Here is a 72089-nt window from a genome sequence, read left to right as displayed (position 1 = left end):
TTAATACTTGAATGCAGCATACTGTTTCTTCCACATATTTTATGAGTCACAGATAAACCTTAAACATACTGATGCAAGGTTAGACTTTTTATGAGCACAGACTAAAAACTTCCCTCTAAATTTTCAGTAACTTTAACAAAATGTTATCAAAACATGTATTTACAGCTTGTAGCTAGACATCAGGCAAGTGAATGCAGGCATGGGCAAAAAGCAGGCGCAAGCAAAAGCATTTCTGCAATTATTTATAAACGCAAATTTCTATGTGTGTTGAGTGTTCCTTTCAATGACAACACGTGAGTACAGAAAGGAAAAGTAGATGCATTTCGGGATAGAATATATTTATTGTAACTTTAAAAAAAACAAAACGTAATGAGGGAAGATATTCTGTAAATATCAGTACAGTACAGTAAATGGAGTGATGATACCAACTTGCATGTACCTCCCAAGGAAGGCCTTAATGTAATCTATTTTTGAAACATAATGCAAGTTAAAATTGAGTTAAAATATGGTAATGCTGAAAAAAAAAAAATTTGCATACTTGCATTACTAATAACAACTTCTAATTTAACACAAGAAAAAGCTGCTGCTGTTTGTAGCTTTTAGAGAACAGAAGAAATTTGTCTTAGACGTCTGTCACTGTTGAAATGTGTAGTCATCAAAGTGAAATGAAAATAGTGAACATGTTACAGTTGTTATTTTATAAAACTAAGGTAATTTCAGTTTCTTGAATGAATAGCTTAATGAAAATGTGTCTTACAAAATGCACTTACCGCCACAATATAAAATAGTCTTGCAGATGTTTTTACTCATTTTTAACTTTCATTAATAATATACATTCTTTTAAATAGTATTTGTAAGTTTATTACTTTTATTGCTAACATTTGCATAAAAACAATTTCATAGTTTCATTTTTCAAGTGTTCCTAAGTAGATGGAGGTATCATACGGTATGTAAGCAATGGAAAACAATAAACCAAGTTTAAAATGTTAATGCATTCCTCTATTTCATTTGAAATGAGCACCTGGTGGGGTGGGGCTCAGAATACTGTTCAAGATCTCGATGCTATGTATAAATACAAATATTTAAATCTGCTTCGAAATACACTAAGGAATAATGGAAAACTAAAATATTGCAAATGGGGATATATAATTTTTTGTTACCGAACAGTGTTTTCTCAATTATGGTACAATGTTTTACAAGTGGTTTTGTTTCTAGCAACATGTTCCCTGTATCAAGTTAATGCCTGCGATTTAAACACTCACCATTTGTAATAGTAAACAGTTCAACATAGTTAAGAAGCCATGACATTTTTTTTTTTTTTATAATTTCAGGATATTAAAGGTATTTTATAAAATGACAAATGATTTAGGTTGTGATAGATTTACTGACTTTTAAATATAACGGTGAATTATTCCGCTGCAATTTTAGAGGGACTTATTTTGCATGCTTTATACTTTGTTTATCCAACATAATCGTATTTGTGCCTATTGAAATGTGATGTTGTGCATGCCCCAGTGCAAGGAATACTATATGTAAGTTGAGTGCCTTGGTAGCATGTTATTCTCTAGCCTTATTACATATGTTATAAAGGGTTTATAACTCTAGTAAATTGAAGATTAATCCCACTTTACCCCAGTTTTTTTTTCTTTCAAAATGGTTGTCAGATTAGTAATCCATCCCTTAGTGAATAATACCCCGTCTATATCTGAGATTATCTGTGAACCATTAAGTATAAGCAAAATCCTGATAGATGCTATAGTTAATGGAACAGTGCCAAGATAGGGTCGGGCACCACCACATACATAGCATGCAGTTCTATTATGTTTATTGGCATTATATCTCATCCACTCTAACCACAAGTTAATGTCATTAAAGCCAGTTTCAGCGGCCATGGTATCTTCGAAGGTGGAGTTAGCAATGGCCATCATGTCCTTAAAGGACTGGATATGTGGTTTCAGCGGATTTGGGACCATATGGTCAGCCCTTCGCCACTCTGGAGAGTGGCACATATCTTTAAGATAGAAATGACCTAATTTGTTATAGGAACCTCTCTTCCAATACATTCCCATTACATATTGGTCAGCATCCTCTGGGCCAGGATGCTCAATATTTAACATCAATTTCATAGGTGTACCTCCTCCAGGCTTTCTTAAAGTCATTCTCTGAAGGAGGGATCTACCATGGTCATCTACTTTAGATAGGGCACTTTTTGGTTTATAACCCCAGGCAGGCCCAGCATTCCATCCTGCAGCCCCCCAATGATTACAATTGTGCCCCCATTGCTTGTCAACCACACAAACATAGGGGTCTTTTGCTTGTGGTATATCTTTATAAATGGCTTGGATCTGTGACTTGGGAAATGGGCAATCTACAATGTCACAGTAATCAAAAGTAAATGTGGCTACACGGGTACATGATGAATTATACCAGAAGGTGTACCCATTAGCATCTTTAGTAATGGCCACTTGCTGGGCTTTAAGAAGGCCAATCAAGGGGATAATGTACCAGAAGTACATGGCTGTACGGAGTCGGTTTCCTCTGGGGCAGGTGTCTTCTTGCAGTGGGAGGTGTGAATCCAGTGAGGCCTTCCAGCCAGCTTGACAGAGGTGGTGGTGATCAGGAGGACTTGGAATGGTCCATCAAATCTGGGTTCCAGGGTGTATTTTCGCACAAATTTCTTGACTAGGACCCAATCACCAGGGAGCAGACTGTGGTTGCCTGTGTCAGTATCAGGATCTGGAATTGAAGAGAAAACTTGGGCATGGATTTTGTTTAAGGCACCTGCAAGTTCAGTTACATAATCTACCAAAACATCAGTTTGCAGTTGTAGTTGTTGGGGAAAATAGCAACCTAGTCTGGGTGCAGTTCCAAACAGAATTTCATAAGGGGATAATGAGGGCTTTCCTCTGGGTGTATGTCTGACACTGAACAGGGCTATTGACAAGCTTTCTGGCCAGGGCATTTTTGTTTCCTGTGACATTTTTAGCATTCTGGTTTTCAGGGTACCATTCATACGCTCCACTTTACCACTACTTTGTGGGTGATAAGGTGTATGGAAGGCAAGGGTCACTCCTAGAGCAGCCCAAATCTCTTTGGTTACTGATGCTGTGAAGGCCGGACCTTGGTCACTTTCAATAACTTCCGGCAATCCAAATCTGCATACAATTTCTGTGAGTAGACGCCGTGCTGTTGTTTTAGCGGTAATGTTAACCACTGGGTAGGCTTCTGGCCAGCCTGAGAACATGTCCACTATTACTAGCGCATACTCATAGTTGCCACTCTTTGGCATCTGGATGTGGTCTATCTGAATTCTTTGGAATGGATACATGGGTTTAGCCAAATGTTTCAAAGGGACTTTGGCTGTTTTCCCTGGATTACATTTGGCACAGATGACACAAGCCTTACAATAATTATTGGTCAGTGTAGTAATCCTAGGAGCTTCATAGTACTTCTGTATAAGAGCATTCATCAGTTCTTTTGATAAGTGTGCAGGACCATGTGCCCATTGAACAACTGCTGGGTACAAATTCTTAGGGAGGCAGAACCTGAGGTTGTTGTAATACACTCCATCCTTTAGAACTGCCCCTTTCTGTTTCCATTTTTGTATTTCCTCAGGGGCAACTGTAGCCTACTGTTCCCGTAGGATTTTTAGATCGGTTGGAAGAGTCTGCAGAGTAAATATGGGAGTTTCTTCATTTCCGGACACTCTTCTTTCCACTTCTTGTAGTTCTCTTGCAGCCTGCTTTGCAGCCTGATCAGCCAGATGGTTGCCCTTTGCTTCATCCGAGTCCAACTTCCCATGTGCTTTCATCTTCAAAACAGCCACTTCTTCTGGAAGTAGGAGGGCGTCCATCAGCTCTTTGATTGCAGAACTGTGCTTGATTGGTGTGCCGGCAGTGGTAAGAAATCCTCTTGTTTTCCAAATCAGTCCGAAGTCATGAGCCACGCCCAGTGCATATCTTGAATCTGTGTAGATATTGGCGCGCTTTCCTTTAGAGATCTTGCATGCTGAAGTTAGGGCTTGTAATTCAGCTTCTTGCGCAGACTTTGTTGATGGTAATGATGATGATTCAATAATTTCATCTGTTGTGGTGACGGCATAGCCTGTATGGTATCTTCCTTCTTCATCAGCATACCTTGAGCCGTCCACAAACAGGGTGATGTCGGGATCTATTAGTGGATCCTCATGCACGGCTGGTAGATGTGTTGTTTCCATTTTCATCTGTTCAAAGCAGTCATGGGGTGTCTCTGGATCATAGTCGTGCTTTATGACCAGATTTTCTAATTCTTCCTCCAGAAAGTAGCGTGGCCATGCCTTCACATGTTCAGGTTCAGTTGATGGATATTTGACAACGCCTATTTCCTGGAGCTGTGAATCGTTCATGGTGGCCCATGGTTTCGCCATAGGCCCAAGATCACCCCATGACTTAGTCTTTGACTTGGTTACAGGGACATGTGGAATGGATGTGTCCCAATGATGATACAGATGGTCAAGTTCATGTGGTAATTGGACTAAAGCCATACTGTTGCCTTCAGCATCGCAGTAGAAATCTTGTAAGATGAGCATTACCTCAACCAATTGATAAAGTTCATCTTCGTAACGAGGTTCTGGGTTGATGGTTGGTTTGTACCACATTGTGCAGAAGGCATATTCTGGCCCGTCGCAGGGGGGCAAATTGGAGTGCATTTTGCCAATGGTGTGTGTAAGGAGTAGGACATATCCCTCGTCTATGATGAATCCATAATAGCTACCCCCCTCAGGGAGTGGCAGAAGAGTGGACGGATTTAAAACCTGACATCGCTGAAGGGTGACATTGTCAGGTAACAGGAGACGACATTGGAGGCGAAAGTGTCTAGCAGCTGTGACGTGTTTGATTTGGACCTGGTTAATGATGGCCGAGATATCATGGGGAGCCAATACAGTGAGAGAGTGGCCAAGAACCAGGTCACCAGTACATTCAATAAGTTCTTGAGCAGCAAAGACAGTGCGAAGGCAAGAGGGAGTTCCTCTAGCCACGATGTCTAGTTGGCAGGAGAAGAAACCAATAGGCCTCTGGCGTCCGTCCGGACCATGTGGTTGTGTGAGGACACCTGTAGCATGGCCTTGTCTTTCAGACACGAATAATTTGAAAGGTTTGTCGTAGTTTGGTAGGCCAAGAGCAGGGGCAGAGGCAATAGCACGTTGGAGAATATGGAAGTTGTCATATGCTTCTGACGACAGACAGAATGGGTCTGATTTGAGAGCATCATACAAGGGTTGCATGAGCATGGATCCAGGCTCTGCAATAGGAGATGAGGCCTAGGAAAGCATGAAGGGATTTTGTAGTCTTCGGAGGTGGGATGGCCAACACTGCTCTGACCCGATCACGGGTAAGATGTCTGGTTCCATGGGACAGGCAGTGGCCTAAGAAGATTACAGTAGGCTGGCAGAATTGAAGTTTGACTAGAGACGCTTTACATCCCTGATCTGCAAGATAACAAAGGAGGTCCAGAGAACATTTTTCTGTTGTGGGGACGTCATCTCCACAAAGGAGTAGGTCATCCACGTATTGGAGTAGGACAAACTCAGGATGGTCAGATTGCCAGGGGTCAAGGATGGAACACATCGCTTTTGCAAACTGGCTTGGAGAATTTTGTGCCCCCTGGGGCATAACAGTCCATGTATATTGTTGTTTTTCATAGGTGAAGGCAAACAGATACTGACAGACTGGATCCAGGGGAACACTGAAGAATGCATTGGCCAGGTCAATCACCGTGAAGTATCTAGCAGATGGTGGAACGCCAGAGAGGAGTGTGTGTGGATTTGGCACAATTGGGGTGTCCAGAACTGTGGCTTCATTTACTGCTCTGAGATCCTGGACCATTCGATATATCTCTGGTTCACCCTTTGGCGTTTTCTTTTTAACAGGAAATAGTGGGGTGTTGCACGGTGACTCACACTTGACAAGAGCTCCTTTCTCTAGTAGAGCCTGGACTTGCTTAGTGATATCTGCAGCTTGAGCAGGCTTCAATGGATATTGGGACTTCCTCGGTAGTTTGGCTCCTGGAAGGAGCTTGATTACTACAGGTGGGACTTTAAGATGGCCTATGTCCTCTGGGCCTGAAGACCATAGTGTCTTGGGGACGCTGTTCATCAGAAATTCTGGGAAATTGTCCCTCAGGGCCTTTGTGTTATCACGGGGTTTTTCTAGATGAAGCATTAAAGGTAAGGAACACAGCGCTGAGGTGTCTGAGTCAGACAGGGCAGAGGATAATTCCACTTGGCCATCTGGAGTGAAGGTGATAGATGCTTGCAGGCGAGAGAGAACATCAGCACCTAACAGGTTTATGGGACAGGTGGATGATACCACAAAACGAGCAAGCAGACTTGGGCAGCTGCCAACCCGTAGAGGAGTAGACAGGGGACTCTGCCTTGGAAGGCCATCCACTCCTACACAGGAAACATCAATATTAGAAAGGAAGGAGGTGTCAGGCAGGTCTTGTTCTCTCAGAACACTACGGGCTGCACCTGTGTCAACAAGAAAAGTGGTGGGGTGGCCTTCGATGGGTAAAGTTACGGTAGCTAGAGGCCCCCCTTGTTCTCCTGAAGACACTGCCATAACAGGGGTTAATGACACAGGCTTGCCGATGTCCTATTCTTCTTGGGTTGAATCAGGTGAAGGAGGGTTTGGGGCCTTTGTAGTAACTGTTGTGATTGCAAGTCGGGACACTTGCCTGCCAGCATATGGTCTTTGGTATTTAAGGGGGGCAGGGCAGTCACTCTTAAAATGGCCCTTTTCCCCACAGTTAAAGCAGATTACATCTTCAGGCCTGGTGCCTCTTGGGGCCGGTGGTCGTGACACCATAAGAGGGGTAGGGTTAGGTCGTCTTGGGACCTGTGCTGCCTCTAGTCCTCTGGCAACCAGAAGCAGCTTATCAAGGGGAACAACTCTATACTCAGGGCGCGCAGCAATAATTCCCTTGCGTATAGAGTCCTTGATGCCCTGGACAAAGGCACCAGACAACATTTGAGCGTGTATTTTGTTACTGAGTTCAAACCCTAAGTCTGTGAACAACTGGAAAAGTCTAGCATGGAACCTCTCTACTGATTCGCCTTTTTCCTGGGTAATGTCATTAAGGTCTGCTGCTAGATCCGCAAGTTTATCCTTAGCCCAGGCTCTCAGTTGATCACAGAATTCAACTCCAGACATATAATCAGTATCACTAACCAGCCAGTTAGTGCATAAGTGACGGGCAATATTAGGCCAATAGGCATCCCCAGCCTTAATGGCACAGAGACTCAATAGATCTCGCCAAGCGGCGGAATAGGTTTGTTGGATCTGAACAACTGCCCTATAAAAGGGCATGGGCTGTTTTTCAGGGTCAGTAAGTGATTTCATCAGGGTACTGGCCTGTGTTGGGTTAAAAGTGACATACATTATAGGGGCCTTGTCTCCCGGATACTTGCGACCAAAAGGGTCGCTCAATGAACGACGGGGTGGTTGGGGCGATACCTCCCTGGATTCTGGTGGGATCTGGTAACCATGAGAACTAACCATGTCAGACTCGTCTGCATGGGTTACCCGGACTCCCGGAGGGTGTACTACCTGTGGTGTCAGGGGTGGAGGTAGGAGAGGTACTCCACCAGCCGGGACTGCTGGTGAATTATGAGTTGGAGGCAGCAGATCATTCGGAAGGACTGGCATGATAGGTGCCGTATTACTTGGGGACGCCATATTGGAGGCGTGGAAGGAAGTGGCGTTTGGGTTAAGTGAGGAAGTGGCGGCCATGTTGGATGTGGGCACGGTGTGGGTAGGTGTGATCGGGGTCGGCTGCATGACTACAGGAGGTACAGGGGAGATGGCTGAATAGGGCGGGAGTGCAGGGTATGGATAGGTGAGAGGCCAAGGCATTTGAGCAGAGTAGGTGTAGGGCGGTGGCGATGGGTAGGGATGAGGATAGGCGGAGGGATATAGAGGGTACGGATATGACGACGGGGAAGGGGAAGGATGGGATGAGGGTGGAGCAGGAGGAGTTGAGGGTGGAGCAGGAGGAGTTGAGGGTGGAGCAGGAGGAGTCGAGGGTGGAGTAGGAGGAGTCGAGGGTGGAGTAGGAGGGACTGGCGGAGTAGGTGGAGGAGAAGGTGGAGTAGGAGGAGTTGGAGATGCAGGAGGGGGAAGTGAGGGAGCAGTGGGAGGGGAGACGGATAGAGGGGATGGGTCAATGGGAGAGGAAGACGAAGATGGGCAAGCAAGTGGGCATGCAGGTGATGCAGCAGAGGAGGATAGGCGAAGAGAAAGCATATTGGAGGGGTGAAATGGGCTGGAGGGAGATGGGCAGGGTAAAGGATGGGATGAGGATGATGGGAGCTGGGGGACTGATGGGGGGGAAAATATGGACCCATCAGCATTCAGGACTGGGCAAATGGGGGCAGTGACAGGGAAGGGACCAGGGGTGGGAGCCATGGTCAGCTGCATTTCAGTCATTGCTGACGTGATGCTAGGAGTGGCCGCCTCATGTGCGCCATAACTGGGCGCCGGCTGGGAGAGTTTCCCAGCAACAAAGTTTTTATAATACACAAACAATCTTAAACCTTTTATGATCAACCTCTTCCTCAATCCATCCCTCTTGCTGAATAGCTTTTGCTACTCGATACCAGGCTTCCGCTGTACGGACTAAATCATGGTCCGACAGCTTCCCTTTCTTTTCTGTCAGTAACTTACGCCAGCTCTCTGGCTGCAATCTACCGCACGGAGGTACGGCAATTCCACACACTTGAGCAATTTTATCAACTTTCTTAACCTTCTCTATCTTCTACCAAACCACATGCTAACCAACCCTTATTGGGTTTATCTAACTTCTGTCCCATCCTCCCTATACAAGGCGTCCCAGATATAGAGAAAGAAAAAGGAACAGAATGTCTACAGTGCTCGACTGCTACGTAAGAGTGGGTTCCTACGTACGTCTTCCCAAAACGTAGACTAGTCACTGATTCCGCCTACCCAAGGTAGCCGCGGATTGGAGCGTGGCAAGAAGTGTGTGACCAATCACTTCTCTCAACAGAAAAAGAGAAATAGGAGGGGAAAGTGTAAATAGTACAGAGAGTAAGGTAAAAGTAAGCACAGGAATCTGTGTGACAGACAACTAAGACAACATTTCAGTGTAAATACAGTGCATGCATCACAGTTCAAATAAGTTCAACAGTTCAAATAAGTTCAACAGTAATCCCTTTCCTTTACTCGTGTGGCCGAAGCCACCTCCCTCAACCTCGTAGTGTCCCCGCTCGGGGAATGACTACCGCTAGTCTCACTACCTGGCGGCAACGGAAAACAGCAAACACCGGCCCGAGTTCCGTCCACCTCCCTCGTTACAGTGGTTCGGACTACCTCTTCCCTCACTCCCGTAGTGTCCATGTTGCGGACCCACCCGCAAGTCACACTACCACGTGGTGATGGAGACAGCAATGCCTGCCCGAATACACACGCCACAAAAGAAAAGACTTGGAATGTTACCAGCCTCAGCGCTCGAGGCTGGAATGTACCACCTCTCTGCAATCCAGTCAGAGAAACCAAGTGTCCAATGAGGCTAGCTAAGCTGTCAGATCGACACTATGGGGAACCCCCAGGAAGCAGTGAGTCTACACCGACCTCCACAGATCCCCCCCCCTTCTTTTTCCCTACTGCCGTAGCTACTCGGCACCTAAAAGAGGTCAACAGGTAATAGAGGACCCCCAGGAAAACCTCCACAGGTCCACCACCCTCTTTCCTTACAGCCACAGCCACGTGGCTCCTAAAAGGGGTAAACAGGCAAACACTCTACCCGGGCACTAAGCTAAGGACAAACCAAATCAGACACACCCAGGTAACAGATAGTCAACAGGTGCAGGTAAAGTAAGTATTAACAAGTAAGGTGTAGGGTCTCTGGGCAAGATATTACCTGACTTTGATGTCCTCTCGGCAGCCAATCTCAGACGCTGGGGCAGGTCAATCACAGGGGCTGGAACATACCGGCCAGGTGCTGCAGCAAACTCTACCGTGTATTCAGAGGTGATCAATCTCCTTCCTTCCCCCAGGATCCATCCACCCCGCGTCTTCTTGGACGGCTGCCCTAGCAGGGCATAACCCAGAGCCCCACGTTGGGCGCCAAAATGTAATAGATTCTTTTAAGCAAACCAATAAGTTTGAATGACTATCTGTTCCTGTCCAAATTAGAAATAATAAAGTTGTGTGCACGCAGAAGTAAATTCACACTGACACGAGGTTCAGGTTAAATGAAAGAACTTCAGGAAATTTAATGGCATCTGTTAAAAAGTGGGTGCGCAGACCCTTATAAAGGCATAATTACATCACTAAAGAAATTTAAGATAACAACAAGTAAACATTATTAATTGGTTTAGGTGTTAAGTGGTTAGTTTAATGCCCTCCCTACTGGGTGTACCATCTTAGGTCACTACTGTCGTCATGAACTTCTCCTCCAGATTCCAGCACCATCTTGTTAGCACGAGGAGTTCACGTGATGGGAGGGGGGCTTTAGCAGCCATTTTGAGTAGTTGGCACGTTAGTCTCAAGGTTAGTTTCTCAAGGCTTTTAGTAACTTCACATTTTATTAATACTAGCTGCTACAATGTTTCACTCAGCAGGAACCTAACATTTCCTGCTGACATACAATTTCTATGAGCAAAGCATTTCTTGTAAGACTCTGAGGCCTGAGAAAGAAATATAAGAGTATAGATTTAAAGGGGCCTAATAATTCTACAACACTAGTATGAAACCGGTGGTTATGGTTAGTGCTATGTAATGGAATCTCGATTTGCTTATATTTGCGTATAATGGTAATGCAGACAGAATGTTATATTTTTTTTCTATTGTCTATGTTTCTCTAACTTCCCCTACATTGCAGATTTATATTGTATTGTCTTATGTGGTAGTTTGTATGATTCCCTATATGATTATGTTTTATGTTTCATATTGTGTCAGCATCAGTTAAATGTAGAGTTGATGGGAGCTAGGCCTGGGTGGAAGTGTTGTAGTTCTACTAGGAACTATGTGTCCTGTCTGTTTTTTTTCAGTAGGAGAGTTGTTAGAACCTGCTTTTTGGCTGCACGATTACCTGTTACTGGGGACTTTTAAAGGGATACTCTGGTGGCAGGAATACAAAGCTGTATTGTTGGCACTATTGCTCCCACTGCCTTCCCCCTCCCTCGCGCCTGCCCAGTAAATAAAGGTTTAAAAACCCTTTACTTACTTACCTGATCCCAACACCAATGTTCCTCGGCGCTGAGTCGAAGCTCCTCCTGTGTCCCAACAAGCCCTACAGATTTAGATTCCATGCTGTTCTTGGATAAACACTCTTTAACTGTTTCTCTTTCATATCCAAAAACGCTGTCTGATTATCACCTGTGATGAGTTTATAATTGTGATACATTTTAAAATTAAGGGAGGCCCACAGGACATGGAAAACTATAGGAAGGTAGTGGAGTCAGGGCCGGATTAACATTGGGGCTAATGGAGCTGCAGCTCCAGGTCCAGGCCCATGGAATAGGCCCATTTAAAAAAAAAAAATAATAATAATTTTTTCCTTTTTTTTTTCTTTTTTTTACACACTACTCTTAGGTTTGCCACCTGACTGGTATTTTACTGGCACAGCTGGTATTTGAGGCTGCCTGGCCAGTGCCAGTATTTCAGTAATACCGGCAATACAAATGCAGGTATTTTTCTCAGTATAAACGGAGATTACTCTGCAATACCAGCACTGGCCAGTAGGGGTCACTGTGTGTGGAGAGAGGCAGAGCTAGGAAGTTACAGCATATCTTAGCATATCTGTCTACTACTCACTGATCCATAAGGAGCACAGAGAGTCCAGAGAGCAGCTCTACAGCTCAGGTAAGTGAGGGATGGGGGGGAAAGGCAGCATGGGCGACATGGGGACACAGACACTAGGGGACACTGGGAGACCTGGGGACAATGAGATACTTGTGGACACTGGAAAACATGGGGACACTGAGACACTAGAGGACACTGTGAAACATTTGGACGCTGAGACACATGGGGACGCTGTGAGACATAGGGACAATGGGAGACACTGAGACATTGGGACACGGACACACTAGGGACACAGTGTTCTCATGTCTCCTAGTGTCCCCATGTCCCCCAGCCAGTTCCCCTAGTGGCTCAGTGTCCCCATGTCTCCCAGTTTCCCCTAGTCTCCCAGTGTTCCCAAGTTTCCCATTGTCTGTGTCCCCATGTCTCCCAGTGTCCCCATGTCTCCCAGTGTCCCCAAGTCTCCAAGTGTCCTCATGTCTATGTCCACAAGTGTCCCCGTGTCTCCCATTGTCCCCAAGTGTCTGTCTCCCAGCCAGTGTCCCTAGTGTCTAAGTGTCCCCATGTCTCCCAGTGTCCCCTAGTCTCCCAGTGTCTGTGTTCCCATGTCTCTGTGTCCCTAGTGTCTTAGTGTCCCCAAATGTTTCAGTGTCCCCATGTCTCCCAGTGTCTGTGTCCCCATGTCTCTGTGTCCCTAGTGTCTCCGTGTCCCCATTTCTCCCAGTGTCCCCAAATGTCTCAGTGTTCCCATGTCTCTCAGTGTCTCCATGTCTCCCAGTGTCCCCATGTCTGTATTCGCAAGTGCCCCCATGTCTCCCAGTGTCCCCAAGTGTCTCATTGCCCCCATGTTTCACTGTGTCCCCTAGTATCCTAGTGACATGGGGACACTGGGAGAAATGGGGACACTGGGAGACTAGGGGACTGGGCAACATGGGGACACTGACACTGTGATACATAGCGACGCTGAGACACTGGGTGACTTGTGAGACTGAGACACTGGAAGACAGAGAGACACTGGGAGCAATTCATCTATACAGCAGAATCAAACTGTGAGTAGTTTGTTGGTAATTTTACAGAATTTTCTCTTATGTCACTCCCCAGGAAGCACCTCTAGCAGCCATTTGAGGAGAAGCCAGCGGATTTATTTTCTCTGAAAAGACAGTGTTTACTCCAAAAAGCCTGAATGGAGTGATACAATAAACTGTAGTTGTTCTGGTGACTATAGTGTCCCTTAAAGTTTGGAAGCATAAGAGGGATGTATGGCAACAAAACTTGTGTGTACTGGCTGAAAATAAAATTAGTTTAGGTAATGCAGACTTTGGTTTCTCTAACACTGTGGCATGTCCCCTTTCTTCTACACTCACTACATACACCTTTTCTTTGTCCCAGACTATATACCAGGAACTTCTTCCTGCTAGTAAGAAGGTAAGGAGACAAGTGGACATGTGAGTGCTAGGGGACAGTCCTTAGAAAGCATGGAGCAAGCGCATCATTAGATGCATTTATGCCAAGCTCAGGGTGCTGCCTGCATGGTATGCCATTAGTTGGACAGCCTGCATGACTGGCAGGTAGCCTGACATGCATTCATGCCAGGCTGGCCTTCCAATTCTTTGGACAAACATGCCCCCTTTTTGGGCATGTTCGCCCCTTTTGGCAGTTCTGGTCACGTGATTTGCACCAGTGGCACACCCTTTTACCCTAACAATTGACTTCCTGCTTCACTGGACACTGCTGTTAGGGGGTATGGATTTAATTGAAAGATGAAAGCATTAATTAGAGAGAGATTAGCATAGAGTGTGTCTTTTCATATAGCTGCATCCTTTGAGTTTCCCTCCAACACCATCTCCATCAGATACATGATGCTTGGGAGGTATGACTGTTTCAGTATTTTTGGTCGATAAGATTCTGTAATTAGGCCCATCATAATTGTCAGCCCACTGGGCTCTTAATCTGGCCCTGAGTGGAGTAGCTCTATTTTTGCTTTTATACATTTTAATTTTCTCTATCATATTATGTCACCTAACTGACGCTCAGCATGAGGACATCCAGTGTCCGTAAAATCTCCATTGGAAAGATTTGTCAATGCTTTCCTATGGGGACGACATAATGTGCTCTTCGTGCATGCGCATTAGGTCCCCCGTCAGATTACGTTGGAGTAGGTTCTGCCCCAACCCAGCAACTAGTGATATCAGCGCTGGAATCAGGTGAGTAAATAAAAATGTTTTTAACCCTTTATCTACCATGGGAGGGGGCCCGGAAGAACTATAGTGTTAGTAATACAACTTTGCATTCCTAAAACTATAAAAACCCTTTAAAAAAAAACATATTTAACTCTCCACCTGCCGTTATATAACTCCATTGTTGCTCATCTAGGTAGCAATCTGGCTGCAATATCATAAGAATCATAGTCCAAAGCAGGAGTGCCCAAGATTTTCCTCTCTCTGTATTTTCAGGATTTATTGGCGTGCAACAATGTTATATTTCTCTGTCAATCAGAAAAAATCTCCAGGCTCCTTTGTGAATTCTTCAAATCACCTGTAGGAAGGAAATTGGTTTAGAAGTTATTATTATTGCATATTTTATTACCCAAGCCATTGTGGTAGTTTTAATTTAGGATAGTTCCCAATGGATTTTGCAAATTGTAAGCTTCAGTTTTAATTCTCACTGCCAGAATTAAAAAAAATGATCTTTTACTCTTATGAGAAGTTCTTTTGTGTCTTACTGATCTTCGGGCCTACCTAAATTAAAATCTTTCCCTCAAAGTCTTTTTATGCTTGTAGTGTTCATTTAAAAGAAATGCACGTTGCATGCATGTTTTCAATAACTCTTTTTAATCTGTTTGCTTTGAACAACTGACATTTTATATTAAAATATCCTTCTTCTAGATGCTTTAGGTTTAAATCATAGAAATCAATCAATAGTGCACAGAAGCTAGAACCATTTGATTACTTTTGCAAAAGGCTTTAATATAACTCTCAAGCAGTTGCATTGATCTTAATATTATTTCAATACATTAATACTGTCACTTAATTCAGCAGCTAATTTTGATTGCTTTGATTTTTCCTAGCATTTAGTGATGAAGTCACTCTTACCAGCTTTTTAGCACTTTCAATACTAACCATGTACTTAGGCTTAGAGAGTTAAGTTTTATATTGCATTACAAAGCAGTTTGAGAAATAGCACTGTTGGCAGTGTGACTGTGAAATATAAAAAACTACTACTACTGACTGTGTCATTCAGGAACTAGGGCAGGGGTGGGGAACCTTTGGCCCTCCAGATGCACTACATTTCCAATAATGCTCTTACAGCTATAATGCCGGCAAAGCATCAAGGGAGATGTAGTCCACAACATCTGGAGGGCTAAAGGTTCCTGCACTAGGGACTTCAGACTAACGTAGATTCAATTAGAGAATCTTTATGATGTCCAACATCAGCATGTAATGTATGTTTTGTGAGTCCAATACTTCTATATAAGAAGAATTGGATTCAATGCTTCTCGTAGAGATGCAATGGATTAGTGGATCGAAGGTGATTGCCAAGTTACATATGCCAAGTTTCTTCATGTGGGAAAACAAGAGTCATCAGTCATGATGAATTCATATAAATACAATCAAATTCCACTGAGAAGTCTTGAAGTAAATGTGTTTCATTGTAGATTTTAATGATTAAATAAGGAGGGAGTGGGACAATGTTATATGTAAGTAACACATAGAAAGGAGGTATATGGGAATGACAAGGGAATGGATATGGTTTGGAAGGAAAGCATATATATGTATGACTGAAGATGACTGAAGATGAAAGGAGGCACAGTATGGCTGAGGAATCAAAAGGGTATGGACATGACTTTGGGGGAAACAGATGTTAGCATGTCTAGTGAAGGAAAGTAAGTAGACATATCATGCAATTTGAGGTCATTAGTATACAGTTGCAAGAAAAAGTATGTGAACCCTTTGGAATGATATGGATTTCTGCACAAATTGGTAATAAAATGCGATCTGATCATCATCTAAGTCACAACAATAGACAATCACAGTTTGCTTAACCCCTTAACACTGCAGCCAAATGTACAAGTTGTGAACGAAACAAAACGTAAACAAAATCTGGCATTTGCGCTATATGTCTGTCCAACCGTAATTCACCTCTTTCATATTAAATGCACCCCCCCTTATTATATATCATTTTATTCAGGGGAAACAGGGCTTTCATTTAATATCAAATATTTAGCTATGAAACATAATTTAATATGAAAAAAATGGGAGAAAATAAGATTTTTTTTATTTTTTTCGTTCTACATGACATTTTAACTGTCAATGTCATAATACTGTTTGCTTTTACTGCAATAAAATACACATATTTGTATTCAGCAAAGTCTTACGTGTAAAACAGTACCCCCTATGTACAGGTTTTATGGTGTTTTGGGAAGTTACAGGGTCAAATATAGCGTGTTACATTTGAAATTGAAATTCGCCAGATTGGTTACGTTGCCTTTGAGACTGTATAGTAGCCCAGGAAATAAATTTACACCTATAATGGCATGCCATTTGCAATAGTAGACGACCCAAGGTATTGCAAATAAGGGATGTCCAGTCTTTTTTAGTAGCCATTTGGTCACAAACACTGCCCAAAGTTAGCGTTAGTATTTGTTTGTGTGTGAAAAATGCAAAAAACGCCAATTTTGGCCAGTGTTTGTGACTAAGTGGCTACTAAAAAAGACTGGACATACCCCATTTGCAATACCTTTGGTTGTCTACTATTGCAAATGGTATGCCATCATAGGGGTAATTTTCATTCTTGGGCTACCATAGGGTCATAAAGGCAACGTAAGCAATCTGGCGAATTTTAATGTGAAAAAAATGAAACACAAGCCTTATATTTGACGCTGTAATTTTTGAAAACACCATAAAACCTGTACATGAGGGGTACTGTTGTACTCGGGAGACTTCGCTGAACACAAATATTTGTGTTTCAAAACAGTAAAAAGTATTGCAGCAATAATATCGTCCGTGTAAGTGCTGTTTGTGCGTGAAAAATGCAAAAAACATCACTTTTACTGGCGATATCATGGTTGTAATACATTTTACTGTTTTGAAACACTAATATTTGTGTTCAGCGAAGTCTCCCGAGTAAAACAGTACCCCCCATGTACAGGTTTTATGGTGTCTTGGAAAGTTATAGGGTTAAATATAGTGCTAGCAAATTAAATTCCCTATACTTTCGGCATGGGTGGTCAGGCAGGTCCCGCTAATTGTAATTAATTAGGATACCTAATTATGTAAAATTATTACATAAATATATGTGTAGAATTAATATATGTATATATATACATATGTGTATATATACGTATATATATATATATTTTTTTTTAAATATTTTTATTTATATATAGGTATATATATAGTGATATATACGTATATATTTATGTATATAGATATATATATTATTTCGTTCTACGTGTATTTTGATATAAATATATATATTAATATCACAATACAGTTAGAACGAAATAAAACACATCTATATATTTTTTAATATTTTATTTTTAATTTTTTTATTTTTTTTATTTTTTTACGTATTTACATATTTTTTTTATATTATTTATAAATATATATATAACAATAATTATATATATATATTTAATCAGTATCAGTCTACGTGTAATTTGATATTAATATATATATATAATTATATATATATTAATATTAAAATACACCTAGACGGTGTATGTGTGTGTATGTATATGTGTATATATATACTTAGATCATATATATATAATATATATATATGATCTAAGTATATATATTTTTTTTTACACTTGTTTAACTTATTTAAATTTTATTTTCAGCCAGCAGGGGGACCAACTGTCATTACAGTTGGTCCCCCTGCTGGCAATACAGAAGCCAGCTATCCCGGCCATGTGATTGTGAGGTCCTCGCAAGGACCTCACTCTCACATGACCGGGAGGGACCGGAGGAGGAAGATGTGCCGCGGGGGGGCTCCCTGGGAGTCCCCCCAACCGCGATCGCCGGCGTGGGACCGCCGGCGACCGGGTAAGTTACTAAAAACCGGAGGGCGTACTATTACGCCCTGCGGCGTTTAGAGCCGCTTTTAAAAGGACGTAATAGTACGCCCTCCGGTCATAAGGGGTTAAACTAATAACACACAAAGAATGAAATGTGCCATGTTTTTATTGAACACATCATGTAAACATTCACAGTGCAGGTGGAAAAAGTATGTGAACCCTTGGATTTAATAACTGGTTGAACCTCCTTTGGCAGCAATAACTTCAATCAAACGTTTCCTGTAGTTGCAGATCAGACGTGCACAACGGTCAGGAGTAATTCTTGACAATTCCTCTTTACAGAACTGTTTCAGTTCAGCAATATTCTTGGGATGTCTGGTGTGAATCGCTTTCTTGAGGTCATGCCACAGCATCTCAATTGGGTTGAGGTCAGGACTCTGACTGGGCCACTTCAGAAGGCGTATTTTCTTCTGTTTAAGCCATTCTGTTGTTGATTTACTTCTATGCTTTGGGTCATTGTCCTGTTGCAACACCCATCTTCTGTTGAGCTTCAGCTGGTAGACAGATGGCCTTAAGTTCTCCTGCAAAATGTCTTGATAAACTTGGGAATTAATTTTTCCTTCGATGATAGCAATCCGTCCAGGCCCTGACGCAGCAAAGCAGCCCCAAACCATGATGACCCCACCACAATACTTCACAGTTGGGATGAGGTTTTGATGTTGGTGTGCTGTGCCTCTTTTTCGCCACACATAGCGTTGTGTGTTTCTTCCAAACAACTCAACTTTGGTTTCATCTGTCCACAGAATATTTTGCCAGTACTGCTGTACCAGGTGCTCTTGTGCAAACTGTAAATATGCAGCAATGTTTTGTTTAGACAGCAGTGGCTTCCTCTGTGGTATCCTCCCATGAAATCCATTCTTGTTTAGTGTTTTACGTATTGTAGATTCGCTAACAGGGATGTTAACATTTGCCAGTGACTTTTGTAAGTCTTTAGCTGACACTCTAGGATTCTTCTTCACCTCATTGAGCAGTCTGCGCTGTGCTCTTGCAGTCATCTTTACAGGGCGGCCACTCCTAGGGAGAGTAGCAGCAGTGCTGAACTTTCTCCATTTATAGACAATTTGTCTTACCATGGACTGATGAACAGCAAGGCTTTTGGAGATACTTTTATAACCCTTTCCAGCTTTATGCAAGTCAACAATTCTTAATCGTAGGTCTTCTGAGAGCTCTTTTGTGCGAGGCATCATTCACATCAGGCAATGCTTCTTGTGAAAAGCAAACCCAGAACTGGTGTCTGTTTTTTATAGGGCAGGGCAGCTGTAACCAACACCTCCAATCTCATCTCATTGATTGGACTCCAGTTGGCTGACATCTCACTCCAATTAGCTCTTGGAGATGTCATTAGTCTAGGGGTTCACATACTTTTTCCACCTGCACTGTGAATGTTTACATGGTGTGTTCAATAAAAACATGGCAACATTTCATTCTTTGTGTGCAATCAGTTTAAGCAGACTGTGATTGTCTATTGTTGTGACTTAGATGATGATCAGATCATATTTTATGACCAATTTGTGCAGAAATCCATATCATTCCAAAGGGTTCACATATTTTTTCTTGCAACTGTAGGTAGAATGTACATTATTCTAAGTTAAGAGTGTGAAAAGTAGAAGAAGAGAAAAGAGAGCAAAATGAAGAACAATTGAGGGATGAGTTTTGATGGCTCTATAATACATGCATATTGCAATACACTTGGACATTACTGTAACCCCTAATGTCAATTCTTAAAACGTAAAACTCTGTTGCGGCGTTCCATGCCATCTGCAATATAATGGCCTTTTAATCTGCAGTACTCACCTCTACCGTAATGTTTCTCGGGGACTGCCTGACAGCACAGGCAGGTCCCCTATGCTGAATCAGGCCCCCGCGGGCAATGTGATCGATGGCACTTAATATGAAAGAGGTAAATTATGGGTGAACAGACTTATAGCGCAAATTCCAGGTTTTGTTTTGATTAGAACGTGTACAATTGCCTTCGTCCCTAAGGGATTTAAGAGGTGCAAATAATACAAGCATATGAATTATAAACTCATCACTTGTATAGACTGAGTTTAAGCCATTTAATGAACACCATAGTTAAATTTTCATATCTGAGTGAAGAAATCCAAGTTGGTCCACAGCATTAATAAATGCTCAACATTTGGAATTTGGTAATTAATGGAAGGAGGTGTGGCAATCATAGGTTTGAATAGAGTGAAGTAAATGAGAAGTACTGTGTAGTTTAGGGGTTTGTCCCATGAAGTTGTTTTGAACGACCATGTGCATCAATCTAAAGAAATTTTAACAATGGAACGGTTAATTGCAAACATTATTACTATTTATTCACTTAATTGTGATTAAAGGAAACTACTACAATTTACTATTCATCCACTATTTAATTGCAACTCCAAGATTAGCCATTGTTTGTAGACTGTATTAGTTTGGCTTAGTTGGCTTAGCAAACACCTGCAGTGCTATGGTTAATCATCATCACTAGATTAGTGTGGACTACCACACTAGTAAAAAGGTATGTAATATGAAAGAGAAGGCATATTTTAGGAGTGTACAAATGAGATTGGCCAATTTCGACACAACTGCAGAAGCCACAAGAAATTAACTTTTTACTTAATTTCTCTAATTGAATTGTTTATAGTGTCTGAGGTCCCCTGGCGCTGCCCTTCCAAAAGTATTTAATATTTTAATGCTAAACAACAGTCCTCAGCAGCATATCTCCAATATGCTTCTTGGACAAATAAGGAAGCTTCAGCCTGCACAGCAATGGGTGACAGTGATAGACTAAGATTGTCAGCGGACCTCTTTCAGCCTATCACAACTGCTTGTTACTGGTCTGAAAATTATGCATTAACTAAGCACCACGATTACTTTAAATCAGGGAAGTGGTGATGATGCTTGGAATAACAAGAAAACAATTAAATGTTTACCAAAGTACTGCCCCCCCCCCCTCCCCCCATATTCTATATTCCCCAATTGGCTATTTTTGTGTAAATATTTCAAATTCAGATTCTGTTTTTAATGAATTGTAATTCAATGTTTAGTAAATTAACCTCTGTAGAGTACAAAGCATACATCTGTCACAATTTAGAACTAAAATTCTGCTAACTCTTGAGAGGAGAGAGTACTGCAATAATTTGTATTGGAACAGGACATACAAAGATATGGAAAGATTTACTGTAATGGGTTTGTCCCATCAAATATAGTTTGTTCTTGCATGCATTTTTTTTCTCTTGATGTTCAGTTCCTTGAGATGTGACTCACAAAGCAAAAACAATGCGCTCAAATAATTACAAAATCCAGGTAGGAAAACTAGATGTCTTGAGAAAAGAAACAGTGCTTTGTTTTTGAAACAAAAACATTTAAGATGGCATCTATTTTTCACATAAGAAAACAACAACAAAGGCATGTGTCTGGAGGAAGGAAAGATATATGGTCTATCCCTCTACAATATCGGAGACAAATTCAGTTTATGGAGTTTTATTACTAACTGCAAATAATTCCCACAGTTGTAACAAACAAGAAACAGGTACAGTGGAGCCTGATTTGCATTTAAATGAAATCATTTCAGCACAGGACAGAATATTAGAAAATACACATTTCCATGCTGAAAGTCCTGATAGAGTCACAAATATTAAGGTTATACATTGCAATTTTGAAAAGTATGTTGCATATCAATGACAATACTGTATAACGGAAATCCAATTATATTTAGTCTGTTTCAGTGTAATCCACTCAAAGAAGATACATTTTTAATAAAAAATAAGTTGAAATATGACTACTAAATAATTGCATTCACCGAGGTCAACAAGATATATCAAGGTTGAATGATAATTTTTTTAGACATTTAAAATTAAAATTGCAGAAAGTATCTGGAAAAAAAAATATGTAGAAAATACAATAACACTACTCTTTGTGTACAATATATTGCTGACACAGAGTCGTATATTGTATAATTAGCAAAATAATCTTGCATGATCAAGCAGCTGAATGACAGCTTAATGTCTGATTAATATACACACTAACCAATAAATCTTCAGATCAATGTTCTAAAAGACAAAGATTCATGCGCTATAAAATCTGTTATATCTATTGGTGGCTTTTCTTTGATGATAAACTGCAATGATGTACAAGGCTGCAAAATAATACCTCTCTAAATAAATGAAAATAAAACAGTAGGTTGAAGGAGTTTATAAAACTGATAACTCTCAGATTGCACACACTGTTATAGCAGTAGGGGATCAGTAGTAAACTTTGCCGATTTAGAAACCTGCTGCAACCTTACTACCTGTCGATTACACTGTAATGCAAATTAACATGGCATTAACCAAATCGCCATGTCTGACAACCGACTTATTTGGAAAGTCTTTGGACAGAATTACACCCTGTTAGAGTATGAGATGTAAGGAGGAAAAGTTAATTGTATCCTGTGGAATCAAAAGTCCTTAAAACTGTCAGCAATATAACGCAGCCGTATATTATTGCTTATTAAAACCATTAACTACAAAGTGTCTTTTGGACAAGAAAACATAATGATTTAGATTAAACATATTTATACAATACCAATTTTATGTTTACTCTTATTGGATCCCTAACATTTTTACACCAACTTAGTTATTTAGGGAAGACGTTACTGTACCCCTTGTCTTGCAATACTTTAGAGAGTATTAGTACACAAGGACTAAATATGTTTTGTTACATGCAACAGGTAAGATGTATACATTGATAAAAAGTAATAAATATGCCTCATTGGACAACATTTAGGCATCCCGTTTTAGTGAGATTTGAGCCCTGCATCCACATGTATAGCTATATTTGTTCATGATGGTAATCAATTAAAGATATCTTTATAGGGAGCTAACAACTAGTTTAGTAATCCCTTCTTCTTGGAGGACAGCTTTGGATAGATTCACTCACTATGTCAGTTAGAAGATAGGCAATTATCTTCATTCTAGTAACCTGTGCACACTCAGTACTATGGTCTCTGGGTCATGATATGCCTTAAGTATGTTAATATTATACCGTCTGAATTTGACCTATCTCATCTATGGCTACTACAGATCTGGTGTGGTCTAACTTTTGGGATTAACTCTCCCATTCAGCTGGCAATTTATTCTGTGGGAATGTGTTTTGACCTTTCTACTCCGTTTGAAGCCATTTCTTCTAGTGATTTGCAATAAAATAAAAAATGAACTGTAAGGCAGATAATTTATTTTTCCAAGAGTAACAGCAACCCCAGACGATGCAAAACTTGTTTGAGACTTCACCTCCTTTTAATTTATCCCTGTAAGATTTTAGTAATAATGAGCATTTGTATAATCCTATGCACAAGTACATTAAATTTAAATTATAATATCCAATATTCACAAGCACAGGAAATAGGTATTCCTTGTGTTAGCAAACAGAGCCTGTCACTACGTTCCAATTCACTTGTAGAAGGGCTTCTCACTCATTTATTTCAAACGCTCCTCCTGGGTCAGTTGCTCGCGCACGTGCAGCTAAATGGATTTGAAGAGCTGACTTTATATCTGGCCACGGTCTCACAATTGCACTTCACATATTTTTCACCCTCAAATAATTGAACTGGCTTAATGAAGATGCTCAATTTTTGCAAATCTAACGATAAGCATCAACATGCAGCAAAATATAGTTAGATATAGTTAGTGGAGCCATTTAGGCTGAATACTGCACTTGATATTGCCCACAGGTCACTAGCTGGATTGCTTTATCTAGATTCTAGAACTTTGTGATCCAACACCAGACCCCAAAGGGATTTTCAGCAACTCAGTCTTTCTGTTACCTTTACAGTTTCCTTCCTTTTTAGATTACAATAATAGCATATGCTTCTCAGCCAAGGTTCCATAATCATTTGAAGCCTTTCTCATGAGTGTTCCCTACTGTACCTTAAAAATGTTGTTGGATTTGTGTTACCTGAAAGCTGACCAATGTTTTTCCCTTGCTGCCTTCTATACCTACAACATGTAGAGTGTTAGGAATTTTAAATAGTCAAATCTGAAAATTCAGTTCAGCAGTTTTGTTTTGTATTTTGACCTATAATTTTGCAGTAATGATACAGTAATTCACACTTTAGAGAATTTTACCACATGACAGGAGGCTTCATATTTGCATAACTCTCTTTACTGAAAATCTCCAGCAGCACAGAAACATAAACAACCAATCAGAAAAAAGGAGGATGTTACTCAAAAGGCCCTGTAAGACCACTCCCTTCCTCTTTCTTTGCTGCTCCAGCTAGTGTACAGGTCAGAGTATTTTGTTCTACCTTATTCTTTTGGATTTGACAGTTTTAAATTAATTATTCAGAACGTTTTCTACCTTCTCTGTCACCCCTCATCTATTGCTTCATGACTATTGGGGTTTTATTGGTGTTTAGTATATTATTTGGACTTTTCTTTCCTCCTCCGCCCTCTGGCATTATTCCCAGACTGTCACTAACTACCCTCTACCTTAATAGTCTCAAGGCCATTTTCGCTGCGTTTTGAGCTCATCCTTCTATCAGGGGACATTATATTTTTTTTGTAAATATAATTTTTATTTCCTGGATATAGGAGGTAAACAGGGTTATTTCTGCGTAGACTCGCAGGTCTGTGCAACTTTCAGCAAGATGTTAGAGTCAAACATAAAACGGGCACGCAGGCCCAACAAGGCTGCCGGACACGCAGGTCCCAGATAACAACAACAATAAGAGCACAAGAAGGTGAGTCCCCCCCTCCCTCCCCCCGACTCTTCCCATTCGTCTCATGCGTTATCGCCAACCAAAGCAGAGTAATCGCCCATGGCTAAGCTGTTGTCCCCTCAGGTTAAGACAAGCTCCTTCTAGGTGGCTACCTCTAGGGTGTCTAATCAAGAGTTCTCTATTACCTCCCTTGTGCCCCCTGCGGGAGCTTTTGTGATCTGCCTGTGCGAGAAGGATGAGTACTTGAACTGATGATTTGCTACTGTGGGGGTTCACGTCTGTAGGGGTTCCCTATTGACAGCTAACTATAACAGCGGAATGCCATTTTGTAAGGAGGTGAGCATGCATGGGCTCATTTCCAGTGCCCCTATGTCATCGTGGCCTTTGAGTAGCGTTTCTTGTTCGTGACTCTTGGGTAGTGGGGAAGGGAGAGGGTTAGGAAAGTGAAGGGGAGGAGGAGGAGGGTCTGTCCGTTGTCCCCTAGATCATGTAGGCAGAGTACAGCCCTATATTTAGTTTTGTAGCATCGTCAAGAAGTCCTGTTTCGTCGTGGTCAGTATCCAGTGGGTCCAGATGTCCAAGTATGTCTGATGCTGTTTTTCAGTAGCCAACATGGAGAGCTCCTCCACCGCTCTCAGCTCCTCCATGTGGGTGAACCATTTGAGAAGGGAAGGGGTCTCACTCTTTTTCCAGTATTGTGGAATAGTTTGCTTGGCCATGTTTAGGATGCGGATTGTGAGCGATTTTTTGTACTTAGAAATCGGTATAGTCGTGTGGTGGAGCAGCATTGCTGCAGGTGTTAATGGTGGTGGGTTGTCAGAGAAGCGTGAAGTGATTGTGTGTATCTTCCTCCAGAATGGTTGGATGAGTTCGCAAGCCCACCAAATATGTAGAGGTGTACCCGGTGCATTTGTGCATCTCCAGCATATGTTGGTCCCATGGGCATGTATGTATTGAGTTGTGTCCGGGGTGCAGTACCATTGCGTGAGTATCTTATAAGCTATCTCCTGGCTCTTGCTAAATATGGAGCAGTGGTGTGTGATCTCACATATCTTTTCCCACTCCCTTGCGCTGAATGTGTGGTCGAGAGCCTCCTCCCATTTACCCATAAAGCGTGGTGTGGCTGTGGGTGTGTGTGTTTGTAGGAGGGTGTAGAGCTGCGAAATACCGTGTGGTAGCGGTTCAGGGTCTACACAGAGTTGTTCAAAGGTAGTGAGTCCCCTTGTGAGAGCTCCTGCCCGTGATAGGGTTTTGGTGTAGCTAGCTAGTTGTGCGTATCGGAAGTGGGTCGTGAACGGCTGGTTAGGGTCACCACACAAGTCAGTTAAGGACCTCAGCCCCTGACCGGAGCATACATGTCTCAGTCTCGGCAGTGGGCATTGCACCAGGGCCCTCAGTGCCCTAGGGTCCTTACCTGGTGGGAAGCCTGGGTTATGTGTGAGGGGGAGCAGTGGGGACGGGAATGTGGAGAGTGTGTGTCTACCGACACTCCCTCTCCATACCTTCAGCGTCGCTTTCGTGTATGTGGAGTAGTGTGTTTCCTTTCCATCAGTCCCCCCGGGGAGCCACGGGATGAGGGCGGCTGGGATCCCAGCCAACCCCTCCTCCGCCTGTTTCCATAGTTTACTAACCCCAGTTTTAGACCACTCCACTACCCGTTGCAGATGGCATGCCTTGTAATATTGCCTGAAATCGGGTAAGGCTAGGCCCCCTTTGTTCCTAGGTTGGGTGAGTAGTGCATATTTTAGTCTGGGTCTCCTCCCATCCCACACAAAGGCTCCCATTGCTTGTCGAAGTGTGGTAAAGAATGAGGTGGGGATCGCGATAGGCAGAGCCTGGAAGAGGTAGAGTAATCTCGGTAGCAGGTTCATTTTAATTACTTGGATTCTACCCAGCCAGGAGATGTGCGGTAGGGCCCACTCCCTCATGTCTGCTTGGAACCTAGCCAGTATCGGGGCAAAGTTTGCTGTAAAGAGCTCCGATTCCCTGACCGTCAGCCAAGTGCCGAGGTAGCGGATTTTATCGGTGGCCCACTGGAACGCGAAGCTGCGTTGGAGCTGCGTCGTTCTCCTTTTGGGTACGCTGACATTTAAAACATACGACTTGGAGAAGTTGATCTTGTACCCTGATAACCTGCCGAAGGTCTGGAATTCCCGCACCAGGTTGGGGAGGGAGACCTCTGGATGTGTTATGAAGAATAGGAGGTCATCTGCGTACGCGGCTAGCTTATGGTGTGTATCTCCTATGCGTACTCCCTTGATATCTGGGTGGTGGCGGATAGTAGAGAGCAGGGGTTCCAGGGCCAGGACAAACAGCAACGGAGACAGGGGACACCCCTGTCTTGTTCCGTTGTGAATTGGGAACGACTCGGTGGGCGCCCCATTGACCAGGACGTGCGCTGTCGGATGAGTGTATAGGGCCTTGATCCATCCCTGCAGGTACGGTCCCACCCCCAGGTGCGACAGTGTCTGAAACATATACGTCCAGCAGACCCTATCAAAGGCCTTCTCCGCGTCCGTGGACAGCAGGAGGAGGCCCGTGTCGTCCCCTGTTTTTTTGTGCATTACAGTAAGGGCCCTTATGGTGTCATCCCTGGCCTCCCTTCCCATCACAAACCCCACCTGGTCCGGATGGACCAGAGAGGGTACGTGCACCTGGAGTCGGGTCGCCAGGACCTTCGCTAGCAGTTTGATGTCGTTATTTATAAGGGATATGGGCCGATAACTCCCGCAGTGCTCCCGGTCCTTACCCTCCTTCGGGATTATAGTGATGTGTGTCATGAGCGCTTGTGGGGGCAGTTCGTGTCCCTCCCTGATGGCATTGAACATGTCTAGGAGTGGGGGGTACAGGATCTCGGCATAGCTTTTATAATATTTGATGGGCAGGCCGTCTGGGCCCGGTGTCTTGCCCGGTTTCATGGATTTAATAGCTAGCGCTAGTTCCCCCATTGATATAGGTTCATCCAGCTGGGCGGCCGTGGTTGCCGTCAGAGAGGGGAGCGTATGGGTCTTTAGGTAGTCATCTATTGAGGTCTTGAGTGATCGTGACTGGGCCTCAGTGTGGGGGCGTGGGAGGGAGTACAACCCTGCATAATATGTGCGGATGATTTCTTGGATCTTGGCCGGGTGTCTGTGTAGGACTCCCACCTTGTCTCTGATCCTGTCTATGTACGTGTCATGGCGCCTTTTGGCTAGCATGCGCGCTAGAAGTTTCCCACTTTTGTTCCCATGAATCGCGAAGAAAGCCCTATTTCGCAGAGCGTCCCTTTGGTGAGTGGAGTGCAAGAGTGTAGTCAGTTCCCTACGCAAGCTGAGGAGAGTGGCCTGGTGTGTGGGGAGTTGGTGTTGTTTGTTAAGTGTGTCTGCCTGTGCTATGTCCGATAGTAGTTTAGCCATGCGGGCCTCCCTCTGTTTTTTCAGGAGCGCACTTTTTTGGATGAAGTGGCCTCTTATGACACTCTTATGTGCCTCCCAGCGTATGGTGGGGGAGGTTTGCTCGCAGGTGTTATAGGTGAAATATTCCCTTAATGCCACCCCTATGTCCGAGGTGATCGTAGGGTTTGTGAGCAATGATTCGTTCAACCTCCACTTAGAGATCTTGGGTCTGTGAAGGGGGGAGTGTAATTTGATGATCACTGGGGCGTGGTCCGACCACGTCACAGTGCCTTGGTCAGCCTGTAGGACTAGTGGTATGTGGTAGCTGGGTACTAGTAAATAATCTATGCGGGTGTAGGAGTTGTGAGGGTGGGAGTAAAAGGTGAAATCCTTTTCGTCGGGATGGAAGGCTCTCCAACAGTCTACTAGCTTAGCCCTGGCCAGAAGAGTTTTAATGGCTGTAAGGTATTGTGAGGGGATGTGTGTGTGGCCCGAGGAGGAGTCCCACTTGGGGTCTAACGCTACATTTAGATCCCCTCCCACTATTAGTATGCCTTCCTGGAAACCCGCTAGTGTGCGGAGCGTCTTAGCCAAGAATTTATATTGCCCCCGGTTAGGGGCATAGAGGTTGGCGAAGGTATACGTAGTACCTGCGATCGTCCCCTTGAGGAACAGGAAGCGGCCCTCCGGGTCTGTCAGGACCCCAGATTCAGTAAATGGGAGGTGTCTATGTAGGAGTATTGCCGTGCCCCGGGATTTACCTCCCTGGAAGTCACTATAGTACCCCTTGGGGTAGTGGTGGTTCGTCAACTTGGGTCGTGAGCCTGCTCTAAAATGGGTCTCTTGCAGAAACACTATGGATGCTCGTGCAGTCCTAAAGTCCTTATGAGCTCCAGCCCTTTTTTCTGGCGTGTTGAGTCCCCTAGTGTTCAGTGAGAAAATGGTGAGTGGGGCCGGTATTAGAGACATACTGGGTGTGTGTCCGTTGCTCACAGGTGATACTGTCACTTCTGTCCGGTCGTCAGGTATAGCGAGTACTGGATAGGGTAACTTGGGGAAAACCGGGAAGGTCAGAGGGTAAGAGGGGAAGGAACGTACCCACTGGGTCTAGAGACTGGGTACGGATGGATAACACTATGTACAACGAAAAAACGAAAAATGGAGTTGAGCGTTGGAGGGCAGTAACCACCCCCCCCTCCCGTAGGTGGGAGGGGTGCACCGCTCACCTAGGGTTAGAACGCTCCAACCAGTAGGGTAGCAGAGGAGTCCAAGAAGCCCCAAGTGGGCAGGACCCAGCGGGCCCAGGACGCTCCCAGAAAGATCGTCACGTGCCTCTGCGAGCCCCCGGGGTACCGCCCAGTCAGGACATCCCGTCTCCCCGCCTCATGGCTCACTATGCAAGGAGTGTAGCCTATGATGTACCTCCATAAGCGAATGTTTGCAGGGTCTGTGTCATGACCGCAGTTTGTGGACTAATCGGCCCACCGGTGTATCATGGTGTCCTTTAGTCTAAGTGTGCCTCGCCCGCCACCCCCCAGGTCACTGGATGATTCCCAATTATCTAGGGTCAAGTAAAACCACCTGGCTTAGAGTAGTGAGATTTTCCCCTTGGTTTCCCTCAAATGTCGTATGCATCCCCTTCTTCCCCCCCCCCTAGGCTCCGTGACCTGCCTCCCCCCAGTCCCGGCCCGACCCCCAGCAGCCCTCCGGCCCCTGTACTTGCATGCAACAACATATGTCTAAATGGTCCCTAGAGGGTCTTAGTACAGCTTTCTCCCGTAACCCCCTATAACCCGGCAGGGGCGAAATCAAGATAGCCGGGAGAGCAGCAACAGTCCATAAAGTCTGAGGGGACCCACTGTGTAACTGCGTGGGCCGCATCACCCCTCTACAGGTGCTGATATGGCTGACTCCCCCGTCTCGTGCGAGTGGTGTGGTGGCATTTGCCAGTTAGCGACCAAGTTTGTCTTGATAGGTTGTGCCTGGGGGTTGTAGCCTTTCGGGGTGAATAGAGGGGTGCTTCAAGTGGTTCCCCCTATCTCCTCGCTTAATAAAGGGGGGACAAGTCCAGGGCCGAAAAGTGTCTATCCTGCTCCCTTCATGCCATGATTAGGCAGGGTATGCCATTTAGTAGAACCCGGGGCCACCCCCTCTCCCCCTCCCCAAGTATTCAGCCCACTGTCCTTGTGTTGAGGTGAAGCGTGTATTCCCGTACCCCCCTTGTCCCCTTAGGCATACTTGCGGTTATGAAGCGGGAAGAGGAAGGTTGTCCCCAGACTCCGGTCCGTTAGTCCGTTGACTGTTCCACGTGGGCCCAGGGTTTGGGGCCAGGAGGCCAACTGTAAGTCCCAGGACTGGAGCGGAGATACTCAGGAGAATGGTGATGCTCGAAGCGATATGGATGCAACAAAGAGAAAGTAGAGGGTGAAATAAGCATATAAGTCCTCCCTGTCAAGGCTTGGTGTGTTCCGTCAGAAGCCCAGGGAGCGGCAGGGTCGGTGGCACTGTTAGTTCTGTGTTCCCGCTGGTCTTATCGTCTGCATGCGGGGGTTCCGTAGTCGTTGGGGCTTGGGGCCCATGCCTTGCGGCCTAGGACCTTCCGTGTAAAATCTGAGCGGGTTCGGCCAGGTTAGCTTCTCCGGCGGCAGATGTAATTCACGTTGAAGCGTCTCTAAGTCTTCTGCGCCCGTGACCAAGAAGGGGCCTGAGGGTGTCGCTACTTGAAGGCCCGTGGGGAAGCACCATCGGTACCTTAGGTTGGCGGACTGCAGTTGCCTAGTGAAAGGTTTCAGGGCTCGCCGGTACGCCAGTGTAGCAGGGGACAGGTCTGGATATAGCTGGATGTCCGACCCTTCTAGTAACACCTTGTCCGCTGCCCGCGCTTTGCGTAGGATCTCCTCCTTAAGCTGGAAACTCTCCATGCAGCAAATGATGTCCCTGGGGGGTCCCCCTGGGGGCCCTTGAGGTCTCAGAGCCCGATGCGCTCTAATAAAGCCTATATGCGTCAGTGGCGGCCTATCGAGGAGCCGATTGAAAAGCTCCATCAGTGTACTTTGTACTGTGGCCTTGGCATCCAGTTCCTCCGGGACCCCCCTTACCCTAATGTTCTGGCGTCTGCCCCGATTGTCGAGGTCCTCTATATGCAGGGCCATCTGTCTCATCACTGTGGTATGGTGCTTCAGCATGTCTGTGTTAGCTGCCTGTGCCGCTGCCATGTGGTCACAGTCCGCTTCAATCTGCGATACACGTTGGTTGAGGCCTTGTAAGTCCTCTCTCAGAGCGTGGAGTTCCGCCGTGATCGAGGAGTGCAACTCAGCGTTAGCCGTCTTGAGGTCTGTTTTCGTGGGTAAGTCTTTTAGCAGGGCCATCAGGTCCGACATTGCTGGGTCTCTTGTCGCCCGCGTGTCAGGGGCCTGCTCTCCCGTTGGGGAACGCTGGGAGAAAATGTCCGACTCAATGGAGTCATTTGAGGCCTGCGGATCCAAGTCCGCCTGTGCGAGCAGGTATCGCTTCATTGTCGGGGTCGGGGTTCCTTTTGGGAGTTCCCCTGATCTTTGGGCATGTGAGGCTCGATGAGTCTTACCCATCACTGCGGTCAGAGTGCGGATTAAAAGAGGTTACAAGCCGAGCCAGCGGGGAGCTCAGGGATCAAGCTGCCATCTTCTCGGACCGCTAGGCCACGCCTCCGGGACATTATATTTAGGGTATGCACAGGGTGGAGGGGGCTTGCAGGGTTAGTCTTACTATTCATGATAGTTTTGCCAGGCCACAGCTGGTGGACTGTTGTGAGCGAATGGCGGGCATCTTGGATCTCGCGAGTACCGCAAGATTCAAGGCGGCCATCTTTTTCTGTCATTTCAGATTGGGAATCACTTGGTTTGGACTCTAAGCATAGTAAGTCACTGTGGAACCACAAGCCTGCTCCATATTTACCTTTGTGGACCTTTACAAGGTAATACCTTTCATACAATGTGCATCTGTTTGTGCCTGCGTTATCTGCAAGTCAATTTAATGAGTGTAGTGTACTATGGATTTATGCATGTGATTACCACCTCATACCTGTTTATTAACAGGGATTACCTAATACTGTGCCAAGTGTGTGTGTGTGTGTGTGTATATATATATATATATATATATGTTTATATATATATATATATATATACTGCTATTATGTGGGTGTCCTCTGGATTTTCACAGCACACCACCTGGGGTGAGCCCCCAGCTTACTACAAGTTACCTCTAATGAAAGAGGTTATCAGAATATACTCTTTGTGGTACCTTATATACTGCCTATGCAATGTGCGCAGACTACTCTTGCTGACCACGGAGGTACAGCTTTTGAGTAGAACTGGGTGAACCCCACTATACATACATGCCTCCGAGCGTTTACTTAGAGGGTAAGCCCCTCTCAAGTACCAAACCCCAACAATGAGTCTTATTGGGTACGTCCCAAATTTATGAGACTTATATGTTTCCCATGTCACTCAAGTGAAACCCCCTTGTGTACCAATAGAGGGTGAGCCCCTCTTTCACTGGCACCTACTACACTCACAGCACACTACCCGCTAGCATGGTGCTGGGCAAGCCCCAGTTGTACCAGGAGACTGGCACCACGTGGATTTACTCCCCTGCCATTTCTCCTACTGATTGCCTCTGTCTCTCAAACAGGACATATTTGATAATGGACGACACAGCCCAACCGACCTAAGACTTTCAAGCCATGATTAATGTCGCAGTGGCAGCGTCGGTGGAAAAGGCTCTACTGCGGGCTATGCCCCAACCCAAGGTGAAGCAGGGTCACTGGACTTGGCAGAAGCCTCAGGATCAGAGATCTCCAAACCAAAGCGCCACTGGAAAGGCCAGCCCGCTCTTATCTAAAACCAAGCAAAAAGCTCTGGTCAAATGGCCTAAACAAATTGAACGCCGTGACCCTAGCCCACCTCCACTTCCTTCCTCAGATGAGGATGACTTTTACCCCTCCCACGCATTAAATGTCCTCGACAAATGGCGGGAAAAGGGTTTAGCATCGGAGGAAGATGACTGAAAGGATTTGCCTCACACGTCCTCCAAATATGCCAAAGAAACGGTATTGAAGGATGAGGGCCATCACAAGGACACCCTTAGCCACCCGGCAACCACAGGGCTGGAAGACGGACTCTTCCTGGATGAGCAAGCGATCCCACTGTTCGACCCTTGCACCATCCGACACCCGACTCGCACCATCCGACACCCGAGGTCATCGGAATGTAGCCTCCCTGATCATCTGGCTCAGTTCATTCACTACTGGCTTCGTAAGCCAATAGATAAAGAGGTGTGGGCGTGCCTCAGAGCTGAATGCCCAAGACCACTCTTGCCTGACAAAGTGGCCATTACACTGGATTTTAATACCACTGTCGTGGTCTTTATGTCTCGATCCGGCCGGGACCACAGAAAGGCATTGAAAAGGGTCTTAAAGCCATGCAAGACATATTGCTGGATCTCCTCGGCCCTATAGCAAAAATGCTTTACTTTGCTGACCTCTCTCTCACCCAGGGTACACAGCTAGACCCAAATGCTATCAGGGAATGGGCCCAAGTTCAATCTGCCTGATGGGCAATGCCAACGCCGCACTTTGTACAGAACGGCGCAAATCAGCACTACTGAGGATTGACGTAAAGTTACTGGAATTAGGGTAAAAAATACTCGGCCCCCTGGCAAAGGTCTTCTCTTCGGGGAACATTTCATTGCCGACCTGAAAAAGCACGCAACCTGTTTACTACCTTAATGTCAGGATATTTATATCGGCAGACATTTTGTGCTATGATAGAAATTAAAAGTGTATATTGCCTGAATCACTCAGAACAGAGCAGACTCCATTTTGGATTTCAAGCTAACAAAGACACAAATGAAATTGGAAAGACTTTAAAGTGCATTATATATATTGTACATTTAGTAAAAATGTTCTAGTTGAGACAGAGTATAGAAATATTGCCATTATCAGATGAGCCTATTTGCCAATATAAGAGCATAAAATTATAATATTGAATAGTAGTCATTTAAAATTTATAAGAATCATACCTTTGGAAAATTGTAAAAAAAAAGGTGAAAAAAATAATAATACATGAATAAAAAGTAATAATTGCTAATAGTGGAAGGAGTGATGATGTAAGAAATAGTAAATGGTAATATAAAAAATAGTTATATAAAAAATAGTATAAAATAGGGAAGACTTTAAAGAGAATGGAGGGCATGTTGCCTAAACAAATTTAAAAGTACTAGTGACTGGACAGCTATTGCTGCCCAGTCGCTAGTGCAATAAGGGGGGGCCTGGCACAGGTTAAATCTGGCACAGGTGTTGACTCATAACACTGTGATTGGTTGCTTTTCAAATTGAAAGCAACCAATCAGAGGGTTATGAGTCAAATTCCAAAGAACTTTCCAACGCTGTATAAAATGACACAGTTCACTCTGGTTGGATTTCAAGCCAACCAATCAGAGTGCTGTGACAGGTAAATGTAGAGACTTACCTGTCAGTCTCTTCATTTACCTGTCAGAGCACTCTGGTTGGCTTCAACCAACCAATCAGAGCACTCTGAGCCTAATTGCAGGCCATAAGCCTCCCCCCCCCCCCCCCACTGCAGAGCTCATTCTGCGCCATGCCCTCCATGAGTGAAGATAAATCATTTTTGTTACCGTCGGGATTTTTATTTTTTCCGCATATATTTGTTTTGCGCTCTGGTTTTTTTTTTTTTTATTTTTTTTTTACCAGTTGCGAAGCGTATTAAGGATTATTATTTGGCCTTTTTTTGGGCTGAAGAAAGAAAATAAAAAAGAAGACATCATATGGTAAGTCTGAAATTCTATTTTATAGGGTTGGTTTATTGTCCCCCCCCCACTATTATTAGGGTGAGGGGGGTAGGTAGGGTATTTTTATTGGGGGGGTGACTAGGGGCTTGGGGACCCCTTGTCACTTTATTATTTGTGATCCCCATCCGCCAGTCATGGGTGGGGACCTGGGGGGGGACATTAGGTCCCCCCCATTATTTATTTATTTCGGGTCCCCACCCGCCGCTCATGGGTGGGGATGTGGGGGGGAAATTAGGTCCCCCCATTATATATTTATTTAAGGTCCCACCCCCTGATCATGGGTGGGGACTTGGGGGGGACATTAGCTCCCCCTTTAATTTATTAGAGTCCCCACCTGCTGCTCATGGGTGGGGACCTGGGGAGGACATTTGGTCCCCCCCATTATTTAGTTATTTAGGGTCCCACCCACCACTCATGGGTGGGGACCAGTGGGGACATTCGGTCCCCCCTTTAATTTATTAGGGTCCCCACCCGCCGCCCATGGGTGGGCACCTGCGAGGGGGACATTAGGTCCCCTCCATTATATATTTATTTAGGGCCCCCACCTGCAGCTCATGGGTGGGGACCTGGGGGGGGCATTGGGCCCCCCCCCCCCCATTATTTTTTTATTTAGGGTCCCTACCCGCCACTCAATTTTGTAGCTTGTCTCTGCACTTTCTCTAGTGCCATATTCAAGGTGTGGTCTTACCAGTGATTTATAAAGAGGCAAAATGATATTTTCATCCCTAGAATTTATGCCCCTATTTATACATGTCAAAACCTTACTGGCCTTAGCAACTGTGGATTGACATTGCATATTGCTGCCTAATTTGTTGTCTATAACAATTCCCAATTCCTTCTCTTGTGTGATAATTCCTAATTCACTACCATTTAAGGTGTAAGTTGCTTGTGCATTCTTAACCCTGAAGTGCATTTCTCTACTTTAAATTTCATCTGCCACTTTAGTGCCCAGTCCCCCAATCTATCTTAATCCCTCTGCAGCAAAGCAATATCCTGCTCACATTTTATTACTTTAAAAAGTTTTGTGTCATCTGCAAACACTAAAACATGGCTTTCAATGCCTATTGCAAGATCATTTATAAATATGTTAAATAGTACAAGTACTTTTACATTTTTAGGCGACATGCCCCTACTCAAATAGGGGAATGCGGGAGGATTTAACCTCCCTTTTATCAATATGGGGCTCATAGTGACTACGATACTAATTTATATTTAGTTTTAAATGACAATGAGCAGCCAGTGGCTGCTCGCTGTTTAGGCGACATGCCCCTACTTGCGGCATACCGAGTAGGGACATGCGGGAAGATTTAACCTCCCTTTTGTTAATATGGGGGTCATAGTGACCCCCATGGGTTTTAATGCGCGGGGGGGGGTAGAAATAGTTATTTATTACAAGGAGGGAGCTGGTTTTTTTGTGGGGGGGTTTTCGTGCATGCGCAGTGTTATTTCCAGGGCCGGACTGGGGATACAAAGCAGCCCTGGAAAAAAAAATCTATGCCAGCCCCATAAGTCATTGCGCCATATATTGTTGCATGTAATATGTAAGGATATGTCTTGCCACCCCAGATAATAGAGTAATATATATATATATATATATATATATATATATATATATATTGCTTTTTCTAATATAATATATTGGTCCTTTCAGAGTAAAACATTTAATTATACAGTAAGCATACTCACATGCAGACACAGACAATCTCACTGACACACACAAGCTCATTGATACACAGCCTCATAGACAAACAATTTCACTAATATACATAAGCTCATTGACATAAAAACACAAGCTCACTCACTAGCAGGCACACACACACACACATGCAAGCAAGCAAGCTCACTAGCAGGCGCACACACACACACACAGCTTAATGTAGTGGTTCTGGTGTCTATAGCCTGTCCCGGGAGGCTTTTGAATGTAAACACTGACTTTGCAGAGAAAAGGCAGGGTTTACATTGCTTCCTAGTGACACCTCTAGTGACAGACACTCAGACGGTCACTAGGGGCGCTTCCTGTGTCAGTGCGGATTGGCTGAGATCATCAAGCTTGATGATCTCAGTCATAGAGGCAGAGACCAGCACGACGTTGGAAAAAAAAAAAAGGTGAGTAAAACACTATTGTTAAAAACACACACAGACACCACGACTGACACACACACACACCACGACTGACACACACACACACACACACACCATGACAGACACACACACCATGATACAGACACACACACCATGATACAGACACACACACCATGATACAGACACACCGTGACACAGACGACACAGACACACACAGCATGACACATACAGACACACACAGCTTAACACAGACAGACACACACACAGCATGACACAGACAGACACACACACAGCATGACACAGACACACCGCATGACACAGACAGACACACACACACACCGCATGACACAGACAGACACACACACCATGACAAACACACACACCGTGACACAGACACACACACACAGCATGACACAAACAGACACACACAGCATGACACAGACAGACAGACACACACACACCGCATGACAGACACACACAGCATGACACTGACAGACAGACATACACAGCATGACACACACACACACACACCATGATACAGACACACCGTGACACAGACACACGACACAGACAGACAGACAGACACACACACAGCATGACACAAACAGACACACACAGCATGACACAGACAGACACACACACAGCATGACAGGCACAAACACACAGCATGACAGACACACACAGCATGACACAGACAGACACACACACACACACACAGCATGACAGACACACACACACACAGCATGATACAGACACACCGTGACACAGACGACAGACACACACAGCATGACACATACAGACACACACAGCGTTACACAGACAGACACACACACAGCATGACACAGACACACCGCATGACACAGACAGACACACACACACCGCATGACACAGGCAGACACACACACCATGACAAACACACACACCGTGACACAGACACACACACACAGCATGACACAAACAGACACACACAGCATGACACAGACAGACACACACAGCATGACACAGACAGACAGACACACACACACCGCATGACAGACACACACAGCATGACACTGACAGACACACATACACAGCATGACACACACACACACCATGATACAGACACACCGTGACACAGACAGACAGACAGACACACACACACAGCATGACACAAACAGACACACACAGCATGACACAGACAGACACACACACAGCATGACAGGCACAAACACACAGCATGACAGACACACACAGCATGACACAGACAGACACACACACACACACACAGCATGACAGACACACACACACACAGCATGATACAGACACACCGTGACACAGACGACAGACACACACAGCATGACACATACAGACACACACAGCGTTACACAGACAGACACACATACAGCATGACACAGACACACCGCATGACACAGACAGACACACACACACCGCATGACACAGGCAGACACACACACCATGACAAACACACACACCGTGACACAGACACACACACACAGCATGACACAAACAGACACACACAGCATGACACAAACAGACACACACAGCATGACACAGACAGACACACACAGCATGACACAGACAGACAGACACACACACACCGCATGACAGACACACACAGCATGACACTGACAGACACACATACACAGCATGACACACACACACACCATGATACAGACACACCGTGACACAGACAGACAGACACACACACACACACAGCATGACACAAACAGACACACACAGCATGACACAGACAGACACACACACAGCATGACAGGCACAAACACACAGCATGACAGACACACACAGCATGACACAGACAGACACACACACAGCATGACAGACACACACACACACACAGCATGATACAGACACACACACACAGCATGACACAGACAGACACACAGCATGATACAGACACACACACAGCATGACACAGACAGACAGACAGACAGACACACACACAGCATGACACAGACAGACACACACACACACCGGGGCCGGAATATGATGTCATATTCCGGCTCCGGTCTCATTAAGCTGCGCGCGAGGGAGGGGGAGCAGAGACAGAACAGCCTGCTCCCCCAGAAAAGCCTGCTCCCCCAGCGGCCTCATGAAAAGCTTCCCCTGCGGCCGCCTTTGAAGTTCTCCCTGCGGCCGCAGGTCACCCCGGCCCCAGGTGCCGACGGCCCACCGGGAAATTTCCCGGTATCCCGGTGGGCCAGTCCGGCCCTGGTTATTTCTCTGTCCTGTGGGGGTTAATTCCCCTGCAGCACGGAGTCTATTAAACATACAAAACAAAACAAAAAGGTAATGCATTCGGCATTTGCCCTTTCGTTTTGTTTATATTTCGTTTGTAGGCTTTCGTTTACGTTTTAGTAAACGAATACAATAAAAACCCCAGAATTTTCGGACGAAATCGAATGCACATGTCTAATTTCTATCCTTGTACATAATATTTGGAACAATACAGTTTAAGAATATACTGTTAGTACTATATAAAGCAGCATGTTCAGCAGAACAACCCCAGCTGTGTCAATAGCTGGAGCCATCTGACACAGTCAAACACAGTAAAACTGCATCCATTGTCCATCAACGTCCAATATTCTTGTGGTGATACGTTTTCAAAGACTGGGACTTGAATAATACCATCACTTTGGGACTAATACATTGTAACACAAATTAACTGGCGCTTTTAGTTTTTTTTTACTTTTTTGAAGGCGTATCTCATACTTCTTAACAACGTATTCCATATACCATAGCTACGCCTGGTAACCTGTTCGATTCTATCTAATAGTTTTTTTCTACTTTTTGGCTTTTGGCTTTAAGTGGGAGCCTATTTCTCCAGTAAGGTAGTATCACTATCCAGGTATACTGTCTATCCTATTCTTACTCTCAACTATACCTGTTATGCCAGTTCACATGCCCTTCAGTCTCAGTTCGGGTCTGTGGTGTTTCACAAAGCTACTGAAACCGTTAATGGCACACATTTGATCCGAAGGCGTGCGGTGTCTCGTGTACCTGGATGATTTGCTAATATCTGTGAATCCGCATCCAGGCTACCATTGCAGACGAAATTTGTCGTTCACTTTCTGGAATCCTTTGAACAGACAAAAGTCGTCACTCTCCCCCTCGCAGACAGTCCAGTTCCTCTGTTTCGAGATGAATTTGGTGAACTGTGTACAACAACTTCCAGCCTCAAAGAGCACATCCATCAATAAAGAGGTCAGAAAGGTTCTTCGTATGGACATGATTCCCCTCCGGATGCCCGCCCACATAATGGGCCTTCTGTCATCATCAATTTAGGCGATATTTCCGGGACCGATCAACTACAGGGCGATGCAGCGCCTAAAAGCGAATTGCTACGTTCCGGTTTAGGAGGTATGTAGAAAGCTAAACAATTGTGGTGTTACATATTACACATTTATTTATTACACATTTATTTTATTTTTCTTTTAACAATGTCAAAAGAAAATGTAGTTTTTCACAATTTCATCATTTTGCCATTATATACATTTGAAAAATAATAGAAGGCCACTTGTGTAACAAGCTGTATCTTCATACATATATGATCATACTGAACGGCTTGAATATACAAAAAAGCAAACTGTCCATAGCATCAGGGTGCGAGATTATTTAATTTTTAATGACTGAAAACATTTGAAAGCGAACCGACATATATATTTTTAAAAGACCGGCAATTAATAGAAATCTTCTAATGGTTATGTATTCCAAGTGCATTAATATGATTTTCATGGTTGAATCCTGCTGGACATTTGCTCTTTCAAAATATGGTTAATAAGTTCTACCATAGCCTCAGGCAAATTTGTAAAGTGCCCATCTGTCTTTGTAAATGTGTGTTTTAGACAGGTGTCATGGGTCTGGCTTCTGAAGAGATTATGCAGACACATCATTGCTAAGTTTTCTGAAAGAAAATTAACGAGTTAGAAAATATGGCATACTAAACAAAAATATATGAAACATAAAAAAGGAATATTGCTTAGAGAATAAAATATGCATTTCTCCATGGAGTATTTTAATGTCAAGTATGCGTTATAATTTATTTAAATAAAATATTCTTGCAATGTGAAATGTTTTCAATAATGTCCATAAATATACCGTATAATAGAAACTATGCTATTTTTTTTTAATTAATTGGTGTTTTGTTTGTTTTTCGTTTTTTTTTTAATTTTGTTAAATAAGATGTCGTAAAAACAAAATATTTAAATTTAATAAATATTGCATTATTTCCAAATATCGATAAACTGATTCATTCAGCTTCATTAAAAAAATGTAACAATTGTTGCTACTAATTTGCTTTTCATGCTTTGTAAAACATATTGAATTGTAATCTATAGCACCTGTAATTTCCTCTCAGAATTAGATATTCTATTGATTTTCTATTTATAATTGTGTATTATACTTGTAAAGTCATTACTAATTTAATTTAAAAAAAATAAAATGTTTATTACCGTACATTCCTATTTCATAACTTGTCCCTCTTTTTTTTTTCATCCCACCTAATCAATGTCAATTTACACTCAGTTTTATCTAATCCTTAACACCTTAGTGACCAGACCGTTTTTAAATTTTCTTACCGTTAGGGTCCAGGGCTCTTTTTACATTTCTGCGGTGTTTGTGTTTAGCTGTAATTTTTCTCTTACTCATTTACTGTACCCACACATATTATATACCGTTTTTCTCGCCATCAAATGGTCTTTCTAAAGATGCCATTATTTCCATTGTAACATATAATTGACTATAAAAAAATATATAAAATATGATGAACAAATGTAAAAAACACACCTTTTCTAACTTTGACCCCCAAAATCTGTTACGCATCTACAACCGCCAAAAAACACCCTTGCTAAATAGTTTCTAATTTATGTCCTGAGTTTAGAAATACCCAATGTTAACATGTCCTTCGCTTTTTTTTTTTTTGGAAAGTTATAGAGCTGTAAGTACAAGTAGCACTTTGCTATTTCCAAACCATTTTTTTTTTTCAAAATTAACAAAAGTTAGATTGTAACGCTGATATCTGTCAGGAATCCCTGAATAACCCTTCACATGTATATATTTTTTAAAAGAAGACAACCTAAGGTATTAAACTTGGGGTATTTTGACTCTTTTCGTGCAACCATTTTACCACCAATCTATGCCAAATTTAAAAAAATTATAATCATTTATAATATAATAAAATTATAATTATAATAATTGGTGATTTTTTTTGACACACATAACAATTTAAGAATACACGTACTGAGAACTTTAAGGGTTACTGCAATATGTGTTCAGCATGTGTACAGTGATACCACTCATGTATAGGTGTGTGGGGGCTAAAATAACTTATTTGGAGGGTGCGCATTCCAGTTTTTCACAGCTGGTCATCATGCACCCATGTCCTATTTGGGACATTTTTGAAGACGGCCAATGTAATTTATCCCCATCAAACCATATATTTTTGAAAAGTAGACAACCCAGGGTATTCAATGTGGGGTATGTCCAGGGGTGTATTTGCCGCGAGGCAAACAAGGCATTTGCCTTGGGCGGCATTTTTCAGGGGGCGGCAAAAAAAGCCGCCCCCAAATGCCCAGGGCAAATGCCTTGTTAGCCTTGCGGCTAACAAGGCATGCTGGGCGGCCGGCGGGCTGCTGGGAAGTGCGGGTAGGTGGGCGGCCGGCGAGGGAGCACTTCCTCTGAGCGGTCTGCTCAGCTCCCTCGCGCGCCGCAGAGTGATGCTGGGAGCCGGAATATGACGTCATATTCCGGCTCCGCCTCCCAGCATCACTCTGCGGCGCGCGAGGGAGCTGAGCAGACCGCTCAGAGGAAGTGCTCCCTCGCCGGTCGCCCACCTACCCGCACTTCCCAGCAGCCACTGGACCACCAGGGAGACAGATATCCCCCCCCCCAGCTTTCCCAAAGGTAGGGAGGCTGGGGGGGTTAAATTAAAAAAAAAATGTATTAAATATGTGAGTGATTGAGTGTGTTTGTATGTCTGTGTATGTCTGTTAGTGTGTGTGTGTATGTCTGTTAGTGTGTGTGTGTATGTCTGTTAGTGTGTGTATGTCTGTTAGTGGGTCTGTGTGTGTGTCTGTTAGTTAGTGTGTGTATGTCTGTTAGTGTGTCTGTGTGTGTGTCTGTTAGTGTGTGTGTGTATGTCTGTATGTGTGTGTGTGTGTATGTCTGTATGTGTGTGTGTGTGTGTATGTCTGTATGTGTGTGTGTATGTCTGTATGTGTGTGTGTGTGTGTGTGTATGTCTGTATGTGTGTGTGTGTATGTCTGTATGTGTGTGTGTGTGTATGTCTGTATGTGTGTGGGTCTGTGTGTGTGTGTGTTAGTGTGTGTCTGTTAGACTGTGTGTGTGTCTGTTAGACTGTGTGTGTGTCTGCTAGTGAGTGTGTTTCTGTTACCTAGTGTATGCGTATTTGTCAGTGAATGTGTGTGTGTGTGTGTATTTAGAAGGCGGGACGGGGGAAGGGTTCGGTGGGGGTGGCGCGGGTGGGGGGGGGAGGGTTGGGTGAGGGTGGCGTGGGTGGGAGGGGGGCGCCTGAGTTTTGTCCTGCCTAGGGCAGCACAAAACCAGGATACACCACTGGGTATGTCCAGTCTTTTTTAGTAGCCACTTAGTCACAAACACGGGCCAAAGTTAGCATTTCTATTTGTTTGTGTGTTAAAAATGCAAAAAAACTATTATGAACACTAAATTTGGCCAGTGTTTGTGACGAACTGGCTACTAAAAAAGACTGAACATACCCCATTTGCAATACTTTGGGTTGTCTTCTTTTGCAAATGGTATGCCATCATGTGGGTAATTCTCATTCCTGGGCTACCATGCGCTCTCAAAGGCAACATAACCAATCTGTCAAATTTCAATGTGAAAAAACAACCTTATTTTTGACCCTGTAACTTTAAAATAAAAATAAAAAACCTGTACATGGGGTGTACTGTTATACTCAGGAGACTTCGCTGAACACAACTATTAGTGTTTCAAAACAGTAAAACGTATTACAACAATATCATCAGTGAAAGTGCCGTTCGTGTGTGAAAAATTCAAAAAATTTAACTTTCACAGAAAATATCATCACTGTGATATGTTTTACACTTTTGAAACAATAATATTTGTGTTCAGTGAAGTCTACCGAGTAAAACAGTATCCCCCCCCCCCCCCTCTTGGAAAGTTACAGGGTTATAAATAGTGCTAGCAAATTAAATTCTCTGGACTTTTGGCCTGGGTTGTTAGGCTGGTCCCTCAAATTGCAATCAATAAAATTACTTAATTATGTAAACATATTACATATATATGCATGTAGAATTTAAATATATATACATATTTATATATTTGAAGTCTACGTGTATATTTATGAAATTATTTATGTAATTATGTATATGGACATATGTATATTTCATATTATTTTTATTTATTTATATATATATAATTTCATTTTAAGTGTATTTTGATATAAATATATATATATATATATATATATATATAAAAGGAAATCAGAAAAAACGGGATGCACTCACAGGTCTTCATATAAGTGAAAAAATGGTGCTTTATTAATCCATTTGGTGTATACAAAAACCGACCAACGTTTTCGACCCTGCCGGGTCTTTATTTGACGCCAGGGATACAGCACCCAGGCTAGATACCTTTATTTCTTTTGTAAGGAGAGTGCCAAGCTTTCACTTTTTTCATTATATATATATATATATATATATATATATATATATATAAATTCACAAGCCAGTAACATGTACCCGGGTGCTTCCCAGCAATAATTTAAACAAAACTGAAAACAGGAGCAGTCTCTTGGATTTCAAAAAATGTAAATGAAAAAATCACCACCTCTACATCAACGTTTCGACCCTTCAGGGTCTTTATCAAGATCTTGATAAAGACCCTGAAGGGTCGAAACGTTGATGTAGAGGTGGTGATTTTTTCAATTACATTTTTTGAAATCCAAGAGAGTGCTCCTGTTTTCAGTTTTGTTTATATATATATAATTTGTCATTTTACTCCAAGTGTATTTGTCAGGGCTCCGCGGGCGGCTGTGAGGGGAGGCTGCAATCCTCTCGCAGCACTCGTCGCCGCCCGCGGTCCCCCCTCCCCTTACCGGTCAGCGAGCGGCGTCCTCTCCCCTTGACACACCACTCGCGTCCTCCTCTCCTCCCAGCGGCAGCATGTCTAACGCTGCACGCTGGGAGCCGGCACTAATATCAGAACGCCGGGGTCACTCATGTGACCCGGCGTTAAAGCTACAGCGCAACAATCACAGTGGGGGGTATAGATATCCCCCACGTGTGTTTGTTAATACTGATTGGAAGTTATCCAATCAGGATTAAGGCAAGGATTTAAATACTTACCTTTCCTGTCTCTCAGTGCCCTGTTGTGGTCTTTGCTTACTAGTATTGATACTGAACTTGTGTTTCTGGTTACGTACTCTCTGGCTTGTTAATCTGACTTTGTGACTTTCTCCTACCCTTTGACTTCGGCTTGTTTCTCGTTATTCTGTCTTCTGGTTCCCCTTACTCGGCTTGTCTCCTGACTTTTCTGTATGTGCTTAGCCCGGCCACTCTAAGGTCCGGTACTGCACATTTTCTGTGTGTGTGTGTGTTAGCGTGTTGGGTTCCCCGAATCGTGACAGTATTTTTATGGTAATACATACGTATCTATACATATATATATATATGTATATATATATATATATATATATATATATACAAAACATAACATTTTTTTTTATATTTTTTTTTGGACCCAGCTGAGGAAGCCGTTGGAACTACGGTGAAACGCGTTCTGGGAAAGCTCCAGTGAAGACCATATGCCCTATAGAGACATTTTAAGTATTAATTTTATTTGTTTTTTACTATTAATTTAATAAAGTGTATATTTTATACAATTTTACTTATTTTGGGCTGTTGGTTCCTGCTTATGGGCGTGTAGTCCCTATACTACACTCAGTGCTGTGACAGAGCCGAACGGAGAGGCTCTACGTTTGTGAGTACATATTAATTCAAGTGTGCACAAATATTTTGTAATCCGCAATATTGCACCATATATACATTTTGTTCAAGGTATAGAAGAGACGGTAGAACACTGCATAATCCAAAGAAGGGGAAGGTTGCCTCTACGGACCTACTAGCGTTTATCCTTGAGCTTAGGTGTTAAGCTCAGGAGAATGTGAGTGTATTGACTATTTAGTAACATAAAATCATAAAGTACATACATTATCACACTATCAGAGATTTCTATAATTATAGGTACACTCTGGGATTCTTTGTGGAATTGTCACCTATACGAATACTCTCTGGTACAACTCCTATACATGTATGTAGCGCTACACCTTCATTTATGTTTTGTTGGATTATATGTTGATGTAAATAAGAAAGATTACATTTAGGTGTTATAGCTGCTCTGTTGGTAATTGTTCCATATTGGATTGTATTTTTTGGAATTTTTTTAATTTTAGCGCCAGTATATACTCTCTATCCCAATATATATATATATATATATATATATATATATATATATATATATAGATAGATACAAATATATATACAGGTATATATATATATATTTTAATTTATTAACTTTATTATTATTATTTTTTACTTTTTTCACCACCAGAACAACTGCAGCTTATATTTGTTCTGGTGAGTATACTCATTCCCTTAAACCTTTTGCAGTCAACACTGTCTTTTCAGAGAAAATGCAGTGTTTACATTACAGCCTATGGGTACCTCACCTGGCCACTTCTCAGGAGGCTACTAGAGGTGTTCCCTGGGGCAGTGCTACACAGTGTGCTGCACTGCCATTTAGTGTCTCCACCCTCTGCATGCAGACACTGAACTTTCCTCATAGAGATTCACTGATTCAGTGCTCCTCTATGAGGAGATGCTGGTTGGCTAGGGCTGTGTTTGGCTTGTGCTGGCTCTTCCCCTGATCTGCCTCCTTGACAGTCTTAGCCAATTCAGTGCTTTCCTATGTGAAAGCATTGTGATTGGCTGAGAGAATCACTTCTCATGATGTCAGCTAAGCAGGCAGATCAGGGTCAGGACCAGCAGCAGACTGGAATAAATGTAAGATTTTGCTATATTCTGGGGGGCAAATGGGGGCCAGTGGGGCTAGATGGTGTTTTAAACACTATAGGGTCAGGGATACATGTTTGTATTCATGGCCCTACAGTGTTCCATTAACCTGTTCAATATCAGTTTATTATATCTTCCTCCATGTAAAATTTTACCTTTTATTTTTTTAATTTCTGTATATCTGCAGATATGACAATTTGTTTTGCTCTGTGATTGGTTGATATTAGCTACACCAATATGAGTTCTGTATTGCTCAGTCAATGGAATTGTACAGTTCAATAGATATCCCCACTGATGGTAGGACAGAAGTGGACAGCTGGAAATAGGTGATTGAGAAAAGATTTAATGCTGGTAAGGTGTCTACCTCGTTGCTTTATTTGCCTTGTGCATGCTGAAAAGGTAGATTTTAAAAATTAAGGTATCTTGTTTACATTACTTTTAACATTTATTTTGTTTACCATATAAACAGTTCATCTAACAGAACTTCTTAAACCAAGCACTAGTATATTTTTTTTTAACTTTTTTTAATTCATATTGACAGCACCTCACTGTGTAATGAGTATTTATAAAAACGCACTGTGTATGTATGAGCAATTCGACCTTTGATAAGCTAGAGCACGTGTCCCATTACTTACACAGGCTTACATTTTCACTAGATATTTTTAACTTTTGATAATATTTTAATTATTACTAAACTTGTCATATTACAGATGACATTAAAGGGTTACTCCAACCTTTTTTTTTATTGAATATGTATTTAAATCTATAGTGGCCCACTTCATAAACCTGCAAAACAAGAGTTAAGTTACCTGGAATCCAACATAGGCCAAAGCTCCTTGCTGGTTTTACAACCCTCCCCCCCCCCCTCTCCCTCTTGGCCCCCTCCCCCCCTCCCCCCCTCAATCGGATTCCCTGTGGAATTCCTTTTCCTTCTTCTTTAGACGTTCACCCAATGGTCTTTCCTTCCAAAAAATCATTGAGAACTCACTTCTTCAGAAAAGCATATTAATTAAACTGTTATCTTAGCCCCCGCACCCTGATTCCTCTCCTGTAACTGTCATATAGTGAATACTATTCCAGCATCCTAGTTTTCTACCCTACCCTTACCTTTTGTGTCACTAAACCCCGCTCCCTCTAGTATGTAAGCTCATTGAGCAGGGCCCTCAATCCCCTCTGTTTCTGTGTGTCAAACTTGTCTGGTTACAATTACGTGTTTGTTCATCCACCCATTGTACAGCGCTGGCGATGCAGAATTTGCTGGCGCTTTATAAATAATAATAATAATTAAGGTAACATGTGCAGGGTTGCAACTAGTGTCAAGTGCAAAATTGCAGATTACTCTGTATGTCCTGGAACTATGCACATACTAATTCCTTACTTCAGGAACACTTCTAAAAGCAGGTGGTCATGGAGGCTCTAAAAACCCTTTAATGGTCCATACATGCTAAACATTTAGTAATAGTGTAAATAGAATATGTTTTATTTTACACAGTGCTGTATTTTGTAATGAACTATCTATGGTTTATTGTAAAGTGCTGCGGAATAAGCTGGCGCTATATAAATATCAATAATAATAATAATTACCACCACGACAATTGTTACCCTGAAAACATGGTCACATAGCCTGAGTTGTGCATCCCGGTAAAGGAATATACATAACTCTAACACCTTCTGTTCTGATTTTAATTAACATGGCATTAATGTGGAAAAGGTTACTTTGTTCATAGGGCTGCAATGAGAACGTGCCTTCTTCTTTAATAAGACCCCTACAGACTAATAAATTATAAAGTGATTGTAACGGACCGTTTCACTTACAAGAGGGTAAAACCCAGTTTAGGCGATAATCCCCTTTCCAGATGCACCGACAGCTACTGCAAACACCATTCTCCCGACTGGAACCACACGAACACTGGGACAGCTGAACAAGAAAAGCAGACATCGGCTTACACTCCTGGCAGTCAGCTTACAATCCCATTCCCCCAAAGAACGAGACGACACATCGCTTTGAGGGTTAAGCAAGAACTCTGGACTGGCTCATCCAGCCTGGCTTTTATTTCCAACTCACACATACAGGCCACACCCAGGGGGAGGCATAAAAGAACCAATGACATAGATGTTACCTCCCACACATCCCCTCCCCTTAGTGTGACACATAATCCCATTATGCATACAGTGTAAAATATACTTTTACACAACTTTCATAACTTTAAAACCATACATCACATTCACATAAAAATACATATCCACAATCAATCCATTCAGGGGAACAACATATTAAAAAATGGCATGAATCCGACCAGGGGTTCAAAAGTTACTAAAAGTATCTTTTGTTCCTTTCTGGCTGGCAGAAAAACATCCCCACAATGCACCCTGGTTTCCTCCCTTCTGCCCTGGAGTTAATTGGAGAAGTAATCCAATTATCTAGGACTAGAGGCAGACTCCATTAACCACATGGTTGCAAAACGACATAAAACACTTTAAAATACATAAAGTCACATTTACACATAACACACAGACATTTCACCTATCCCCAGATAGCTGGGATCTGCACGCACAAAACTACCGAATAGCGCGCAGATCCTACTCACACAGTACAATTGCCATGGAGCTAAAGTCTTTCCCATAGTCTTTCATTATATGAATAGGCTCCATGGTATAGCTATCTGGGGTATCACATTCCCATAAAGTCTGGTCCATAGTCCAAAGGCAAGAGGCAGGCAAGCAGCCCCCTCCAAGGACACGTGGCGAGGTCGGTTTCGCCACACTTCTCCCCTTTTCCAAATAGACTAACAGGGTATCTGACCTCCTGCCGGTCAGTGCCCTGGTTAGTCCAGCAGCCCACCCACAAAACAGAAACAGCAGTACAGCCCACCCACAATAAACGGTTACTACACCTGGGTAAGGGAGAATCTGGTCCATGTCCAGGTGCCTTACCACGGCTGTGTGGGGGACTGGTAGGCTGCCTTGGTGGGTTGCTGAGGGGGCAGAGACCAGCGGTACTCTGTCCTGGTGCCCGCACTACCACGGGAGTAGTCTGGTTGGAGCCTGGTTGCTGGAGACTGACTGTCTCCCCTTTAGGTGCATAGCTCGGCTGCCGGAGGGAGAGACCGACTGTCTCCCCTTTGGATACACCGCTCTGTGGCTGGGGGACAGGACCGACCGTCCCTACCCCTTGTGCTGTAAGTGCAGAGACTACGGTCCCATCTGCACAGTTGTGGGGCTTAACATCTCCCCTTGGTGGGTTAGGCTGCCGTTGGAGAGAGGGTGTAACAAGCTCCTCTCTCTGGACGGTGAACTGCCGCTGGGGAGAGGGGTTAGCAGGCTCCTCTCCCTGCCACTCTCTCTGCTGGTGGAAAGGGAGACCAGCTGTCTCCCCTTTCATTCTCTTGTCCTGCTGCTGGGGTGCGAGACTGACTGTCTCTGCTCCCTGCAGGACACACTGCCGCTGGGGAGGATGGACGACACCATCAGCTCCCTGGGGTACACACTGCCGCTGGGGAGGAAGGACGGCACCATCAGCTCCCTGGGGTACACACTGCCGCTTGGGAGGAAGGACGGCACCTTCTGCTCCCTGGGTTACACACTGCCGCTGGGGAGGAAGGACTGCACCTTCTGCTCCCTGGGACACACACTGCCGCTGGGGAGGAAGGACGACACCTTCGGCTCCCTGGGTTACACACTGCCGCTGGGGAGGACGGACGACACCATCAGCTCCCTGGGTTACACACTGCCGCTGGGGAGGAAGGACTGCACCTTCTGCTCCCTGGGACACACACTGCCGCTGGGGAGGACGGACGACACCATCAGCTCCCTGGGGTACACACTGCCACTGGGGAGGAAGGACTACACCTTCTGCTCCCTGGGGTACACACTGCCGCTTGGGAGGAAGGACGGCACCTTCTGCTCCCTGGGTTACACACTGCCGCTGGGGAGGAAGGACTGCACCTTCTGCTCCCTGGGACACACACTGCCGCTGGGGAGGAAGGACGACACCTTCGGCTCCCTGGGTTACACACTGCCGCTGGGGAGGAAGGACGACACCTTCTGCTCCCTGGGGTACACACTGCCGCTGGGGTGGACGGACGACACCATCAGCTCCCTGGGTTACACACTGCCGCTGGGGAGGAAGGACTGCACCTTCTGCTCCCTGGGACACACACTGCCGCTGGGGAGGACGGACGACACCATCAGCTCCCTGGGGTACACACTGCCACTGGGGAGGACGGACGACACCATCAGCTCCCTGGGGTACACACTGCCGCTGGGGAGGAAGGACGATACCTTCTGCTCCCTGGGACACACACTGCCGCTGGGGAGGACGGACGACACCATCAGCTCCCTGGGGTACACACTGCCGCTGGGGAGGAAGGGCTGCGCCTTCAGCTCCCTGGGACACACACTGCCGCTGGGGAGGAAGGACGACACCTTCAGCTCCCTGGGATTCCTTTTTGGCCAAATCTACTAGGGCTTGCAGGTACTCTCCTACTAGTTTCCTGGCGAGCTGCACGGCTCTCTCCGGGGGGTTGGGTCCATAGCCAGACAGCACCTCATTGACCTCTCTGTCCAACTCCTCCTGAGTGTAGTCATATGCCATGCTTGCTCTGCTGAAGTTGATTCTTTTGTAGATAGGGTCGCTGTACGGGTACTAGCGTTGCCCTCAATTTGTAATCCACGGAAATGGTGTTTCCTGTAGCTGTCCTTCTGGCTGTAGGAACGATCCCGCCGCTTGCCACCAATTGTAACGGACCGTTTCACTTACAAGAGGGTAAAACCCAGTTTAGGCGATAATCCCCTTTCCAGATGCACCGACAGCTACTGCAAACACCATTCTCCCGACTGGAACCACACGAACACTGGGACAGCTGAACAAGAAAAGCAGACATCGGCTTACACTCCTGGCAGTCAGCTTACAATCCCATTCCCCCAAAGAACGAGACGACACATCGCTTTGAGGGTTAAGCAAGAACTCTGGACTGGCTCATCCAGCCTGGCTTTTATTTCCAACTCACACATACAGGCCACACCCAGGGGGAGGCATAAAAGAACCAATGACATAGATGTTACCTCCCACACATCCCCTCCCCTTAGTGTGACACATAATCCCATTATGCATACAGTGTAAAATATACTTTTACACAACTTTCATAACTTTAAAACCATACATCACATTCACATAAAAATACATATCCACAATCAATCCATTCAGGGGAACAACATATTAAAAAATGGCATGAATCCGACCAGGGGTTCAAAAGTTACTAAAAGTATCTTTTGTTCCTTTCTGGCTGGCAGAAAAACATCCCCACAATGCACCCTGGTTTCCTCCCTTCTGCCCTGGAGTTAATTGGAGAAGTAATCCAATTATCTAGGACTAGAGGCAGACTCCATTAACCACATGGTTGCAAAACGACATAAAACACTTTAAAATACATAAAGTCACATTTACACATAACACACAGACATTTCACCTATCCCCAGATAGCTGGGATCTGCACGCACAAAACTACCGAATAGCGCGCAGATCCTACTCACACAGTACAATTGCCATGGAGCTAAAGTCTTTCCCATAGTCTTTCATTATATGAATAGGCTCCATGGTATAGCTATCTGGGGTATCACATTCCCATAAAGTCTGGTCCATAGTCCAAAGGCAAGAGGCAGGCAAGCAGCCCCCTCCAAGGACACGTGGCGAGGTCGGTTTCGCCACACTGATCATCCTATGAGAACACAATAACAACTTAGCTGGGTAAAAGAAATTTCTAGACAGTTCTATTTCCTTAAATATTATAAATATAACAATTGTGTCTGTAGAAAACTAAGTAAAAAATGAAAATATGACATTCGGAATAAAACACAAACACTGCATTTATGTACGGCAATCAGAGTTATTCACTCGTAAATGTGATTTATCAAGGGCAGTAAGGCTATTCAAATAGTGAGACTGTTTATGCAGACACAAGATTTCTGTCAGCTTTGGAATAAGGTTCTTAATTAGTTGTGTTGTCTCTATAAAATGTTCCCTTAGCACATGTATAAATATATTAGCAGTCACATGATGCACAGAATTTAATGCATCTTTGTTTAAAACGAACCACTCGCCCATAAAAAATAATGAATTTCTTTGTCTGTGATACAGTGCCCTCCTTTATTTGATAGATTATTTCTTGAAGTCCTTGAATTAACACATTAAGATATAGAACTCGCAGCATTTAATTCATATGGTTTCATGTGAAAGGGTATAATACAAATGGTAAACAGGAAAAAATATATAATAAAACAGCTATTTTTCTCCACTTGGATATTCATTAGTCCAGTAATGACTAGTATAGAGTGAGACGACGGATGGTCTAGATATTTGTGTATTTTATTTGCTATTTACTAGAAGTAAGGGGATTTTTAAAATCCATTTATAAGCCCACATCATGATCAAATCACAACTTTTTATTGTGGTGTGAGAAGTTCTACAGGGGATCAATATGTTTGTTATTTCAGGCAGGGGTGCTGGAGCCAGATTTGCCAATAGTCAGAGTAATCAGTTACCTTCTGGAGCTTGTCTACTATAGGCACTTACACTGACAACAAATAATTATTTTTACTTTTTAGATCTTTTTAATTTTACTTTGTGGCAATTACATTTATGTTTTTCTTTACTTATGGAGGCAGAAAGTGAGATATATATATACTTGAAGACTGAAAGTCCCGGGCAGAGGTGGGCTCAGCTGCTGCAATGTGTCTTGGGATGAGGACATTAGCAGGTTTCCCCAAATAGCACAGCATTATTTAAATCACGGTGCCGAGTGATTGGTTGGCACAAACATTGTTGTGGGACCCTGTGGTGTGAAGGGCTTTGTATTGAAATTTAAAGGAACATTCCATGCACCATAACTGCTGCAGCTCGCTTTAGTGTTTATGGTGTCAGGCAGGGCCGTCTTTAAGGAGGGGCAAAAGGGGCAGCTGCCCTGGGCCCAGTTACTCCTGGGGGCCCTAAGGCAGCTGCCCCATGGGCCCCCTGCAGCACCTGAGGTAATCAGGGGCCACAGCCCTTTAATACTGCTCTGGACCGGGGCCCTGTAATATGTGGGTTGGCTGAATACATACTCACACACTGCCCTGTGATCCCTTTTCTTCTCCGTGGCATGCTGGGAGGAAGTGAGATCAGATCACTTCCTCCTCAGTGCCGCTGGGGTGGGGGGACACACCACAGGAGGCATTGTGGGGGAGAGGGATTGAGAAAGCTGATGGCAGACTCCCATCAGCCTGGGCCAGCAAGCTCCCACTGGACCCCAGGGAAGCCACCCCTCTGTACCCAAAAGGTAAGGAGACAGGAGGGTGGCTAAATATTGTTTGTTTTTTTGTTTTGCTTATTTCTGATATCACTTTTATTGTGTTGGTGTTTGTAATGTAACACACAGGGAATAAGTACTTGTTAAAAATCATAGAAGAACCTGGCAGTTCCCTATTAAATATAAATGTAAAAAGTATTTATTTTAACATATTATTGCATCAAGTGTTATCAAAGGCTGTACACCATTTCCAAATGTCACTTTTGCCAAATTCTGAACCAGGGTATGTAAGAACAGAGTTGAGACATTATATTGGCCAAGGTTGCTGGGAGTTGCTGTCCAAGAGCTGCTAGAAGGCAGAGATTAAAATATGTAAATGTACACATATATGAGTGTGTGTGTATCTGGCTGTGTTTATGTCCTTGTGTGTATCTGGCTGTGTTGTCTGCGTGTCAGTGTTTCTGTGTGTATGTATACCTCTGTATGTGTACGTGTGTGTGTGTGTCAGTGTGTGTCAGTGTCTGTGTGTGTCAGTGTCTGTGTGTGTCAGTGTCTGTGTGTGTCAGTGTCTGTGTGTGTCTGGTAATGCATACATCCCAGCATTTTAATGCCAACACAAATACACTCCTACATTCCATCTCTAGCACTGTACACATATACACCCCTGCATTTATACCTTTATGTATATGTGTATCTGAATGTGTGTACATACCTGTGTCAGTGTGTGTGTGTATCTCTGTGTGTATCAAAGTGCTTCTATCTGTGTGTCAAAGGGTGTGTATCTGAGTGTGTGTGTATGTGCCAGTATGTGTCAAGGTGTGAGCATGTGTCAGTGTGCTTATGGGTGTATCTGCGTGTTAATGTGTAGGTGTATAAGTGTTATAGAAATCACACAACATGCAAACAGACCCCTGCAAACACAAACATTACATCCAAACACACCAGTTTGCTGAAACACCAATACTACACACAAATGTACATATGCATTTAAAAGACAACACTACATCCAAACACCCCCCTGCATGCAAATACAAACATTACATACAAACACATTCCTGTATTAAAACGCTAAAATTATATACAAACAACAACTCTACACACAAAAGTACACCTGCATTTAAAAGCAAACACTACAGACAATCACACATCCCTGCATTCAAATACAAATACACCCCTACATGCACATATACACTCTATACAATAATATGCTGACATTCAATTGCACAAACACTGCTCAAAAATATACAAAAATATACAAAAATATACACATTTATGTGTGTGTGCATGTATAAAGTGTACCATCCTCTGCACTGTCTGCTTGTTTGTTTTTCTTTTCCCTCTCTCCCCCCTCACTCTGCTCTTCAGAAATAAATTTATGACCCTCTACAAAGATGGTGTCTATTTTCTACCAAACCTGTGTCTTATCTACACTCATGTCGCTTTAACCCCTATATCACAACTCAACTTTGAATTCTATGTGTCGTCTTGCTCAGAAATGCTTCAGACTTGAGAAAGGGAGGTTATCCCGAAAGCTTGTCATTAAAAAATTCTGTTAGTCCAATAAAAAAGGTATTACAAGATACAAATTTTATCTGTTTTTTACATCTACATCACTGGACTAATACGACTACAATCTCTACTTGAACACTATATATATATATATATATATATATATATATATATACACATATATATATATCTTGGTCTGGGGTTTACTCCTCATCTTAGCTCCTTTTATCCTTTATGTCTTCTCTTTATTGTTGCTTGAGCTTATCAGAACTGGACGGTCACGTGATTGCCAGATCACACTGGGGAGCACTAGAGAGTGTCCAAGATGGCGGAGGGACACTAGAACGGGTTGCCATCCCCTGCTTGGAGAAGGGGAGGTGCTGGGTATTATGGTCTGTCCTGCTTATTTGTTATGTTTATAGTGGTGAGTGCACATTCTTTATGTAAGGATATGCATTGAGAAAAGAAAGAACCCGAAATGTTTGCCATTGCACTCGTTGTCCTTCAAATAAATGTTGTTGTAGCACTTGGTATGCACACCAACAATTTGTAGCGCTACCCTAATTTTTTTTTCTATTTCATGCATTGATTTACCCTGCCTGGGACTACAGAGGAAGGTACATGCACTACACAATAGGAACATTTTTTTGTATTTGTGGGAATTGCAGTAACCCAGACCTCATTTTTCATAGTGCATTTTATAGAGGTAACCATCTTCAAAGAGACTTCCCATCAGCTTAAAACTAGGTTGGCGTAAGAAAATGTCTTAGCACTTTATCATTCCAAGGTTTGATTAGATATTGATTTGATATTAATAATACTGTCATAGCAGGTGGCAAACATTAAAGGAAAACTCCAGTGCCAGGAAAACAATCCGTTTTCCTGGCACTGCAGGTTCCCTTTCCCTCCCACCCCCCAATCCCCAGTTGCTGAAGGGGTGAAAACCCCTTCAGTCACTTACCTGAGGCAGCGATGATGTCCCTCGTCGCTGCCTCCTCCTCCGCGCTGCTCCTCCTTCTGACTCCGTCGGCCGGTGGGCGGGATCAGTCTCGCGTGCGCATTAGATCTCCCCATAGGAAAGCATTGAAAAAGATTTTTAATGCTTTCCTATGGGGAATTGAGCGATGCTGGAGGTCCTCACACAGCGTGAGGACGCCCAGCGACGCTCTAGCACAGATAATCTGTGCTATGAGTCAGGAAGTTCCCTCTAGTGGCTGTCTAGTAGACAGCTACTAGAGGTGGAGTTAAATTATTGCAGTTTATAAAAAACTGCAATAATTACACTTGCAGCGTTAAGAGTAGTGGGAGTTGGCACCCAGACCACTCCAATGGGCAGAAGTGGTCTGGGTGCCTGGAGTGCCCCTTTTAAGTATAAGTATAGCCTCTCGGTTTATTTTATAAAAGGTTACCAAAGAATGAAAAATTCAAAATAACGTACTAGACATTTATTTGAACCTCAGTTGTGTGGGATTTCTTTCATCTTACAAGGCAACAGAATATGAGGAGCTTACTGGATTGTTGAATAATATGTGTTTGAACACTGGTTGTAGAGGCTGCGGAGGAGAGACCATTCTGCTGCTGCAGATGTAGCACGGAAAGGGTGGAAGGCTATGCCACTCAGCGAGAAATATATTATATATCTACTTTTAACTTAAGCCAGAAAAAAAAAAACACTTCGGCGTGGGATATTACAAAATGCCAGAGCTGTTAGATACATGAATTAAATAGATACTGGCATGTGGTGCTACATTATGGTGTAGATGTACAGTCTCAGAGTAGATTTCAAAGGAGAAAAAAAAACCTGTGACACTAAGCTCAGTAGTGGGTCAACTACAAGCAGCACACTGATGTACACAGAAACACCGGATGCGTAAATGCTAGCACGACCACGCCGGCAAGGACAGGACGCTTTAAAGACGTGTTGTTGATGGAGGACATGCGGAGCTTTTTAAGTCTTACGCATCGCCACAGCCCTTCGGGATCCACCCTCAGAGAACGACTCGACCGACAGGTAGCAGACTACCTCGCCTTAACTGCAGATCTCGACACTCTGAGGAGCGATGAACCCCTTGACTACTGGGTGTGCCGGCTTGACCTGTGGCCTGAGCTATCCCAATTTGCGATAGAACTTCTGGTCTGCCCCGTTTCAAGTGTCCTGTCAGAAAGGACCTTCAGTGCAGCAGGAGGTATTGTCACTGAGAAGAGAAGTCGCCTAGGTCAAAAAAGTCTAGATTACCTCACCATTATTAAGATGAATGAGGGATGGATCCTGAAGGGACTGACACTGGGCAATACATTCGACTAAAAAAGGCCTGATGAGATGAGCTACCTTGGGCTAAAAATGGTCCACACGCTGCTGCATTTTAGCTCTGAATGTTGGTTGACTTGCGTGACTTATCCGCCACCAACTAGGTACTGTACTGGGTGTCCACGCTACTAGACCCCCGGTGTAAGCAGACAGTGGCGGAAATGTTACCGAATTACAAGTCGGAAAGGATGCAGCATTTGCAAAATAAATTAAAAAGTATGCTTTACACAGCATATAAGGGTGATGTCACAGCACAACGGGAATCTAACAGGGGAAGAGGTGAAAGTCATCCTCCTCCTCCCACGACCACGCCATACCTGCCAAGTGACCCTATGTAGGGGGAACAGTCTCTATTCTGCTCTGTGTCAGTGTGTATCAGGGATCCTTAGGATAGGTGTCAATCCATATCTGCCAAGTGACCCTATGTAGGGGGAACAGTCTCTATTCTGCTCTGTGTCAGTGTGTATCAGGGATCCTTAGGATAGGTGTCAATCCATATCTGCCAAGCGACCCTATGTAGGGGGAACAGTCTATATTCTGCTCTGTGTCAGTGTGTATCAGGGATCCTAAGGATCGGTGTCAATCCATATCTGCCAAGTGACCCTATGTAGGGGGAACAGTCTCTATTCTGCTCTGTGTCAGTGTGTATCAGGGATCCTTAGGATAGGTGTCAATCCATATCTGCCAAGTGAACCTATGTAGGGTAAACAGTCTCTATTCTGCTCTGTGTCAGTGTGTATCAGGGATCATTAGGATAGGTGTCAATCCATATCTGCCGAGTGACCCTATGTAGGGGGAACAGTCTCTATTCTGCTCTGTGTCAGAGTGTTTCAGGGATCCTAAGGATAGGTGTCAATCCATATCTGCCAAGTGACCCTATGTAGGGGGAACAGTCTCTATTCTGCTCTGTGTCAGTGTGTATCAGGGATCCTTAGGATAGGTGTCAATCCATATCTGCCAAGTGACCCTATGTAGGGGGAACAGTCCCTATTCTGCTCTGTGTGAGGAGGAGGATCGGGAAATGAGTAGCTCGGCATCCAACCTTGTGCAAATGGGGTCTTTCATGCTGTCGTGCCTGTTGAGGGACCCTCGTATAAAAAGGCTGAAGGAGAACGACCTGTACTGGGTGTCCACGCTACTAGACCCCCGGTATAAGCAGACAGTGGCGGAAATGTTACCGAATTACAAGTTGGAAAGGATGCAGCATTTGCAAAATAAATTAAAAAGTATGCTTTACACAGCGTATAAGGGTGATGTCACAGCACAACGGGAATCTAACAGGGGAAGAGGTGAAAGTCATCCTCCTCCTCCCACGACCACGCCATACCTGCCAAGTGACCCTATGTAGGGGGAACAGTCTCTATTCTGCTCTGTGTCAGTGTGTATCAGGGATCCTTAGGATAGGTGTCAATCCATATCTGCCAAGTGACCCTATGTAGGGGGAACAGTCTCTATTCTGCTCTGTGGCAGTGTGTTTCAGGGATCCTTAGGATAGGTGTCAATCCATATCTGCCAAGTGACCCTATGTAGGGGGAGCAGTCTCTATTCTGCTCTGTGTCAGTGTGTTTCAGGGATCCTTAGGATAGGTGTCAATCCATATCTGCCAAGTGACCCTATGTAGGGGGGACAGTCTCTATTCTGCTGTGTCAGTGTGTATCATGGTCTCTGAGGATAGGTGTCAATCCATACCTGCCAAGTGACCCTATGTAGGGGGAACAGTCTCTATCCTGCTCTGTTTCAGTGTGTATCATGGTCTCTGAGGACAGGTGGCAATCGATATCTGCCAAGTGACCCTATGTAGGGGGAACAGTCTCTATTCTGCTCTGTGGCAGTGTGTTTCAGGGATCCTTAGGATAGGTGTCAATCCATATCTGCCAAGCGACCCTATGTAGGGGGAACAGTCCCTATCCTGCTCTGTGTCAGTGTGTATCATGGTCTCTGAGGACAGGTGTCAATCCATATCTGCCAAGTGACCCTATGTAGGGGGAATAGTCCCTATTCTGCTCTGTGTCAGTGTGTATCAGGGTCTCTGAGGACAGGTGTCAATCCATATGTCAAGGTGTCCATGTGTCAGGTGTCAATCCATATCCATTGTGATTTAGGAATGTTAGGTGATTTCTGCCCTTTATGGATTAAAACCAGACTCTGCATCAACTGTGTAATTTTCCATGGGAGTTTTGCCATGGATCCCCCTCCGGCATGCCACAGTCCAGGTGTTAGTCCCCTTGAAACAACTTTTCCATCACTTTTGTGGCCAGAAAGAGTCCCTGTGGGTTTTAAAATTCGCCTGCCCATTGAAGTCAATGGCGGTTCGCCCGGTTCGCCGGTTTGCGAACGTTTGCGGAAGTTCCCGTTCGCCATTCGCGAATCGAAAATTTCGTGTTCGCGACATCACTAGTTGTTAATAATGATGGAGACCTTCATCCTGCATCACATCAAATGACCAAAGGGAGTCACTATGAACCTTCTTTGCTAGTATCACTCTATGTTAATAGATGAAGGTTTTTTTTTTTTTTTTATAATTGCGTCGGTTATTATGTTTTTTTATTTGGCCTTTTTTGGGGCTGAAAAAAGAAGATTTTGGAAGAAAGAAAACATTGAATGGTAAGTTTTTATTTTTTTATTTATTTTTTACAGGTACTTCGTTAAAGGTCCCCCCCCTCATTATTTTTAGGGTGAGGGGGTAGGTAGGGGGATAATTTTTATTGGGGGGGGAGAGGTGACTAGGGGTTTGGGGACCCCTAGTCACCTGGGGGGGACATTGTTTTTAGGGCCCCCACCCGCCGCTCAGGGGTGGGGGCCAGGGGGGAGGACACTAGGCCCCCCTATTCCAATTTAGGGCCCCCACCCGCCGCTCAGGGGTGGGGGCCAGGGTTGAGGACCTTAGGTCCCCCCCTTATTAGTATTTAGGGCCCCCACCCACCGCTGAGGGGTGGGGACCAGGGGGCCCCCCCATTCCAATTTAGACACTCGGCCCCCCATTCCAATTTAGGGCCCCCACCCGCCGATCAGGGGTGGGGGCCAGGGGGGAGGACATTAGGTCCCCCCCTTATTTTACTGTAGGGCCCCCACCCACCGCTCAGGGGTGGGGGCCAGGGGGGAGGACATTAGGTCCCCCCCCCTTATTCTGATTTAGGGCCCCCACCCGCCGCTTATTTTATACAATAATGCACCTACTTTGCGATTTTCATTCCATATAACATCTTCCATTGTCATACCTGAGTATGTCTAAACAAACATCATTCTGTGGCCGGCATCCACAGGAGAATTCACCCCCGGCAGGTAGCAAAACGCCTAGTTCATTAAGCTGATTGGCCACAAAGTTGTTAATAATGATGGAGCCCTTCATCCTGCATCACATCAAATGACCAAAGGGAGACACTATGAACCTTCTTTGCTAGTATCACTCTTTGTTAATGGATGAAGATCCCTACCCTATCAGTAAGTCAGTATTTCTGCCCGGATGATGTACTGTAAAATAATAAATTTAACAATAAGTGAGATCGCTTCCAGCAGTAGAAGCAGCATAAGCCACTATGCTGATCTCTTGGGATAAGTGTTATTTATCCCGGTCTGAAGTATCACCTATCCACTGTTAATAATGTACAGCAGGTGGAAAAATTGTCACCGTCAGCATGGAGCTGTCCCTGCTTAATCTGAGATTATAGATTTCACCATTTGTTCTTGGATTTAACTCCACATGTCAGGGAAAACAGAAACTAGTAACGATGAATTAACAATACTCTCCATTCGGTGACATACTTGATTGTCTCAGTGTGATGTAAAAGATGCTGCAATTGTTACAATTGTCCCCCTTAAACACTATGAAAGAAGGGAAAGATCATCCCATTCAATGGCTGCTGGTAACCAAAACACCACCAAAACCAGTCAATTTAACAGCCTCAAATTAGAAGAAATAAAAAGGACTTCTGAAAGGGTAAAAAAAACACCTGTTGAGTGAAGGTGGCCGGCACTTACTTAACCCTTTCAGTGTTCAGCAACAAAGAGAAGCAGTAAACAGGCATCCCTCAAAATTAGAGAGGGACAGGTAATAGTCCTACCCAAAACCAGGTGAATGGGGGTCCCTATAGACAGTCCCTGCTTCATAAACCCTTTGCATGGTCTGGTGTAGGGTAATGAAAACAGGGTGATCTGGTGAATATCCCAGTTCCAATAAAACCGCTAGACTCCTAGATCTGCTGCTATTTTAGCACTTCGTGTTCTTAAGTACCTCTGCAGCGAACTCTACAATTCAACACCTTCTTCTACTGCAATGGTTGCCAAACCAGTCCTCATGGCCCACCAACGACCCACCATCTGGTTCACAAAAAGTAACCAATAGAGGGAAAAAGAATAGGGGCAGTAACAAATCTGTATTTATGTATTATATATACTTATTAAGTATGGATGTAGTATATAAGAATAGATTTTTTTTTTTTTTTACTGCTCTGCCTTTTCCCCTCTATTGTTCAATTCTCACTTGTTCTGTGAATAAAGTCAACATTTAGCAGCTAACTGTAACAGCACCCTCAGGCATAAAAGGGGTTTAGTAGATATTCCCTTCCAGAGACACAGGCACAGCTACTGTAGACACCAATACACCGAACCGGAGAAGCATATGAATGCTCTCAATTATACTAATGCTGTAAACAGCAAAATAGGAAAAAACATATGAATAGGTTTACACTCCTAGCAGTCAAACTGGAACAGCATACAATAAATCCCCCCCCCCCCCCCCCCCCCCAGAACAAGACAAGGCTCCGTTTTGAGGGTCAAGCAGGAACAGACAGAGCTGTGGGTTTATTGTTCTTATATACACATTAGTACCACCCACAGGGTTTTGGAAAACAACCAATAAACATGTACAATACACTCAGACACTCCAACACAAAATCCTCCCCTCTGTCTGTGATACAATTACCTTACACAATGGGTAATGTAATTATCACAAGTAGAGAAATACAGGTTTTCCACATTATTCATAACTTTAAAAGTAAGCATCACATTCACATAAAACTTATTTTAGATCAATTTCAGAATCAGCATACTCCAAATATGAACATATGTCAAAATCATCCACATTGGTACATTGGTTCAAAAGATAGATCAAAGTCCGTTGTGACCAAAGGAAGCATGGCTTTTCTGCCCAAAACCAGTTCCACAGAGTCTTCAATCCTGGAGATAATTGAGAAGTAATCCAATTATCTCCAAGGACAGAGGCAAAACTCCATTGAACACATGGCAGTAAAATACAATAAAATACACAAGGTTACATTTATTACATAAAATACAGACATGCAACATATCCCCAGATAGCTTAGGTCTGAGTGCGCATTATTACTGAATGGCTCTCAGACCACACACATACAGTTCAATTGCCATGGAGCCAAAGTCTTTTATTACACGAATAGGCTCCATGGCATAGCTATCTGGGTTAAATGAGTTCATTCAGTAAATCCGAGAATCTACCGAACGCCAGAGCAGAAATACATGAATAGACCTTTCTGCATAGGAAAATAAAGTATTTAAATGCCGGTTCATAGTCAAAAGGCAGCAGGCAGGCAACAAGGCTCCTCCAATGCACAGTGGCGAGATTGGTCTAGTCACACTAGCCATTAATCATCTTTTTCCCCTATTAATCATTTTTTGTTTTTGGTGACACAGGTGGAATGTATAATCAAATTACCATGTATGTCCAATGAGCTAGTCCTTTGCTCTGTTATATGTCCATATTTAGATATGGAATTCAAACAAATAAGAATGCACAAATCTAGTTAATTAGTAAAATTAGAATTGTTGGGAGTTAAAGGGTAATTTCAAATTGAAGACAAAAATTTCTGAACTGGAAAAACTCTCCAAGTCAGCTATATTTCTTGTTCAAAAATATTTTGTCTCACATTGAAAATTCTAAATGGATTCTCACTCACTCTGAATTCTTGACAAGTTTCACTTTAACGAATAATCTTGTTGGTAATGCAAAACTGTAGTTTTTGCATTATCAGTGTGGTTGAATACGGCGCATAAAAAACTTTTTAGGCCAAACCACTTCAAAATTGGTGACTATAACAAGTGGTAGGGGTTATGCAGTTTCAGAAGTCTCTTTGATAAGGCTAAATTGTTATGCCACTCAAAAAGTTTTGGATACTTAGTAATCACATTACATTATCAGATATTTTGTATTTATTTTATCCTCATACTACTCTTGGCTCCAATAAATGAGACAATGGTGGGTAGAGCCACAGGAACAACCCAGCCAACAACAATGTGAGGTGTGGCTGCAGTATGTGACATTGTTTACCTACTTATTTAATTCTCCACTTGTGTTGTCCAATAGTCCAGCATCTGTGGATGCTGGGGCACTCAAAAGCCACTTTATAAAAATGCCTCTTTAAAGCTAAACATGCACCTTGCCACATAAATTGGATCCAAATATGCAGCCTTAAAGCTCACAATCTTTCAGACACTGGCTATAGGTTTAAAAGTATTATATATATATATATATATATATATATATATATATATATATATATATATATATATATATATATATATTAAATGTATGTAGTCAAACAAAAGAAAACTTAGCCCAGCTTGATCTCTAACTAAACATTTAGTTGCATCCTTAACTAAGGTTGTTTTCCATGACTTACCCTGCTTTCAACCAACATATATATATAAATATATGTATGTAAAGACAGGAGCCTGGAGTTGTGGAAGGGGCTAGTTTCACCTATTTAAAGTACTCAGCTTCTCTAGGCAGTACCTGAATTGAGATCGGCAGAGCATTTATGCAGGGAGCCTTCCATCCGCTTCCGAGCAGAAAGATTTTCACAGCAAGCCTTCCACAACGAACCAAGTTCTTCAGGCCCAGCTATTTTCCATTTCAGTGCTCCCAAGAGTCAAGGAATCCGATCCAAAGCTGGGCTAACAAGGCACAAACCCTTCGGGTACTAATAACCGACTAACTTGAAAATCGCGTCAAGGAAATTCACATTTCCTATGGTTTTCGCAAACCATGAGTACAAATTAGGCCAAATTCAGCACAGCATTTAGTCTCATTCGACCACTCATGAAGTGCATTCATGATTGCATTCACTGTAAATTGATACTAGGCATTTGGCCTGCATTCTGCCTCTCTAATTATGTGTTCGGACCCAAATTTTGTGTACTTCTTTTAAGGTTGCTCATTCTCTGCCAGTTCATTTGTATTTGGCCCCCCGTTCTGCCACGTGTTAACCTAGGTTAACTGACTCTCTACTAGGTTTGTTTGAATTTGGCAACTGGGAATACAGTAGTGTCTAGGGTTTTCAAAGCAGTTGCAGGCCCCCTTGTGGCCTTTTCATTATAAAAAAATAAAAACAAAACAGATAAACAGAAAAAACTCATGGTTTATTTCATGATTTTATCAAGTATATACTCATGTTGTATCACTTCTATCTATCACTTCTATCTATCACTTCCCAGGACTCCTGCTAGGGTCTATACTCTCTCTTGGAGACAAGAATTGGCAAGTCCAAGCTCCATTACATCTTGGACTATGCTAAAAATGGCTGCAGAACTGAGGTAGAGAAACATTCCTCTCCCAGCTACGGCCAGGAAAGCAGATCTGTTTAAGCTAATGACATTACAGACAATACCAATGTCAGGGAAGGGCCTAGTTCTAACAAGAAGGACACCAGCATGTGCAATTTGTGCTTCTACATCCATGCAACCAACCTATATCCTAAGTCAGTGATGGCGAGCCCGAGTGCCCATACCGCAATACATGCCAACTTTTTCTTCCTCAACGTGCCAACATGGCAATTAAACCGGATTACTGAATTGTGCTGTTTGGATTGAATTAAACACAAAGACCCTTTAAAAAAAAAAAAAAAAAACCTGATTACTGAGGTTTAAGTTTACAAAATAACTCGTACAGTTATCCGAACTAATTAACATGTTTTGTTTTAAAAGAAGGACACAGAGAGTTCAATGATACAAATTTTAAATAATGATATAAATAGATAAAATTAAGCTTATATTTATTAATATCTCTAACAGATGCAATACATACACACAGACTGCTCAACACATTCACACACTGACTGCTTAATACATACACACACCGACACACAGACAGTCCGCTAAATACACCCACACAAATATACACACAGTCCGCTGAATACACACACACAGTCTGCTGAATATACACACACACACTGCTGAATACATACACTGCTGAATACACACACACACACAGACTGCTGAGTACACACACACAGACTTCTGAGTACACACACACAGACTGCTGAGTACACACAGTCTGCTGAATACATACACACAGTGTGGTGAATACACACACATACTGCTAAATACATAAAGGCTGCTGAATACACACACAGACATACTGCATTGAGGGGTGCAGTGTATGTATTTGTGTGTAAGGGTGTGGAGTGCTGTGTGTGAGGTGCTGTGTGTGTGTGTGTGTGAGGGGTGCTGTGTGTGTGGGGGATAGGGGTGCTGTGTGTGTGGGGGATAGGGGTGCTGTGTGTGTGGGGGATAAGGGTGCTGTGTGTGTGGGGGATAAGGGTGCTGTGTGTGTGGGGGATAAGGGTGTTGTGTGTGTGGGGGGATAGGGGTGCTGTGTGTGTGGGGCGGTAGGGGTGCTGTGTGTGTGGGGGGGTAGGGGTGCTGTGTGTGTGGGGGGTAGGGGTGCTGTGTGTGTGTGGGGGTAGGAGTGCTGTGTGTGTGGGGGGTAGGGGTGCTGTGTGTGTGTGGGGGTAGGGGTGCTGTGTGTGTGTGGGGGTAGGGGTGCTGTGTGTGTGTGGGGGTAGGGGTGCTGTGTGTGTGGGGGGGTAGGGGTGCTGTGTGTGTGTGGGGGGTAGGGGTGCTGTGTGTGTGGGGGGTAGGGGTGCTGTGTGTGTGTGGGGGGTAGGTGTGCTGTGTGTGTGTGGGTGGGTACTGTGTGTGGGGTAGGGGTGCTGTGTGGGAGAGTAGGGGTGCTGTTTGGGGGGTGGGGGTGCTGTGTGGGGGGTGGGGGTGCTGTGTGGGGGGTAGGGGTTCTGTATGGGGGTAGGGTGTGTGTGGGGGAGTAGAGGTGCTGTGCGTGTGGGGGTAGGGTGCTGTGCGTGGGGGATAGGGGTGCTGTATGTGTGGGGGTAGGGGTGCTGTCTGGGGGGTAGGGGTGCTGTGTGTGTGGGGGGTAGGGGTGCTGTGTGTGGGGGGGGCAGGGGTACTGTGTGTGTGTGTGGGGGGGATACATTTAAAAAAATAAAGGGAAAAAAAGTATATTAAATCTGTATTCCCCCCCCTCCCTTCTTCTTACCTTTGGTGAAGGGGGGTAGAGGGGGACACAGCCTTCCCTGGTGGTCTGGTGGTGGTAAGTATGTGACAGGGAAGCAGCTAACCTGTCCTACCGGGCGATGCTGTGTGGAGCTTTGCCATGGTAACTCGCAGCAACGCTCAACACAGATTGCTCGCAGGAGGAGAGGAGAGCTGCTTCCCAGATCCCTCCCCGCTGCTTCCGGTCCTCCCGACAAGAAAGCAGAGTAGACACCTGCCATTTTGGGCAGGCAAGTGCCTCCTCTGCATTGATGCAGACAGACAGCGGCCCTCTCCCCCAGCCTATGGCATCTAACACAAGTTGAGCAAAGAGAGTTGAAAGAGAAACTTGTCGGCCTATAGTTTTCCTTGGGAAATCCCAAATCTCCAAAAACTTTGATGCTGGTTCGTGGGGTTTTAGTTCTTGCAGGCTAATACATGTTTGTTCTGTATGTTTCAAGGGACATGCCGAGTCCTAATAAAATGTACCCAAAGCAGTATTTAACGTCTGTTGTGTCTTACTGGGATATAATATCACATGTTGACCTTTTATACATATAAATATGCCTTCATGTCATCATATCAAATCAAATAAAAAAACGTAGTAAAAGTTATTCAGAAACTAGTCAACCTCATACATCCAAGAGATTCCCTATAAACAGTGACACATTCTGATCATTATCTGACTTACTTGATTCATCTCCTTTTGATTCTTATACCAACCTAGTAATCAAGAATGCCATATACTTTGCATTCTATGGATTCCATAGAACCAGAGCATTTACTAGCGAAAGCTGTATTAAACAGAACAGTGTTTAAAAGTTGGCCATTTAATAAAACACTCTCAGACCACTATACAGTTTGCCTGCCACATACTAAAACCAGCCATACAACTCGACATGAGCTGATGTGTCTTTAAAGGCATCTGGATCTTTAGCCTCAGTTGACCAAGTGCCGCATGACCAATCATTATTGTAGATTGCTGCAGAGCTAGTTAAGGATGCTGAATCAATCCAGATTGTAGGTGAATTATCTGCTAGAAGTGGAAGAAATATGGACTTGTCATTTCACTCTCATATAAACCTCTGAAACATAGTCAGCTTGCTTATCTATGACACCTAGCTTATCCTTGTTGGGTAGCTCAGTTAATAAACAGAGTAGCCTGGAAATAAAGGACCAGCCTTGAGGGATTATCCTCATAGCAAAGTTAAGTAAGCTTAGAACTGATTGGAGTTCCTTACAATTGCAGCAACCTTGTTGAATAAGAATGTGATTGTTATCATGGATTTGAGACTTTTTTTTCTTTTTAGGGAAACTGGCTTCCGTGGCTGGAATCCAGCTGAATGCCTGGGAAAATTACTTTAGTGATAGGACCTTCAATTTTATAATTTGGGATTGGGACACCTAGGTTATTGAATAATGGAATGGCATCTTTTAATCTGCTTTGGGGTTTAGAATTGTTCTCTACTGTAAGAAAATCATCCAAATAATTAATGACTGTAGGACATCTACATGAATTAAGTAGTAACCAGCATAGTGTTGTGGCGAACATATGAAAAAGCCTGTGGCTGCTCTTTTATCCAAAAGTAAACCTGGTAAAGAAATAGCAGCATTTTTTCCACTTGATACCATGTAGGTGCCATAAGGATGGGTGTTTGGATGCGTGTACAATAAATGTCTTGCTTAACCATGCACCAATTCCAGCTGAAATGATAGCTTGAATAGCATTGCCTATTGTAGTGTACTGTAGCGAGAATTCTTCCAACGGGATTAATGAATTTAGGCTAGGCATGACTGTAGATTGGGGGGTTGATAAGTCAATTCTTCTTTTTTTATTGGATGTTTTTCCGTAGCAATCCCTATTGGGTTAGTACGCCATAAAGAGAATGGGGGAACTTTAAATGGGCCTATTAAGAATCATTATTCAAATTCTGTTTATGAGGGAGTTATTCAAATTCAGTTTTACAGTTTATTGGGGCACATGGTATTGGCGTGTGCCCTAAAACATACAGAACAAGGGTGTAACAGTCTGCAAGAACTAAAACCACAAGAATCAGCATTGAAAGTATTGCAGATGTCCTTAATTTATCTTTGTTTGGCTCGTCTTGTGTTAGTAGAATGCTGAAGGCTAGTAGGTGTGTTAGTATTAGTAGGGCATGGGTTAGTGGAATGTGATGTAGAAGTACATATCGCACATGCTGGTGTCCTAAAGCCTGCAAAATGCCTGTAGAAGAGCTCAGTATCCAACTGACTCCAATTGTTTCTTATATTTAACTGCGTCTATGCTGCTACTGTCTTGGCTGAAAAGGATCAGTGATAGATATTGAAAGCAGAGCCCCTGTATTTGAACTCAGATCCACCAACGTGTGCAAATATAAATTGAATTCTTCTCTACGCTATGGGAAACTGGAGCATACTACATCTTTGTAAATACCGAAAACTAATACTAATTCGGGAATAGAAAACTTTTTATCCAACCTTGGGTCTCTTGCTACAATATAACCATAATTTGAGTTACATGTTTGTACTGCCTTGCTGACTAATGCCAAGTGGCAAAAATAGTACCTAAATGGTTGACAGGTGAGGCCCTGCTAGGTACCAAGCGGTTTGAAAGGCATTGGGCCGAAGGGAGTTGAGCCACCGAACAATGTGTGCAGTGTAGGCCTCTTGGTGACACGTTTGAGCATAAGATAGTATGGTAGTGACAGATGAGGCCCTAACTAGGAAACCTTGCAAGACACTAGCTATGATTTGGGCAGAGGGGCGAAATACCTCAGAGTATGAGGATAGGGGTTGGCCTCACGGGACCTTTAAGCTAAGGCATGAAAGGCCTAGAAACCTATGCTACTGAGATTATAGTACTACCCTATAGCTAGTAAAGAACTTAAACTTGACTAATTATAACAGAGAGTCGGGTTGAATTGAACGAGTCATATTTGAAACCTACCTGCTAAGGAGGCTGATCAATTAATTGCATCCCAGGTCTTAAAACATGACCCAAGTATGTAATACTAGAATACATCTAGGCTAATGACGTACAATATTGAAATTATACTAGTAACTAGGGTTATTAATGTACATGTTAGGGGACTAATGACACTTCAAGAATAATCCGGATATCAAGATTGAATCTCAGGCCTAATTGAATAAACAATATATATATATATATATATATATATATATATATATATATATATGGATACTTTAAGTAATTATAATGGAAATCTGGAAATGTGTATATATAGAAGGAAAATTCACATACCTTAATATGCCAGCTCTTCACCAATACTGCGAGAATCTATAAAATGTAAGAAAGTGACCTCTCTGACTATGTGTTAGCACCCAGACAGACATATAGGGGCACAAACGTTTGCAGTTATTTACCAGGTAATAACTGAAGAGGTTTCTATTAATTGATTCCTAATGACCGGACAGTGGAACCTAAAGACCTAAAAGAACATATAGAACGTTTAGTAGCACAAGAAGCGTAATATATTGAATCGTATACATTAGTAATGTGTATGGAGACCCACGACTTATACACCCTTCTCCTACTACATATCATTATAATTATAATACATCATTATCTAGGGTGGGCCCTCTTTTATTACAGGCCAACTGCATTGTTGGTTCCGGCACACCACAACAGACTTTTCCATGTTACTATATGTTTTGTATAGGGACCTTACATACCAACTTCTAATATGCTCGTATTTGTAATGCTTACATGTATTTAAATGGAAAACAACTGCAGATCTCTTAGGTTTTGAATTAATGACTGGAATACTAGAGGATAACACAGGTGCTGTATCTTTAATTACGTATAACACAGGTACTGTATCTTTAAGTACTTAGCTGGTTGTTAAACGGAATAAGCAGCTTCAGGTATGTATGCAGTATAGAACGTAGGAGTTTGCAAGTTCTTGGAAACTGAGCAAAATAAGAATTGAAAGTTGTAGCAGGAATAATTAGTTTTGGAGTTCGAGGTAATCAGGCATGAGAGCAGGCTGCAGCAGGAACGATTAGCAGGCTTGAGAGCAGGCTGCAGCAGGAACGATTAGCAGGCTTGAGAGCAGATAGTCTCCTATTACGGAGTAATATATGACTTGGCTTTTAATGGAGAAGATCAGGTTTCCATAAGTTCTCCTCCGGGGAGGGAAGATGTTAAGCAGGATGAGGAAGGTCCAGTTACTAGCCGTGGTCGAGGAGAGGAGAAGGAGGGTCGGTAGTTTTCCAGTCCGGGTTCGGTGCACAAAGAAGTTTTAGAGGAATCTTGCTAGCCGGGTTGATTTTGCGGTAACGCTTTTCAATAATCCAGCATCTTGAATCTGGCGCGGTCGCCTTATGTAGCGTGGGGAGGCCGCGTCAGAGAAGGGGGTGAGGCTAAGCTCCGTCAACCCGGAAGAGACAATGTAATACCGGTAGTTAAGACATGACAGTATTACAGCTTTTGATGCCCCGATCACCAATATATATATATTGCATTGACCTTTGGGCGGCAGAAAAGATAAAAAAAAATGCCCTGTTGGTTACTATCCTTAGCTAATCCTATGAAGCTACAGTGCCTAACCATTTCAGTTAGAATTTTGATAGATGGATTTGATTGGGTTATGTCTCATTTTGGGGCTTTGTAGAAGTTTGACAGTTCAAATTACCCCAAGTAGACAACATGGAGTATGTAATATGGTATATTTGGGCTTTATTGTACAGCAAACAATTTCTTTTTAAAGTTTATAGTAC

This window comes from Pelobates fuscus, chromosome 7 (assembly GCF_036172605.1).
Source record: "Pelobates fuscus isolate aPelFus1 chromosome 7, aPelFus1.pri, whole genome shotgun sequence".
In the NCBI taxonomy this organism is placed as follows: domain Eukaryota; kingdom Metazoa; phylum Chordata; class Amphibia; order Anura; family Pelobatidae; genus Pelobates; species Pelobates fuscus.
Note: the sequence above shows the minus strand (reverse complement) of the source record.